Here is a 70,606-nt window from a genome sequence, read left to right on the forward strand (position 1 = left end):
TGGGTTTTGCAGGACATATCCCCGCTTCATGGCTCTACAGACAGCCCAGGGAGGAAGCAACCATCCCATAGTTCCTCTAGAAAGAGCTTCGGTTCCTGGCCGCCACATGGGGAGAGACTCTTTGGGAAAGGTTGCTCCCTGGGCTGTTTTGGGAGCCATGAAGCAGGGATTTCCTGCAAAACCCATCCCATAGTCCTTAAATTTGCTTTTGGCCATGGGGAGAGAATCTTTGGGGAAGATTGCGCACCCTGATGAGCAGGAGCAATGATTTTGATATGGCACCCGTCAATTGCTCCAACAACTTGAGGAAATCATAACTCTGCAAAACTGGCCATGACCTAAGAATAAAACATATAAACAAAGCATAAGTATTTTTAATTGACATAAACATTGAAAATCTCCTATAGAAAACCACCACATCAGTAGAAAACAGTATAAATATCGACCACTGCAGCGCTATCTAAGAATAGTGAGTAATAGAATAGGATTCCAGTAAGCAGGCTTTTGCCATCACCAGAGGCTGAGAGAGTGTGACTGGCCCAAGGTGATCAAATAGTCATAATCCAGCACTCAAACCCCTTTCAACACGCTGGCGATTACTATGCTATGAAGAGAGAGAGAGGGAGAGAGAGAGATACAGACAGACTAATTAGATAGGTACATTGGCTAGACAGAGAGATAGACCGGATAATTAGATAGATAGATAGATAGATAGATATACAGATACATGGTTGGACGGGCAGACAGATATATTGGACAAGTATATTGAATGGGCAGATGGACGGATGGATGCATGGATAGATAGATAGATAGATAGATAGATGGATGTATATGGGTAGATAGATACATACATGGTTGGACAGACAGAGAGACAGACAGGTGGATGGATAGAATTGAGAGATTTAAACACTGGCTAAACAGACTGAAATAGAATAGAATGGGCTGTCTTGGGAGCCATGAAGCAGGGATTTCCTGCGAAACCCATCCCATAGTTCCTCTGGAAAGAGCTTTGGTTCCCTAAATTCACTGTCTGCCCTGTTGATCTCTGGGCTGTCCTCCAAAGCCCATCTGGTGCTCAGGCAGAGGTGAAAAGGTCTATGAGAGGCCAGGGAGGACCATTGGTGGGGATGTATTTGGCAGAGCCTGAGATGTTGTTCCAGGGAGTCCTTGTCTCTGTTCCTTGGGGCGCCCCTCTTATGCCAACCCCTGGACAGAGTACTATTTTGGGGGGCAATGGTCCTCCATCCTTGAAGCACGTCCTGCCCAACAGAACAAGATGCAAAAAGGGAGAGATGGGCAGAACAACAAAGAGATAATGGCAGACCATCCAGAAGTGGAGCCTTTTCCTCCAGATAACAACAGAAAGGATGGACCCTGAAAGGCTCATCAAATACTTAAAAGATAAATTTGCTAACATAGAAGCAATAAAGACATCGTATGACAGCAAAAAGAACTACTGTATACAGATTGCTGCTGCTGCCCATGAACCCACTCTTTTGGACGCTCTTGCAAGATAGAGTGAGACCAGAGCCTGCCCTGAGGCCTCCACCCACTAGGCCCCACTGCCTGCCCTCCAGCCCCTGCAGAGCGTTCCCCCCAAAACCCTCTCTTGGACCCCTGAGCCAAACCCTCCCTGCCCTTCCAGCCTCGCCTTGCAGGGGACCCTTTGGCCCTCAGGGAGACTTTGGGGTCCTGCTCTCTTTTCATTGGTCCTAAATTTGCATGGCCCCTCCCACCATCCTCTGCCCCGCCTTCCATGGGGTCTCTGCCACCTGGAAGGAGAATGGAGAGAGAGGGGAGGAGTGGCAGATGTGAGGAAGGAAGGAGGGAAAGTGCGCCACCTGCAGGCAAGGAGGAATGGCGGGGTTCTTGGCTGCCAGTCAATGGAGGTGAAAGAGAGAAGGAGGGAAAAGGGAAAAGGACTGTTCTGGGATTAACTTCTTTGGTTTAAGGGAGAGGCAGATGGGCAGAAGAGGCCCTGCCTTTTCAGGAAAGAGACTGCATCCGTTTTTAAGAGAAGGTATTTCATAAATGCTATCCATCCATTCATTCAATATATATATATACACACATGCACACATATATACATATACACACTCATATATAAACACAAATATACACCACACACACACACACACACATATATATACATTTGCACATACACACACACATATAAACACAAATATATATATATACACAAACACACATATACAAACACGCACATATATACATATACACACATATGCAGTGGAGCCTTGCTTACGCAGGAGATCCGCTCCAGATATAAGGCAAATCCCACAAAAGCTTGAGCCCCATTGGATAGAATGGGGCTTATGGCGGCATGCTATGTGCGTGTGCTGCAGTCATGTACAACATTCATTTAATGGCAAGGTGGCTTTCACATAAACAGGAAGCCATGTGTGGTGTGTCCAGGTATGGAGCGGGGGCAAGTACACACACACACACACACATATATATACACCCATACATACATACATTATATATACACACACACACACACATAAAGCCACTAACCATGTAAGTGTGGGCTTTCTTGGCAATATTTTTCTCAGGAGGGTTGCCATTACCTGCCTCTGAGGCTGAGATCATGTGCCTCAACCAAGGTCAACCGGTGGGTTTCCAAGGCAGAATTCAGGTGTGAACCCAGGTCTCCAGAGTCCCACATCCAAGGCTCAAACCACAATTAGGTTGTTGTTGTTGTTGTTATGTGCACCCAGGTCATTTTTGACTGAGGGCGACCCTATCAATGGGTTTTCTTGGCAGAGTTCCTCCGAGAGGGTTTGCCATGGCCATCCTCTGAGGCTGAGAGAGTGTGACATGCCCAGGGTCACCCAGTGGGTTTCCATGGCTGAGCGGGGATTGGAACCCTGTTCCCCAGAGTCATAATCCAATGCTGTGGTGGAGACTTAGAGGCTCTACAGACCGGCACTTTGTCCCAGCCTCTGGGCAGAGAGAGGGCATGCGGCCCATCTGTAAGCCCCTTCGTCCCAGACAGTCGCTTGATGGCCATGGATCTCAGGCAAGGCATCCTCAGAGGTGGCTTTGCTGTTCCTTCCCCTGAAATCCAGCCTAAAGCACAGACAGTGCTCCTCGGATGGGGCTTCTCCTTATTTCTTGTTTAGCAATGAAATCCATCTGGACCTGGAGAGATGGGGAGATATAAGAACAGCGACAAATGTAGTCCGCCTCTGAAGCTTTGGAGCTGACAGTGATTCTTTTGGGGATGAAACAAGGCATTACAGCCCAAATGAAGGAGTCCTGGTGAGGCAAATGTAGTATAGCTGTCCATTGAGGGGTCCAATGTGTTCCTCCAACCCTTTGGCTATGAAACAACGAAGCAAATGAAGCCTATGAACCAGAATCCTGACTTAGGGTCAGATGCAAAGAATGAGGTGCTTTGAAGGAACTCACCATACAGTTGACTTTCCCCCTTTAATATCAGGCTCAAACATCATATATTTCCGAAGGTCTTTACAGTTTCAACAGGGATGTCTGAGAAGGAGGCAGATGGACAGAAGATGAAACAGCGCCACCTGGAGGCAAGGAGGAATGGAGGGATTCCTAGCTGTCAGTCAATGGAAGTGAAAGAGAGAAGGAGGAAAAGGGAAAAAGAAATGGTATTAAGTGCATCAGAAAGGACTGTCCTGGAATTATCTTCTTGGGTTTAAGTTTTTAAGTATCAGTTTTTAAGGACATATATTTTATAAATTCCATTCATCCATTCAATATACCCCCCACAGATACACACACACACACACATATATATACAGACACACACAAATATATATATATATATACACACACACAAATATATATACACACAAAACATATATATCTACATCCATGTAAACAGCATGGATGAAGGACCTGTCATGACTAATGGATTCCCCATCCGAATACCAATTGCTTTCCCAATTCTAGATTTCCAAATCCTAGGTATAATATATGGATTGTCCTCTAATTCCACTCAAATGTAAATGAAGGATAAACCAGCAAAAGAGAAGAGAGAGAGAGAGAGAGAGAGATGCCAGTTCCTTTCTCAGAGTTCCCAAACTGCTTTCTATGGGAGCAAAAAGAGATCTATAGGCTGCAAGAGAAGCCACTATTCCTAGGACTATTCCATGGGAACTTCACTGAGAAGTTGGAAAATGACATCTTTTAAGATCTGGCAATATTTTAGACCCTAGGAAAGCTGGTTCCAGTGAAAACACTGGGCTGATCCCAGGGTCAGGAATAGGAAAGAGAAGGGGCTTCAGGACGGATGGAGCTTCTCCAAAGGGAGACACTGAAGGCACAACTCCAAACAGTTCCAATGAGGAGGAAAAGTGGGAGAAGTCTCAGGAAACCAGTATAAAGGACTAAAGAAGTTTCAACGGAGCTAAGATTTCAATGGGAAATAGATAAGAAATGGGAAAAGGGGGAAAGTGCCAATCTGGATCCCAAAATGCTTCTGCCAAAAGGGAGACCAAATGTCAGAAAGGAGAAGAAGGCAATAGGAAACATGGGACATTGAGGGAAATGGAGGCCTTGGCCAAAGGGAAGCTGAACACATTCACAGCAATGTAAATCCAGGCTTCTTAGGCCTTATCTGCCCTGCAGAATTAATGCAGTTTGATACCGCTTTAACTGCCATGGCTCCATCCTTTGCACTCTTGGGATTTGTAGTTTTGTGAGATGCTTAGCCTTCTCTGTCAGAGAGAGAGCTCTAGAACCAGAGTCTAGGACCCTAACAAGGATCCTATTCTAGTCTATTCTGGAGACATAGCAAACTCCACAGGGACCTCCTAAAGGAAATGGCAGCCCTTTGCCCATACTTTCCCATAGGGACTGATTGGAGTATATTTATCCATAGAGCAGAATAGGAGAATACATGCCCATAGGGAATCACTGGGGAATGCCTGCTGATTGACATGCCTTTCTGATGGGATATGTAGTGCTTTCTTGAGGTTTGTTAGAAACTCAGGATAATAATAATAATAATAATAATAATAATAATAATATTTATTTATATACCGCCCTGTGGCAAACCAATCCGGGCGGTTGACAACAGTAAAATATAAGATATAACAATTTAAAACACTTTATCCCTCCCCCCCCTTAAGACAATATTAAACAGTATAACATATTAAGAACACAATATCAAGCATAAAAACTGCAATTAAAACTAAAAACCCTGATATCCCTCTGTTGATCCTCGACCATCACTAAGATGGGGCCACGGGAGGAATGAGGGAATCAGGGAACCTGGGCCGGGATGGTTAATCTGGAAAGGCCTGCCGGAAGAGATCCGTCTTGACAGCTTTTTTAAAGCTGTTTAATGATGTCAACTGACGGATCTCATCTGGCAGGTCGTTCCAGAGTTTGGGGGCGACAGCAGAGAACGCCCTCTGGGAGGTTGCTGCAAGCCTAGATTTTAGAGGCTGCAGTAAGTTCTTCCCAGAGGACCGGAGAGCGCGGGGAGGATTATACGGGAGGAGGCGGTCCCTGAGATAGCTTGGACCCAAGCCATTTAGGGCTTTAAAGGTGATAACCAACACCTTGTACTGGGCCCGGAAGCTGATAGGCAGCCAGTGGAGGGACCTCAAAACCGGAGTAATGTGGTCCCTCCTAGATGTTCCTGAGACAAGCCTGGCTGCCATGTTTTGAACCAGCTGTAATTTCCGAGTCAAGCACAGGGGTAGCCCCATGTAGAGTGCATTACACAAGTCAAGGCGTGAGGTTACCAGCGCGTGCACAACCGTCTCGAGATCCCTTACTTCCAGAAAAGGGCGCAGCTGGCGTATCAGCCGAAGCTGATAACAGGCACTCCTGACCGTCGCATTTACCTGATTTGTCATCAGGAGCGACGAGTCAAGGAGCACCCCCAGACTGCGAACACAGTCACTGGAGGAGAGTGTGACCCCATCCAGGACTGGAGGTTGCAACCCAATTCTTGGTTTTGGGGCCGCTACCATGAGCACCTCCGTCTTGTCTGGATTCAGTTTCAATCTGTTTTTCCTCATCCAGCCCATTACCGCCTGAAGACATTCATTGAGAGAAGAGATGCCATCAGAATTCGAGGCCGACGAACGAGATACAGAGAAATAGATTTGGGTGTCATCAGCGTACTGATAACACCCAGCACCATGACTCCGTATTATCTCACCCAGTGGCTTCATATAGATGTTAAATAACATCGGGGACAAGATAGCCCCCTGAGGAACCCCACAAGTGAGGTACCTCTTACTGGAGCTACAGTCCCCGAGTAGCACCCTCTGAGACCTGCCCGAGAGGAAGGACCGGAACCACTGCAAGGCAGTGCCCCCGATACCTAACCCCCTCAGGCGGTCTAAGAGGATGCCGTGATCTATAGTATCGAAAGCCGCTGAGAGGTCTAAGAGCACCAACAGGGTCACACTCCCCCTGTCAATGCTCAGACGCAGATCGTTGGTCAAGGCAACCATGGCAGTCTCAACCCCAAAGCCTGTCCTAAAGCCGGTTTGAAATGGGTCTAGATAATCGGTTTCATCCAAGACAGCTTGGAGCTGAAGGGCAACCGCCCTCTCGATCACCTTGCTCAAAAATGGCAGCAATGACACTGGCCTATAATTCCTCATATCCAGGGGGTCTAGGGAAGGTTTTTTCAGGAGTGGCCTAACCGCCGCTTCCTTTAAACAAGATGGAATGTGTCCTTCCCTGAGGGATGCACCGATGATATCCGTAAGGAATCTCATCAGTGCATCCCCCCCCTGGACGGCCAGCCATGATGGGCAAGGGTCGAGAGGGCAAGTTGTCTTCACCTTACCAAGCAGCTTGTCCACCTCATCAGTACTCACAGATTGGAACAGATCCAGTATAACTACATCGGCGGAGTCACTGGACGCCTCACCTGTCGACTCTGTTTCAACGGTGGCATCTAAGTCGGCTCTTATCTGTGAGATTTTGTCTGCAAAGAAGTTGTTAAACGCGTCACAGCAGGCCGTTGTCGGGTTAAGTAAGGGATTTGGCGCAGGGGGCACCTGCGTCATTTCCCTCACCACCTTAAACAGCTCTGCTGGACGGGACTCTGCAGATGCAATACGTGCAGAGGAGAAGGCTCTCTTCGCTGCACGTATTGCCTCCCGATAGGAACGAAGAAAGTTCCTATGGCGAGTTCTGTTGGATAAGAGTCGAGTCTTCCGCCACCTGCGCTCTAGCCGTTGTCCAAACCGCTTCATCTTCCTCAGCTCTGGTGTGAACCAGGGCCTCCGATTTGGGGCGGGATGGCAAGGGCGCTTGGGAGCGATCGTGTCGATAGCCCTGGTAAGATCGGTGTTCCAGGTATTGACCAGAGCATCAACAGGATCACCGGCATTCCCAACCATTAAACCCTCTAAGGCTGTCCAGAATCCAATGGGCTCCATCAGCCTTCGAGGGCGGACCATTCTAATGGGTCTGCCACCCCCGGTGGGGCAGATATTGGCTCTAAGTTTCGTCTTGACCAGGAAATGATCCGTCCATGACAATGCGGAGGTACTTACCACCTCCGCCCACGGATATTCCTGTTCCGTACTGAAGACCGCATCGAGTGTATGACCTGCACAATGTGTGGGCCCTTTGACCAATTGGGATAGGCCCATGTTTGTCATGGTCTCCATGAACTCCCGAGCTGCACCTGTTAAACTGGTCTCAAGCGGGATGTTGAAGTCCCCCAAAACTAAAAGTCTGGGGGTCTCCAACAACAGCTCAGAGACCAGCTGTGTCAGCTCAGTCAGGGAGTCTGCCAGACAACAGGGTGGCCGGTAGACTAGCAAAATCCCCAAACTATCCCTGGTCTTCAGGCTAAGGTACATACACTCAAAATGGACTGTGTTCCGGACAGGTATCCTGGCCAAGGTCCGATGGTTCTTATAGACTAGAGCCACTCCGGCCCCCCTCCCACTTCCCCTCACCTGCTCACTGACAGAGTACCCAGCTGGGAGGGCCTACAGGAAAGTAGGAGGTTGTTTAATCTCAGTAGCAGAGTAAAGACAGAGGAATACAAAGTGAGCAGGGAAACTATCTAGCTCCACTCCTCTCCCAGCCAAAGTGTCCCCAATAGAAAAGCAGTCACTTGGTTAAAAGTGGGAAAAAGAAACAAGTGTACTACAAAATCATGTGTATGAAAAGATACACAGGTCTAGCTTCATGTTGAAAGAATTAGGAGGTAGAATTGCATGCATCTTAGGAAAGATGCTCCCTCAGCATGCCTCCATCGCTCCGGACAAAGGGAAGGGAAGATAGTAAGTGATGGCGACTCTCCTTCTTCAGGGAGAAAAGGTTAGGTGTGCCCCTTTGGGCAAAGAGGAAATGAGGAGGGGTTGTTAGGAAGCAATAAGAATACCATAGACATGCATTACTAGAGGGGCTCAGCATGCGAAGTTGCTATATCCCAACACTTCTGAAGTGGTGAAATGTGTCCAAAAGGAAGCAATTACAAGGAGAGAATGAAAAGATCCACATTGGCTTAAATGTAAGTGGGAATGAGCCCTAGGCCTGTCTTCCTAAGTCTGCTTCCAAGGGCCTCCTGCACTTGGCTGAGTGACTCTTGAGCCCATCATCCACAGAGGCATCTTCTCCCCCCTTTTGCTCTCAGAGGAACTCCTGCAAAGTCCATTATCAGCCCAAGGCTCTGAGTAGAAGTACTGAAGACACAAGAGCCTAGACCATCATGCAAAGGCCTGGATAACACCTGCTCCTTCTCCGTTTAGAAAGAGCTTCATGAGATCAGTTGCTGCTTATTTTTATGTCTTAACACACTAATAAGTCCAGACAGAGCTAAAACTGCATACTGCCCTACGTTGCCCCTCCAGAGTCCCCACTCCTTGGGACGTCCTTCCAGGCCAGAGTGAGACCTTGTCCTGGCCCCAGCCCTCCCTCCGCCTGCCTCCACCTCTGCTCCCCCTCCAGCCCCAGAAGCCCCCTTCGCCCATGGACCTCTCCACGGCCCCCCAGACACACCCTCCCTGCCCTCAGAGCCTCACTTTCAGGGGGACTCTGGGGCCAGGGAGAGACTTTGGGGCTATACTCCCGTCCTATTGGTCTAAGATTTGCATGGTCCCGCCCTCAAGCCCGCCCCTATTGCTCTGATCCAAAGGTCTCTGCTTCTCTCCGGAGCGTCAGCCTTGAGGGAAGAAACAGCGCCACCGCCTGGCCATGCCGCTGGAATTACAAGACCAGCTGAAGAAATTACATGTTCTCCTCTCTCCCCATTGTTCCAAATTTACATGGCCCCGCCCTTGGCCACTCCCACCCCTGTCTGTCCTCGCCCCGCCTTCCATTGGGTCTCTGTCTCTATGGCCAAATCTTCTGCAATGATTCCCTATGGGCAAACCTTCTCCTCTTCAGCCTCAGCCCAGGAGAGAAGCGAATAAGGCGGCGGCTCCTTTAAGAGGCAAGCGCTGCTCTTCCTAAAAATGGCGTCCTCTGGGCCCTGAACATGGTTGCCATGGCTACCACTGAGGCCTAGTGCGCCTGGGGCCTACTACCAGCCTTAACTCTCTGAGAAAGGGGCAGTTTTGTGGCCAAGTGACAAAGTGAGCCTCCTTCCTTTCACTAAAATGGCTTCCAGGGCTCTCTTCCCTGCTAAAGCCATGGAAGCCCACTCTGGGAGGCCTTGCCTAAGTCACACTCTCTCAGCCTCAGGGAAGGCAAGGGCAGGCCCTCTGAAGGAAGCTAAGGCTAGAGGCCTAAGGCTGGCATGAATCAGTCCAAAGTGTGACACACAACAACAACAACAACAACAAAGCCTGGAATGGGGGCTCTTTGGGAAGCCAAATGTATAGGGATTGTGGGGGTTTATCACACAAAAGAGATTGAGTGACTGTACTAGGAAGAGGTTTATATTTATATTTCATATTCATGTTTTATAATAATTTGGATTGTTGCCTAGATTCATGTGAAATGGAGTTTTTAACTGTTTATTGCTGCTTCTATAAGCGTGAGGATAAATGGGATTTAATGTGTGTGTGTGTGTATGATAGATAGATACATCTATTCTTTTCCATCACAAAACACACACGCAACAAACCAGTAAGAAAAAGATACTGCAATTTCTCCCTTCACATCTTCTATGTGTTTATATAATTGCCATATATTCCCAATTTCATCCCCTGCCAAAATTCCCTTTTCTTGTTTCTTCCTTTGAAGGTGGTTTATAAATAAATAAATAAATTATAATAATTTAATTCATGTATAAATGCATCTGAGGAAGTGGACTTGAGCCAATGAAAGTTCATGCTGCCAATCTCTCTTTTTCAGTGAGTCTCAAAGGTGCTGCAAGATCTCTCTACAGACTGATCCTATTTATTTGTTCATTATATTTATAGTATTATATTGATTATATTGATTCTACAGACGACACGACTATATTTTTCCAGGTTAGTGGCACAATAGTAGTGTTCCCAGACAGAAAACTGGAGATAGGATACTTTAAATACTGTTTTTAAATTCTGTTTTAAACCTTCTTTTATTGGGTATCTTCCTTTTTATCTGTGCTGGTCTATGGCCGTAATAAAGCTACTATTCCATAGTTAATGTGCCTTTAGTGGTTGTATAGAAGGGAGAATTTCAGCAGATGTTGCTGGTTCCCTGGTTGCATTGCATGACAAGCAACGTCTGAAATCTTGTCATTTACACAACCATTAAAGGTACAGCTGCTCTCTCTCCAGTTTTTAATTTGGTAATCCTACAGAATGGTGCTTTATTAGCGCTAGTCCAGGCCATGAGAAGAATTCATCCCATGGAACCCCTTTGATGAGGATAAAATGCCTTGTCGTCTTTGGTCTATCCATTAGATAGTTTAGAAACAGCATTTGAACTTGTTTCTCGGCAAGAGGTGGGTGAAGCATCTCTCTGAGAGATGTATAAATATCATGCCCCTTTCTCCCCACAGAAAAGAAGCAGCTGTCCCTCGTCTTGCAGCAATGGGTAAAGATAAGAAGAAAGACAGCAAAAAGGGAGAGAAGTCTTTGCCTCCGCCGGCTCATGACGCTGCTCTTGACACTGGCAGTTCCATACAGACCATTCTGCCAGCTGCAAATCAAGCGGATGAACAACTGGCAGCTCCCTTGGTTTCCAAGGAAGAACTGAAGGAGCCAGAAGCGCTTCCAGTCCCAGAACCCATTGAGTATGAGGAGCCTGTCCTCACTCAACTCATTGTGGAAAGGTAATCTAAGAAGTAGACAGAAAACAGGGCTGGTTTCACTAGGACTGGTTTGCGTGGTTCCAGTTTGATGGGTCATTTATACTCTTACCTCCAGCACTTCCAATTATTTCGAACAATTCCACATTATAATTATTAATACTTATGATTAATGTAGCAATTATTTAGTTATAAATAAATAAAATAAAAAGTTTATTTATATACCGCCCTTCATACATCAGGGCGGTTAACAACATATATCAAAATACAATAAAAACATTCCACTAAAACCAACAATTACACAGAAAAAGAATTAAAATGAGTAATAACTACTTATTAATAGTTGTTAATTCAGGGGTTCTTAACCTGTGGTTAATGGACAGGTTTCAGGGGGTCTGGTAAAGGTGGCATAAAAGTGTTTTTCTCTTCAGTTTCCTTCCTGGTGCTTTTAATTTTCCCATCACAGTGAATTTTAAGGTAAATAAAATAGTATTTTCAGGTACTTCCTTTGTTTCAGACCATTTATACTAATTGTAATTAGTTTTATTTGTTCACTGCTTTATCACATGTGGGTTTTCATCTTTTGTTTGCTCTCCTTGTAGCTATGAAGGTGAAAAAGTCCATGGATTATATGAGGGAGAAGGAACGGCATGTTTTCAAGGGGGCAATGTTTATAAGGTGGGTATATTTAATGTTTGGCTTCCTGAGCTTCAAAGCACACAATGTGCCAGGCCCCTCTCATCCCCTGACATTGAATGTGGGCCCAGAGGGTGGCTTTTCCTGACCCTTTCCCACTGATCTCTGGTCCCATCCCATGCCCAAGTCTTAAGCCCCATCCACACACACTCACACACCCCTGCCTCAAAAAGGATGATTTTCTAGGTATTAAAACACCTTTATGGGTAGATATAGTGATGAACTCCTATTTAATTTTGAAGGGCATGTTTTCGGAGGGCCTCATGCACGGACGAGGAACTTACACTTGGGCCGATGGAGTTAAGTATGAGGTAACACATTGTTAAATGGATCATAATTGCAGCTCTTTGTAGTGAGGGCCAAAGGTATGAAACCTCTACCTTGCCAGGACCTGTGCTGGACTCTCAGGGCATAGATGGCTTCATAATGATGCTGTCTGACTATCTAAGAATGACATGCTGGAGAACACATCATGCATCTGAGGAAGGGAGCCTAATTTCCAGAAGAAATAAGAAATCCTTAGTTCTGGCAGTGAATCTCTTCTTTGCATTTTAGGGAAACTTTGTCAAGAACCTACAGATGCATCATGGCATTTATACTTGGCCTGATGGCAGCATCTATGAAGGTGAGGTGAAGAATGGGATCAGGCATGGCTTTGGCATGTACAAGTGTGGCACCTATCCTGTTTCGTATATTGGCCAGTGGGTTGAAGGCAAGAGGCATGGCAAGGTAATGAAAACATGGAAGTATCACCTGGATTACTGGAATCTGGGCAGGAAGTTCTCCTCTGTGGTGGAAAGGGCTGCAGAATCCAGACTTAACATAAACATGCGCATTATTGCCTGAAATGGATTTCAACATGTGGAAAAGTGACTGACAGTCGTTCTCCTTTTCCTCTGAGAAATGTCTACCTTGTAGTTGGTGTCAAAGTCCACAATGAAATGTCTTCTAATCACCTCTTTCTATATTGTTGGGGCCCCTCTTTACCTTGCAATGGGTGGAAATTGGTATTAAAAGAGGTTTTTGAAATTTCACTAAACATTATTTGCACTGACTCAAATGTGCTATTTTTATCATTCAAGTTTCTAATCCAGACCTAAAGCCTACTTTGTGGCCTTGTATGGAACAATCCAGCAAACTGCAGAATGTTAAATGCCATGAATATAATGCTGGATTATTTGATACAATTAATTAATTACAATTCAGCTGTTAACGTGACCTTTTTAGGCCTTTAGCCTGTATACAGGCCATTTTTTACAAGGCAAGTGTTTGGTTAATGTAGGGGTTTCAGTCATAATTGTACATTTGATCTGTGTGTAAAATGCTCAGGTGTTAAAAATATGCCTATAATTTGATTTTCAGGGCACCATTTACTACAACAGGGAAGGTTCTTCTTGGTATGAAGGTGACTTTGTGTACAATGTAAAAAGTGGATGGGGAATAAGATGGTAAGTTTTCCAGTTTGTCTGGTTCAACAAGAATTTGAATATGCTTCTATGGGAAATTTGGAGATCTTCAATTTCTTGCATCCTTTCTCCAAGAAGGTCTGAGTGGTTTGGTGGCTTTTTGCTAAGGAGCAGTCCTCCCTTTGAAATATAGCCAGAAGACAGTCCCTTTTTGAAAGCCTTCTTTTCAATAGCCTTCTAGTCTTGGTCTGATTTAAAGATAAAGAATTGTAAGGAGGGAGAATTTGCCCATCCTAAACATGGAATACATAAAGCAGGATTAGACTTGGAGGAAGTAGGCTTGAAAATTGGAGGAATGACCATCAACAATTGAAGACATGCAGGGGACACCATACTCCTTGTAGGAAATAGCAGACATGGGAGGATGACTGAAGGAAGTCAAGGAAGAAAGTGCAGATTTACACTTGAACATTCAGGGGAGTGAGGAACAGGGTTGTGTTTTGTTGGTTGCTGTTGTTTCAGTTCATGCCTCTAGTTTATGTGCTTTTATGTGTAAACGCAATAAAAATATTGGCCGAAAAAGCTATTTTTGGAATGCAACTCCCGGAAGCTCCTAGTTAGCAGGGGTTTAATATAGCCAACATCATTAATAGCTGTTTATAAACTCAGTCTCATTATCTTTGAATTTTCCACTGTCCTTTTAAAGCCCTTCATAACAGGTAGTTTTATGGGACTGAAGTCCACAATATTTGTGTCTCTTTAGAAACCCTGTCTTCTGCCATTGGCAATATCTACCTGATTGCTGCATAATTAATGTCCTTCTTCCTTTGATTCCCTAATAGTTATAGATCTGGGAATATCTATGAAGGCCAGTGGGAGAGGGATATCCGTCATGGAGAAGGGCGGATGAGGTGGCTGACGACTAACCAGGAATATACTGGGAAATGGGTGAATGGGATACAGGTATGGATTGATCAAGTCTTTGAATTGTGTTGGTTTTGAAACCATAGGCTAAAATCAATCAGTCTTAAATGTGCGGCTAGATCCCTTCCTACTTTATTTTTTATGTTGATCTTTTATGTAATAATTTTATTTACCAAGCACTGAAAAGTGACTTTTTGGACTACAACAATTCCCAGTGACCTCCTGCAGTTTAAAAAAAGGGTTTTGAGATTAGTGGCCTAACAATAATGCCCAAAATCAACACTACTGTCTTTAATGAAACAACACCATCAGTGTTTAAACTTAGACATGGGCAGACTTCAGAACAGAAAGGACTCAATTTCAAATACTGAAATCCATTGCTCAGAGTTAGGCGCATAAAACATGTTTGGAAACAGGGATGAGGAAACTGTGGCCTTCCACCATCATCCTTCACCAGTGTTTTAACTGGCTAAAGTTAATTCAACAGGATGGAGCAAGCTTGTTTTCTTCTGCTCCAAAGAGTAGGACCCAAACTAGTGGATTCAAAGAGCAAAATATTTTGACTAAACATGAAGAAGAATTTCTTGACATGAAGAACTGCTGAACAGTGACACAAACTACTTTGGAAGGTGGTCTGCTCTCCTTCATTTCAGGCATCCAAACAAAGTTTCAACAGCCATTTATCAGGGATGATTTAAGTGTAAATCGTGGAGGTTGGACTAGATGAGCTTTGATGTACTTTCATATGCTGTGAACATCTGAAGGGCCATGGGTTTAGAATGCAAGACTGAGTCCAGGATGTTGCTTTGAGTTCCAGTCGTGGAGCTTTGAAAGCTTGCATCTTGCATTTTGTACACATTGGTTGACCAAACAGAAGTATCACTGTTTGTGGATTTCGGATGTTATTGTAATTTGTCATATTGCCAACACTATGAATATGTCTTCTAAGGTTTTTCTGTGACTGTCTTTAAAAAGAGATGAGTTGTTTTGATGGTGGAGGAACGAATTAAGGTAAAATATGCTGGTATTTTTGTATCATACCGTTGCCTTTCTCTTACTGCCTCCCCCTTCATGTTCCCCCTCAGTCTTTTAGAAAATGAATTTGGCCCTTGGACTGAAAGAGGTTTTCTGCCCTTTCTTTAAATGGAGATGAAGACGATGGTGGAGAAAGGGGAGACTTACCAATGGGGAAATACTGGGAAACAAGGCTGTTGTTCATTCTGGCCAAGGTTTCCTTAAGGAAAAGTCTTGGAATAGAACTGGTATAATGCATTGTGATGCTGCTCACATCCATTGAATGCATTCAGTCCTAAATTAAGGTGGCCTTTTTTCATTGTTCAGCATGGTTTTGGGACCCACACTTGGTATCTGAAGAGAATACCTGGCTCGCAATATCCCCTGAGGAATGAATATGTGGGAGATTTTGTCAATGGGGATCGCCATGGATGTGGAAAGTTCTTCTTTGCCAGTGGAGCAATGTATGAGGGCGAATGGGTTTACAACAAGAAGCATGGCATGGTAAGCTTTGGCAAGTGCCCTATGGCCCCCCTTCCACTGCATAGGAGAGAAAAGGAGGGAGAGAATGGGCTGCAAAAAGACCAAGAGAAAAAGAGGGGTAGAAAAAGGAACAAAGGATGGAGGGACTTGTCCACTTTTAGCTCTGGCTTGCAGCCCCATCCTTGGCAAAGAACAAGAACCTCTCAATGATTACCCTCCACAGGAAAACAATCCTCACTCTTTGGCTTTCTGTAATTCATTGCTCTATTGTAATAATCTGTTCTATTTTTCCCAGCATCCATTTCCCCAGATAAAAAGAAGGAAGATCCTGTCAGTGTGGCCTAGTGGGTTGAGCATTGGACTGTGATTCCCACTTATGGAAACCTACTGGGTGATCCTGGGCAAGTCATGCTCCCTCAGCTTCAGAGGAAGGCAAAAGCCCCTCTGAAGAAACCTTATTAAGAATACACTGTGATAGGGCCCTTGGGTCTCCATATGTTGGAAATGACTTCAAGGCACACAACAACAACATTTGTCCAGAGCTTGGCAATGTTCGTTTTTTGTACTACAGCTCCCAGAATCCCTCCCTGAAAAGGAACAATGCCAAGGCAGATCCATCTAGCTCAGTGTCCTGTTTTCCACAAGGTCCAGCCTAATGCCTGAAGAGCCTGAATGCATTTGCATTGTCTCTCTGCTTCTCCCTACGGCTGATATTCAGTTGATAACAGACAGTCATTCAACCTGGAGGGTAATCCAAAGACTTGGCTTCCACATTGTACACTGCTTAGGGAGTGCTAGTTCACTGATAAGCAATACAGAAATGGACTTGCTACTGCTATTGCTATTGAGTAAATCATTTGTAGGCCTACCTTCCATCAGTTTATCTAAAGCCTTTTCGAAATCATTGTAACTAGAAGTTGTCACTAAGAACTTTTGCTCAAATAGAATCCTGAGAAGAATTATAATAATAATAACAATAATAAAAAATTTATTTCTATACCGCCCTTCTATATAATCAGGGCGGTGTACAACATTATAAAACATCAACAGAAAAGCAATCATTACAATTACATTAAAATTTACAACTACATTAAAACAATCTACATTAAAACAATCTAGCCAGCTTGCCACTGCTGACATAGAGGGGGGGGGGGGGGGAGAACTAATTGGGGCCTGTGTCAGGGAATGCTGATTTGAACAGAAAAGTCTTAAGCCCCTTTTTAAACTGGGCCAGGGAGGTGGCCGAGCGGAGCTCAATGGGCAGAGAATTCCAGAGGGTCGGGGCCGAGATGGTGAAAGCTCTCCTAGACGTGGAGGCTAACCTGGCCCCTGGAACCCTCAATAACTGCTGCCCAGATGTTCTGAGTGTGGGGCGGATTGTATGGGGAGAGGCGGTCCTCAAGGTATCCTGGGCCCAAGCCATTTAGGGCTTTATAGGTAATAACCAGCACCTTGTATTGCGCCTGGAAGCGAATAGGCAGCCAATGCAGATCTTTAAGCACTGGTGTTATGTGGCTGGCTCTGGGTATGCCAGTAACCAGCCTGGCTGCCATATTCTGCATTAGTTGTAGCTTCCGGGTATGGTACAAGGGCTGCCCCATGTAGAGCGCATTGCAGAAGTCCAAACGAGAGGTTACCAGAGCGTGTACTACCATTTCAAGGTGCCCCCGGTCCAGGAAGGGGTGCAGCTGGCGAATCAGCCGGAGCTGATAACAGGTGCTCCTGACCGTCTTACAGACACGCTTCTGCTTTCTCTTTAGGGTAAGCTTGTATTCAAGAATGGGCGTGTGTACGAAGGTGAATTTATATATGATCATCTAGCTGAATATCCAACTTTTCAAATTGACATCATGAATACACAAGATCTGAGTGGCATTCGAACGAAGAGTCCCTTTGGCACAGGTGAGCAGCTTGATGTGTCCCTGGAAGAAAATAGTAGGTTAAGCTTACCAGAAAGTTAGCAGATTGTTTGAAAAATGTTTTTTAAACACAGTTACTTCATTCATAAAACAAAGGGATCTTGCTTTGAGAGTAACTGACCTTTGAGACTAGATGTGTGAAAGAAATTGCAGGATAAGCTGTCATAGACTTGGTCTACTTCCTCAGATGCAAGCCAGTCTAAAAAAGCTTATGCTACAGCTAGTTCTACACAATTAGTCTCAAAGTTGCTACAAGATCCCTTTGGTGGTGATTGCCTTCAAGTCTTTTCTCACTTATGGATCTTTGAAGGCAAACCCATCTTGCCATTGCCATCCTCTGAGGCTGAGAGACTGACTTGGCCAAGGTCACCCAATGGGTTTCCATGATTGAGCGGGGATTCAAACCCAGCTCCAAAATCCTTGGTGGTGGCTATACTCTATACTCCCTCTGAGCCTTCATGCATTTTACTCAGGTCTAACTTCAAATGCCTCCCTTCCCAGCTGCCGAAAGAACCTCTTTGCCTTTTGCTGCTATTTTTGTTTCTTTGTAGTGAGAATTGGTACCATTGATTTCTTTCTTTGTTTTCCGCTGCGTAGAGAGCATCAAGGTTGTGGATGGTCCAGGAGATTCATCTACATTGGGATCAAATATTGAAATAGACATTTCAACATTATTGGCTATATTTCCAGAAAAGGACAGGGAAGAAGAAATCAAGCAGGTATGCAGTGTTTATATTGAGCTGATTTCGGTTCTCTTACTTGCCAGGGAAAAGAAACAAGATAAGGAAGAATACAATTAAGGTGCTAAAGGAACAAAAAGATATAAAACTGGCTGTATTTAGCGATGAATGAGGAAAGCTCAACCTCTGAGTCTGGGAATCCCGCTCCAGGCCAGTTTTAATTCTTGGGCCTATTTATTTCAAGGATTGATATCTTGCCTTTCTCCCACAATGGGATTCAAGCTTGAAGTTAACCACTCACACTCCCCAAAAGCCTCTATGAGACACAGACGCAAGATCTAGGCCAAAGCAGTAACATAAGCTCTTGACTTTTATACTAGAGGTTTCATACTGCTGGGCAGTCTCAGAGGTTTATGTTGCACACTACTCCCTTCTTCTGTGCCTGAAGATATTGCCAAGACCTGAACACATCCCATCCTAAGCACCTTGCATTGATCCCAGCCTTGACCTGTGATAGTCTTAACTCAAGGCCTAGTGCCCTCTCTGATCTGAGATATACTTGGCTAGTAAGAGAAACATAAGTCTGATTCCATGTTTTTGCCCTTCCATCTTTTCCCCCCAGACAGAATATGCTGTACTGAGATATATCTCAGAACTGAGACGGATCTACACCTTTTACAGCAGTTTAGGATACGACCATTCGCTTGACAACACCTTCCTGATGACGAAGCTTCAGTTCTGGCGGTTTTTAAAGGACTGCAGGTTCCATCATTGCAACCTTACGCTTGCTGACATGGATAGGATCCTGAACGGTTTGTATCTCTAACGTAATTCTCTGAGTCATGAATCAGGAGCTATATGCAATTAATTTCTTTGGTAACAAATTTCTTCCAAGCTCTGCCCATATCTTCAGATTCTGTTCTACTCAAATCTGCAGAGTTTCTTGGTTGCTGCTGTTGTTTGCGTTTAAGTCAACTCCAGCTTATGGTGACCCTGTGAAAGAGAGACCTCTGATACCTTGTCAACAACTGCCTTGCTCAGGTTCTGCAAACTCAGGGATATGGCTTCCTTTTTGGAATGAATCTACATGTAGTAGTGGCTTCCTCTTTTCCTACTGCCTTGCATTTTGCCAGTTATTGTTGTCTTTTCCAGTGAGTCACAGGAACACCTCATATGTTTTGGTAGAGGGGGAACTACTCTAAACCTGGAAACGATGTTTCATTTTCCCTTTTCCTTTCTCTCTCACTCACCCTCTGCCTTTCCTCTTCTTCTTCCTCTTTGGTGGGCATGCTAATACTTTGGCAGCAGAGCCTCCCTGGACAGGAGGTAGTGCTGTTCCTCCTCTCCCTCCTCCCGGGATGAAGGTGGCGGATACCTTGTGGGAAGGGGGAGCAAGGGTTAACGGAGCATAGAGCATAATGGGAGGGCCCAGGGTGGGGCCATGCAAAGTTGGGACCAATGGGAAGGGAGGAGAACTCGGAAGTGGCACTGCCGGCCAAAGGGTCCCCCCTATGAGGGTCTCCCTCGGGGACTGTGGAGGGGAGCATGGCCAGAGGGCACTGTCATGGCTGGAGGGTGGGTAGTGGGTCCATCTGGGTGGAGGCTTCAGGTCAGGCTCAGGTCTCGCTGTAGCCTCAAAGGGCGTTGGAAGGAGAGGCTCCGGAGGCGGAGGCAGCTTTTGAGTATCGCTTCTCGGCCTTTTGGCTAAGATCAAGTGTAGTATCTGTTCTTATCAGTTTAATATCTGATACGTCCTCTATTTGAGGACTATATATTAAATGGATTTTTGGAGCTGGGAGATGGAATAGGAGCTTGCTCCGTCCACTCCGCGCATCGACCTGGTATTGCAGTGCCTCCAGGAACGGTGCACCTCCCCTTTGGGGGGGAATATCGCTGGTTTAAAAACAGATTGAGTTACTAAAGGGCTCTTGGAGGTTCCTATGGGGAGCAGAGGCTCGTCAGGAGAGTCAGAGTTCTTCCCCCGAGAGTCTGCCCCAAGTAAAGAGGGCTGAGGAAGGGAGGCCTGGCTTCTTAGGGGAACTCAAAGGGGAACTGACTCCAGTCAAAGCATTGAAGGACTCCCAGGCAAAGAGTCATAGGGGAGGAATAATTTTGGTTTAAAACAGACTGATTTGTTGTAACTGTTATATGGGATCTTAGAGGTTTGTCTCCCAAGCAGAGCCTTTGTGGGAAGCTTCCCAGGAGAGCCCACATTGCACTTCAGGAGGATGCCTCCCTCTTGGGGAGGAGTAATATGCTGAATGTAAATGTCTCTGGACCATCTAATGATACCATTTGCATTTTGTAGCATCATAGAGACTAACTGAAAGAAAGTAAGAAGAAAGTTCAGTCTACTTCCTCAGATGCTTTTGTTGGAGTGGAAGCCAGGGACAGACAGGAGGGCAGGTGTTTAATGGAAGAAAACTGAAAAAGAATGTTGGCTCCTGCAGATCTGGTTAGCATGAGGAGAAGCCATGAGTATTGGGATGATGAGTATAGGATGCCCCCAGAGGATGGGGTCAGATTGTGTTGCAATGTGTGTAGTGGATCAGGAAGCCATTGTCCTTATTCAATCCATTGCTGAGGGACTGTAAATGGGGTAAATCCCATCTATTTTGCATTTTATAAAGGTTTTCCCTTAAATCATATTATAAAGTTATGTTCGTAGCAGCCCTTGCATGACATAAAGCCCTTTTGTTGAGGGCTGATAATGCGACCAGCAATGGCCCAATCTGTGACTGGCAGCAATGCAAGTTGTGTAGTAAACCTTGTAGATGGTACTACAAAGAGAAATTGGGTGCCAGCTGTCAGGGTCCATAGCACCATCCTTCTTATGGATGAGGATGATCATAGCTTTTTTCCAGCTGGTTGCGTACGACAGAGTTGTTTACTATGGTTAAAGATGGCTGCTAAAACTAAGCAGCCAGCATCATACTTCCTCAGTAAAACGGATCCAATGCCATCCTTGCCTGGAGCTGTATTCTTAGCCCCCATCAATCTTATCTCCATTCTTGGGGGGTGAGTTCCCTTAAGAGGATGATGTTTAGTTCCTCATCAGCTCTAGGCAACCCAAGGAGATTAGCTGGGCTAGAAACTTGGCTTTGTTCATCCCTGTTGAAAACAGATGTAAAATGTTCATATGACTGATGAAAATAGTACAAAGTGGAGATGGACCCTTGAGAACTTCCCTTACAGTTCTTGATCTTTTCACACGGTAGAGTTTTTGGATGCGCAATGCTGCCTGAGGACCATAAGAGCCTGCTGTATTTCTTCTTCTAACCTTAGGATGGTAGTTGCAAGGTCCTCTTGGCGCTCCAGAAGTACCTTGTCTAGGTCCGATAGCTATTCTTTCAATTGGTCTGGTTCCTTTGGAAAGCTCATCAGTCAGAGAGCTGACCGTCGTTTCCAGGTCCCCAAAGGCTCTCACTTCATGCAGCTTGGCCATCCAATTTCACTGCCGGCCAGTAGGTTTTCGAGCGTCTTGCTGCAATGACAACTGGAGTGTCGGTGTCTGAAGGCATTGTTTGGGGAGCTTCGCAGCATTTTTATTTCTCCTACAAGCAGCATGGGTTCTAGCAGACGGTACGGATGCTTTCTGTTCCACTGGGGCAGCAGGCTTTGTGGTGGTCGTTTGCCTCTCAGATGGGTTTTCTCCTGCTTGTTCATCAGTTGAAGTGTTGGCCCAAGGGCCCTGGTGGGCACTGTGTTCATGAATGAGTTCTTGTTGCAACTTTGGTGTGGCTTGAGTTGGAGGTAGACTACTGGGTGGCCTAGATATGCAGCCTGGCGTTTGGTTTTCAAAGGCAGGTTCATGAATTTTGAAGAGCAGTGCTCACACAGAGAGTAGACTGGTGCCTGGTACCAACTGATATGGGCGAGAAGAGTGCGGTGCGTAGCATATTGTTTCTTTGGCTCTTCGCACACAGGGCAGGTAAGCCGACTGAGTGGGTACCGAAGGACAGTCTCTTTAGTGAGCGTTGCCTCCTCTTCCTGCCCATGGAGTAAGCCGGTCTTAGTTGTTCCCTCTGCTCGGCGTTTTTGTGCAGCCCCATCCTCCTTTCTCAGGCTGGTGTTACTTGCTGGGATGATTTTCTTCATTTTGGGAGCTTTCCTGGGAAGGTTGAGAGATTAACTAGTTTCCCCTGGGCTCTCTGAAGAACTTCAGTATAGGTGTTTCTTGTTAAGGCAGTAACAGCAAGCACTCAGTTGCATTTTCCTGATGCAGTGGTAAGGAAGAAGCCGTCTCGGTCGTTGACTGACATGGTATGCAACTGGTGGTCTCCTGCAAAACTCCTCCTGACTCTCTTCCTGAGGCAGAAGGTCATCTTGGCACTCCAGAAATGTGCTCACCATTAGATGGTCCCATGGCATTTACATTGAGCATATCTCAGGGCACCGCCAGTATGAGGAACCAGCTATGTTTTTGGTAGAGAGGGAACCATTATAAACCTGGAAGCGATGTTTCATTCTCTCTCTTCTCTCTCTCACTGCCTCCTTCTTCCTCTTCCTCCTCTTTTCTCTTCTGTAGTATGCAACTGTTTGGATATATTAGTGTTCACTATTTGTGATCTAAAAGTAAAAGATATATTTATTGGTCTCCTTAGTATATTCTATTTTATTTAAAGTAAGTTTTCATAATTTAACCTATCCTAGGAATGAAATTTGCTTTATACTTTCTTTGTATATCATTATACTACTATATATATATATATATAGATTATTTATAATTGCATTCTTTGGACTTGATATGTACTATTTATTGTTCCTATGTTAAACTGTATTTCTAAATATTCTCTAATAAAAGGTTTTATCTGTTATCAGTTTAATATCTGATACGTCCTCTATTTGAGGACTATACTGTATATTAAATGGATCTTTGGAGCTGGGGGACGGAATAGGAGCTTGCTCCGTCCACTCCACGCATTGACCTGGTATTGCAGTGCCTCCAGGAACTTTGGGGTGGAATAATTTTGGTTTGATTTGTTGGAACTATTTTGTGGGGTCTTAGAGGTCTCTCTCTCTCTCTCTCTCAAGTACAGCCTTTATGGGAAGCTTCCCAGGAGAACCAGGTTGCACCTCAAGAGGAGTCCCCCTCTCAGCCAAGAGGCTGCGGAAAGGGGGATCCCTGGCTGCCCCTGGGAGGACCAACATCCCCCCCAGGCAAGGAAAGGGGTCAGCTGCCCCTCTAGAGAGCCCTTCCCCAGCAGAAACAGCTTCTCCCAGGATTCAATGGGAAACTGCTCCCCCAGACCCATCAAATTCTCTGCCCTTCTGTGGAAGTTCTCCCAGGGAAGAGAACAGCCCTGTTGCTGCTTCTAAAATGCCAAACATAGCACCTAGAGAGACTAGGGAAACAGGCTGCCAACCTTTTCATTTCAATGAGTCTCAAAGATGTTACAAGATCTCTCTACAGACTGATTCTACAGACCAGCGGTCCCCAAACGGTGCCCTTTAAGGGCATTTGGGACTTCAGCTCCCAAAATCCCAGGCTATTGGCCAACATGGCTGAGGCTTCTGGGAGCCGAAGTCCAAAATTTCCTAAAGGGCACACAGTTTGGGGGCCACTGCTATAGACTAATATGCGCATCGTGGCTCTACCTTTGAATTCTTTCATGGGCATTTATGCAATTCTTCTGCCGCAGGAGCCTCCCAGGCCAGGAGGTGGCGCTGTTTCCTTCTTCCCTTCTCACAGCCCTGAGAGGTTTCCGGGGCTTGAAGGCTGCCCCTCCTTTAGACAAACCATTTTAAGGAGGTGGGGCTATGCAAATCTTGGACCAATAGGGATGGAGGAGGACCCCGCGGTCTCCATGCGGGCCAAAGGGTCCCGAATTGGGGGCGAAGGTGTGGAGGCAGGGAGGTCTTCCCTTGGGGGACATCAAAGGGATCACAGGTAGAAGGTGCAGCCGGGGGCAGAGGACAGTCAACGGATCCAGGCGGATGGAAGCCTTGGGTCAGGCTCAGGTCTCGCTGTAGACTGAAAAGGCATTGGAAGGAGAGGCTCCCGAGGCGGAGGCAGCTTTCGAGTATCGCTTCTCGGCCTTTTGGCTAAGATCAAGTGTAGTATCTGTTCTTATCAGTTTAATATCTGATACGTCCTCTATTTGAGGACTATATATTAAATGGATTTTTGGAGCTGGGAGATGGAATAGGAGCTTGCTCCGTCCACTCCGCACATCGACCTGGTATTGCAGTGCCTCCAGGAACGGTGCACCTCCCCTTTGGGGGGAATATCCCTGGTTTAAAAACAGACTGAGTAACTAGAGCTTCTCAGACACAGAATTGAGCTCCTGTTCTGGGAGTCTGCTCCCAAAGACTGAGAAAGGGAGGCTTGGTTTCTTAGGGGGGCTCAAAGGGAAACTGACTCTTCTTTGCCAGTCAAAGGGTCATAGGCTCCTAGGAAGAAACCCCAAGGGTCATCCAGTCCAACCCTCTCCCAGCCAGGAAGGCACACAGCACTCCAAGGCAGCGAGGGCATGTGGAAGGGGTGCCTGGCTGCCCTTGGGAAGACCCCCATCCTACCCACCCCAAGGGGCAGCATCCCTGCCAGAGAGCCCTTCCCAGACGTTCATGGGGGGGTCTGGGGGCTCCTATGTAGAAGCAGACACCTCTGGGAGTACTTTTTAGGACAGCTGCATTGTACCCCAGGGATCTGCCCCAAGCCAAGGGGGCTGCCCCTGGGAAGATGCCCTTCCCAACCTCCAGGAAAGGAAAAGGGGCAGTTGCTCCTCTTCAGACAATCCTTCCCAGAAGGAGAAGCCTCTCAGGGGACAGGAGGGGAAACTGCCCCGCTCAGTATGTAGAGAGATCTTTGTGTCACTTTTGAGACTCACTGAAAGAAAGAAGTTGGCAGTGTGACCTTTCCCAGACTCAAGTCTACTTCCTCAGATGCATTAGACTGAAGTCTAGGAAAGCTCATGCTGCCAACTTCTTTCTTTCAGCGAGTCTCAAAGGTGCCGATTCTACAGACTAACGTGGCTATATCTTTCGATTTTGCCCCATTCAAAGCATGGCAACTCTTACAAAGAGACTACTCTAGGCAACGAATCATGGACTCCTAGAGTCGGAAGAGACCCCAAAGGTCATCCAGTCGAACCCCTTCCCAGCCAGGAAGCACAAAACCATGCTTTTAAATATCTTGGCACCAAGTGGGATGTTGTTGGAGCAGAATCAGGTGCGTGAGGCCCTGCGGTTGCGCTTTGCCCGTTTCTGGTTTAAGCGGTGCATTTACTACTCAAGTACTACAAGGACCATAAGCTTCCAATGACCTGAGCATGTTTCCAGGGGAAACTAGACCTGGATAAATCTCGTTCTCCCAGAGGAGAGGAGAGGTGAGTAAAACATGAAGAACTAATCTTTCTGCAAACATTCAGTTAATGCGAATGATAGTAAAATAAGAGGCGCATTGGATTGGACGGATACAGTTATGTTCTGCAGACAGATGAAACTACTTCTAAGGATGCCTTTTTTCTTTGGCAGATAAGACATTACTGGAAGAGATTCATTCTCCATATGAGACTTTGCTGCTAAGAATGTTTTTGACGTATCTCATCTATCTATCATTCCACATCTATCACAAGGAGTTCGAGTAAGTGGCTTTCTTGCCTTGCGTTGGCCCTAGCAATGCCTGTTGTTGTTGTTGTTATCTGCCTTCAAGTTGATGCCGACTTACAGTGACCCCAAGGCGTTTTCTTGGCTAATTTCTTCAGAGGGAGTTTGCTCTTGCCGTCCTTTGAAGCTGAGAGATTGTGACTTGCCAAAAGTCACCCAATGGGTTTCCATGGCCAAGCCAAGATTTGAAAACTGGCCTCCAGAGTCATAGTCCAGCATCTCATTCACACTACACAATAAACTGGTTTTCAAGCCAGTGTAAACTGGTTTAAAGGGCCCTTAAACCAACAATTAAGAGAGCAATTCAGAAGTAGAAAAGCATACTGTTTGCAGAGGTCAGGCACATATGTGGGGTATAGGTCTAAAACACACTGCAGAAATAATCCCGTTTGAGAACGCTTTAACTGCCCTGGCTAAGTGCTAGGGAATCCTGGGAATTGTAGTTTATTGTGGCAACCAGAGCTCTATGATAGAGAAGGCTAAACGTCTCATAAACCTACTGTTCCCAGAGTTCCCTAGCATTGAGCCAGGGCAGTTAAAGCGGTCTCAAACTGGATTATTTATGCAATGTGTTTTGGACCTTAGAAGAGGCCTTTGTGGACATGGGAGAAAGAAGGTAGGAGGCCTCTTTCAGGACAGTTTTGCGTGTTTGTATTTTTTTAATGCACATTTAATATTTCTTGATTAATCGGGACAGCGTTCTAATCGATCAAAAATAATTTCAAATCTGTTAATTTAACCAAGTAGACATTTCTATCTCATAGCAACAAGTTCAGTATGTGTTCGTCCAAATGTGTGAACCCCTACTACTCATTGTAGCAACTGCTGTTGTGTTTTCCTGTTTCAACTCCAGCAATACAAGCCCTCGCCTTTTCAAGTGCTTCTCCAAACTGATGGTCCAGAACATCGCTCCCCATGCCTGCCGCATAAAAGGTAGACTCCTACTTTTGTGTTGCCTTCTCCTGCTTTCTCAGTTACTTACACAGACGTTTGGTTTAAAACAACAGCAGCTGAACACTCCAGATGTTTTCCGCTACTTATTTCGACAGGCATTTTGTTCAACGACCGGCAGCAAACTGTCTATGCCATCAATTACATTGACAAGTGTTGGGAGATATACAGGGATTTTTGTAAACCAAATCCTTTAGATCCTCATGAACCTACCATGAAGATGAGGCATTTCCTCTGGATGCTGAAAGTAAGTATCCTCTTTGTAGGTTTATCTGTGAGTCTGGTTAGCCGCACACTTAGTTGTTCCAACTTGGATAGGCAGAAAGCCTTTCCTGACTCTTTGGAGTAACTAACTATTGTATATACTTGACTGTAAGTCAACCTCATGTGTGTAAGTCAAGGGCAGGTTTGGACACAAGCAAGAAAACAGCATAATTACCAGTAATCATTATCATTAAGGACATAATACCATGCAAAGGCAGCATAAAGGAGGAGCTGGGGCTGTCTAGGAGGAAGACTCACATTGGTGGAGACAGTGCCATTGGAAACCAGAAGTATTCTATGAGTCTTCCTGTAAGGTGCCAAATAAATGTCATGTTGCCATCCCCTTCCTCCTTTTCAGTGACAGCTGGGGCTGATGGAGGTTGGGTTGCCAGATCTCAAGGCAGGACCCTCTTTTCCAGTTCTCAGGGGAGAAGAGGAATCTCAGGGCAAGGGCATTGTCTTGAAAAGCATGCTGTGTGCGTACATGTGACACACACACAAACAAATGTCATTTGTTAGCTATGTTGTTCCTTATTTGAGTAGTATGCTGTGTACAATTGTGGCTGGTGCTTAAAGTCATGCTTAATGGCATCGCCAGGGGCTGCCTAACATCACAGGAGGGTCTGGCACCGCAAGGGTCTGTCCTTAGGTTTCAAGTTTCAGCTCTGAAATCTCTGGGCCTGGGATGGTCCTGATGTGGCAATGCTGAGATGAAGCCAACGGGTCTCCAGGAGTAGAATCAGTCAAGCCTAATTTGCTACCTAACTTTCTCCTTTCTGAGTATGCTTCATACCCCTTGCTAGTTGGGAAAGGGATTAGATGGGGTTTGGTGATAAGTGCCCCATCTGTCCTAACAAAAGGACCACGTCTGCTCCTTTCTTTTTATGCCCGGGGTGAAGTTCAGAGATGGAAAGAGAACTGTGGTTAACACTTTCTTTCAATTTCTAGGATTTAAGACTCATAAGCAAACAACTCACACCCACCAAAGTTGTGGATATACTGGCAAAAGACAGCCCCTGTGTCCGCAATGGAGAGGACACTAATTTGGAGCATGAGGTGCGTATTTAGGAATGGAGTAGAGGATGTGCATTTGTACAACTGTAATGGAAAGAGCCAGCCTTCTTGGTTGGATGTGGGAGTTTGCATCTGCCTCCCTTCTGATGGCTGCTTACGGCTTCATACTGACACTCTGCACCCCCAAACTCCTTTTGGAGACCAATGATGATTTGTGTTCTTTCCCTTTGCTTGTTTTGCTTTTCCTTCAGCTGGTATTCCTTGAGTTTTTTGAGGCTCTGCTGGATTGCGCTCTGCTCTTTGTCACAGATGAGATGCTGAAGCAGCAAGCAGAGGAGGCCAGCCAGTCTGGCAGTTCCTACAGAACGGAGGACTATGCGGATGGGTCCAGGCTCTCTCCTCTGCCCCAGGAGTTGTCCTCTCGCCAGGTCAGTTTAACCACAGACTCTGTTGCTTCATGTGGGAAACGAATGAAATGCTGGCTGTCCAGATCCAACTTGGCACTTTTTAAATTGCAAGTCAGTAAGGCAGATGAGGGAAATGTAGCCCATGGGGCAAAAGGGGACCCCAGCCCCTGAAACCTTCATTTTCTCTTCTTGGCTGGCATTTTTCTTCTCTTAGAGCAGTGCTTCTCAATTATTTTCTGTCATGCCCCCCCTAGGAAGAAGAAAACATTTCGCGCCCCCCGCACGACTGTAAATAGTATCATTTGTCTATAACATTGTTATAAGTACACCTCTGCATAACATACCTTTACGGAGCCTCGCGCCCCCCCGGGGGGCCCGCCCCACTATTTGAGAAGTACTGTCTTAGAGACACTCCTTCATTTCTTGTTTTTGGAGCCTGCACATGCTGGGCCATTTGTAGCTGTTTGTGAGCAGTCAGCCTGTACACGGATGGGTTCAAAATGTGATGGAGATGTGCACACACAACCACACAACTCACTCCCATGTCCCTGGGCCTGCACATGCCTCTAAGTTGGCTCTACTAGATAGGCCAGATAGAGTCAAAGGTGCAAGGCTTTCCTGCCGTGCATATCTTTATTTTATGTATTAAAACACTTCTATCTTGCACCGTCTCCTGGCATCTTGGAGCCATACAGTCCAGTATCCAAGATAATGCATAGCCCCTGAAAACATGAAGGGCCCTACTCTTCACCACTATACTTAACGCCTATGTTTGCATGTTTTAAATGGTTAGTCTGCTCAGACCAGGAGTACAAGCAGCGGTGAAGCAAGCAATGAAATGACAGATGGCAGCGGTCGCCGTCTAAGCTGCAAGTCTTCTGCCAGCAAGATTGTGCATTTTGTTGACGCCAGTAAGACAAAGAAGTCTGAGGTTAGAGGAATACTTTATTTCTTTATATATTTATTAGTTACATGTGATGACCTGGACACAATTCTGATTTAGAGCTGAGCTGAAGGTTTAGTTATTTACTTTCCTTGATATCCCACCATTCTTCTAAAATGAGCTGAAGGCAACATACACTCTTCTCCTCCCTACTTTATCCTAACGACAACCATGTGAGGTAGATCAGGCTGAGAGAAGAATGATTGGCTCATAGTCATCCATGGGTTTAATGACCAGAAGGCACTTCATTCTGGAGCTCTCAAAGCCCAGTCCTCCACTCCCAATGCTACTCCAGGCTGGCTTTCCAGAGGTTTAATGGGGGCAGAATAATGGACAAAGTGCACATATTCAGATTAAGTACCAGCCATAAATGTATTAGTTTTAAAACCATTTCATAACTGCTTACTAAATCTAATAGTATAGTACATTGGGAAGTTTGTTCTTCTTACTGTTTCCTTCTTATTTAGTTGTGATCCATGCTTTCTCTTAAGTCAAAAAAGACACATTTTCTTACCTATCCCCGATTTGTGTGACTGGCTGTTCCTCTTTTGCACAGAAGGGAAAAACGAAAGAGAAGAAAAAGCAAGAGAAAGCTGCTCGACGTGGTTCAAAATCCTCTGGCAAAGAAAGAGGCCCCTCTCCTCCATGTAAGTCCTATGACTTTGGATCATGCAACCCATGCCTTCTGGTGTTCAAGGTCTTCTCTGGCTCTTAGGAAAAACTTACTTAATGGTCTGTGCAACCTTACTGTAATGAAAGACATGTTTTCACACATGTGGCAATAGCAGCAGCAATTGTCTGGACAGTGCTGCGGACAAAGAGGGCCGGTGTACCCTTCCTTACTCCAGGGCTGTAGGCTTCATGGTAGTTGCAGTGTATCATGTGTTCAGCACTATCGTTCCAAATGCATCTGAGGGAGTAGATTTAAGTCAAAGAAAGCTCATGCTGCCAACTTCTTCCTTTCGTGCTACAAGGTCTCGCCACATATTGTCAGTCCAACATTCAGCCATAAGTAAGATGGAAGTTACCCTTTGGCTTTCTCTCCCCCTTTCAGCCCCCGCAATGCTGAATGTCACCTTCACTGCTGCTGCGGAAGACAAAGTTGAAGAAGAAACCCACACTCTGGCTTCCTCAGACATGGAGCAGGATATGCTTCTTAGCACTCCAATGAAGGAATTAGCAGGTGAGAGAATTATTTGGTCTTTTAAGACAATAGGCTAAATGAATGTGGATGGTCTTTTTATCATGACTATAAAGCACAGGTGGTTAAAGTGTGGACTATATATATGCTCCTCAGGACCCCAAAGTACAGCTCCCCAGAAGCCTGCCCACTTTTAGCCAATTTTTCACTTGAAAACTACCCCAAAGCTCCCCAAACCAGACAAAAATGTGGTAGTGGTTTGAGCACTGGACTAGGAATGTTGGAGCCCAGCTCAGCCATGGAATCCCATTGGGTAACCTTGGGCAAGTCATAGAATCATAGTGTTGGAAGAGACCTCAAATCCAACCTCCTGCCATGCAGGAATATACAATCAAAGCACCCTCTTAGTCTAAGAGGAAGGCAGTGACAGGCCCCTTAATGAATGTTGCCAAGAAAACCATAGAATAGGTTTGCCATAACTGAGAATCAACAATGCACATAACAATGACGGCTGAAATTCACTATGGGAGTTGCGCGTACATCAATGGACTTGTGTCTGTGGGAAATAAAGTTGAGTAGTTTCGTCACATCTGCATTCAGGGAGGGTTATTATGTAGGGGAGGCAGCGCAGTGACAATTGCATATCAATAGAGCCCAGCCTCCATCAGGACACCAGCTAAGGAGTGCAGGTGCATATCAGTTCACTAGGAGGGTTTGTAGTGTCTCTGCTATGTTGCTAAATGTATGTGAAGTTACACAATATAGAATCATTTGAAATTTGCAGAGAATCACGACCAACATTCTTTAGAGGTAGTATCTGTATTCAGAACTTGGGTACACAGACAAGGGACAATTTAATTTCCCTAATGCTTTAGCACCCTTCTTGTGTATAACTTTGTTAAGGACAACTTTCTGGATTGGAAAAGCAATTTGGAAAACTCAAAAATCAATGTTGAAAAGCCTCCACAATTAGAGGAGACCCTCTGTACAAAAGGTTGCTCTCCACAGCTAGAAAGTGATGAGAATGAATAAGGAGGAACCCTGTGTGGAACCCAATGCTGTGATTTCCAAGAGACACCATTTGAGGGCAGTAAAAGAACATGAAATAAAAACATGACCATTTCCAGAACTGGAAATACAGACACATGATTGGACTTTTGGGAGTTGTAGCCCCCAAAAGCAGCTCTTCTAAGTTCTGAACCCAGCACAAAATTCAAGTGACCTCAATGCCAAATTATTTGAAATTTGCAGAGGATTGCAAGCCTGTGGCTGTAGATTAATAGAGCAAGATTCTAGTGCAATTTTTCTTTGTTCTGATTGGCAGCCGCTCAATGTGTGTCTGGTAGGAATCATCCTGTTAGAACTGGAGGTGTGAGAGAATGGATGTGGGACCTTTGACATGCCAAGCAGTGCGGTTTGCCTCTGAACTGTAGTGCTTTCCTTAGAAACAAAACTCCAGTAACTATGTGTTTTGTCTAGATAAGCTCCAGATTGCCAAAAACGAACAGAAGGAGAAGCACTCTTTGTGGATGAGTCAGATATACATTTTCTTCGTCAACAAATTCTTTGCTGGCTACAAGCACTTGCAAGTTGTGAAGGGAACCATTTTAGACAACAGGATCTGGGACGCAGAACTGTGCGTTCTGAGGAAGATCCAAGAGGAGGAGGAAGCAGCAAAGTGAGTCTTTGGTCTGTTTTGCTTAGTGGAGGCTGGATTTTATTTATGCCAAGTGTGGCAGCAGCCAAAGAGGAGCGAGGAGTGTCACACAATAGGCTTTTTCCCCCAGAGGGCATTGTTTGTTTCTGGTAGAGATATATCCAGGCAACGTGGGTCTTTTGAACAATAGAAAATAACAGAGGTTGGGATCCTCTTCATTACTTATAGTGGTGTAATTGCTTTGTGTGTGTGTGATGCCCTCAGAGTACTTTTTGAAAGGTTGTGAAAGGAGATAATCCAATATCTCCTCATGCAATGATTCCTATCCTCATCCCCTTTCTGTCCAACAGCAGCTGCATGGCTCCTGGCACCATTCCATCCCTAACATTCAGGGCCACTACTTGGTTCTGTAGCTCCTTCCTCCTCAATCTCCTGCTCAGTTCCATCACTTACTCTGCAGGGTTCCAGCCAGCATTCATAGAATCATAGAATCATAGAGTTGGAAGAGACCTCAAGGCCATCCAGTCCAACCCCTGCCATGCAGGAATACACAATCAAAGCACCCCCGACGGATGGCCATCCAGCCTCTGTTTAAAGACCTTTAAGGAAGGAGACTCCATTGCTCTCCGAAGGAGTGTGTTCCACTGTCAAACAGTTCTTACTGTCAGGAAATTCCTCCTAATGTTGAGGTGGAGTCTCTTTTTCTGCATCTTGCATCCATAGTTCTGGGTCTTGCTCCATCCTCAATATGACACGCCTTCAAATACTTATACAGGGCTATCATTTCCCTTCTTAACCTTCTCTTCTCCAGTCTAAACATACCCAGCTCCCTAAATCTCTCCTCCTAAGGCATAGTTTTCAGACCCTTCACCATTTTGGTCACCCTCCTCTGGACATACTCCTTTACCTCCATCATCTTTGTCATACTCCTTCTGGCACTTCCTCCATTGGGCTTTTTCCATAATGTCTGCATTTTAAAAAATTATTTACCAGTATTAAATAGGACCTGGTTATACAAAGTCAGAGTATGACAGCATTGACACATAAAACAGAACCAGGGATGGGGAACATGTGGCCTTGCAGATGTTGTTAAACTGCATCTCTCACCTCATTCCCTCCTCTTAAGATTTTTAGGATTGAGTTGTATCCATAGCCTGACATAGTGGTGTTCAGGTGGGTGCAAGTACCTTTCCAGCCATCCTTAAGCAGCATACCAGTATATCAGTGTAACTTGAGTCTTCAGACTGGTCAAAACTAACACCTGCTTCTCATATTCCTTTTGTGGCATGTGAGATGCTGAATTGCAGCGAGGATCATGTTAGAAGCTCCTTGGGAGGCCCTCCATCAGGGATGGAAAAAGCTTGGTCTTTGCATAAACCAATACAGCCGGCCGTTCTGGGGCTTCTGGGAGTCAAGGTCCAAAATATCTCTAAAGCCAAAGGGTTCCTTTCTCAGATTCTAGCGTTGTCTGGTGTGAGAGAGATGGCATAGGAAGGTTCTCCTTCTCCATTCCCCTGGACTGCTTTTGTTCTCTTTGCGATATGGCAAGGAATGTGCAGGATTAAATAATAATAATAATAATAAATTTATTTATATACCGCCCTTCTAAAATCAAGGCGGTGCACAGCAGAAACACAACAATACAATAATACAATTATACAAAATGATTAAAACAGTGCAATAAAAATAATAAAATTCATGCCGGCAAAACAGTGCTGACCAAGGGGGAGGAGAGTATTCTGGGGAAGGTCAGGGGTAAGCCTGCTCAAATAGAAAGGTTTTTAATCCCTTCTTAAATTGGGCTAGGGAGGTGGCTGAGCGGAGCTCAAAGGGCAGCGAGTTCCAGAGGGTGGGGGCCGAGATGGAGAAGGCCCTCCTAGAGGTGGAAATGTATTTCCCCTCTGGAACTCTTAACAGTTGCTGCCCTGAAGATCTGAGGGTGCGGGACGGATTGTACGGAGAGAGGCGGTCCTCCAGATACCCTGGGCCCAAGCCATTTAGGGCTTTATAGGTAATAACCAACACCTTGTATTGCGCCCGGAAACGAATAGGCAACCAATGTAGGTCTTTAAGGACCGGTGTTATATGACTGGCCCTGGCAGAACCAGTGACCAGTCGGGCTGCCATATTCTGCACAAGTTGCAGCTTCTGGGTATGGTACAAGGGTTGCCCCATGTAGAGCGCGTTGCAGAAGTCCAAACGAGAGGTTACCAGAGCGTGTACTACAGTTTCAAGGTCCCCCCGGTCGAGGTAGGGTCGCAGCTGGCGAATCAGCCGAAGCTGATAACAGGCGCTCCTGACCGTCGCATCCACCTGAGATGTAAGGTGGAGCGACGAGTCCAGGAGCACCCCCAGACTGCTCACTGAGTCCTTCACGGAAAGCGTGATTCCGTTCAGGACAGGTGGAACCACCGCCAACCCCGGACCGGGAGAACCTATCACGAGTACTTCCGTCTTTTCCGGATTCAGGCTGAGTCTGTTTTCCCTCATCCAGCCCATTACCGACTCCAGACAGGCCACGAGAGGAGAGACGCCAACCCCAGTCACTGCATCAGTCGGAGACATAGAGAAGACTATTTGGGTGTCATCAGCGTACTGATAACCCCGCGCCCCATGTCTCCGGATGATCTCTCCCAGCGGTTTCAGGATTAGGTCTCAGCCATGAACATTACCCAATAGGAGTCATACCTAAGGGTCTTTCATGCTTGTGTTGGGGTATGTTTTATGGCTTTAGAGCATTGGTTCTCAAAGCTTGGTCTTTTAGGTGTTTTGACTTCAACTCCCAGAGTTCCTCACTGTTGGCTATACTGGCTGGAGCTTCTGGGAGCTGAAGTTGAAACTGGTCATCAGTATTTATATGGAGCTGGTGAGGCACAGAAGTGAGTATGACAAATGTTACAATTTGCTGCACAATAACTATATGCAAGGCTCAGAACAGACAAAGAGGGAGAGCTATGTACAGTTCTCTCATGTTCGGCCCTAAGACTCCAAGAGCAAAAAAATTGCATCAGTTTGTATGCGGAGATGACAAAGTGGTGTTTCTACATACGCCTATGTTTACTACAGCAGTGCTTCTCAGGCTAGCTAAAGAACAGGCAATTGTTTTCCAATATTCAAGGGATTGGCACTAAATTTGTGCCCATTGGGTTCAAGTTATATCCTTTGCTTCTGTTGTTATAACAGCGCATGTGGTTAGATGCACTGTTTAGAAGTGATGGTGTGGACTTTGCACATTTGTTGCTTAGGCAATGACCTGACTTTTAAAATTTAGAACTGCCTCTAATTACAACAGAAATAACGTTTTTAAAATCAAAAGGCGATTGCATCCACTTCTCCCATTTGATCGCAGGCTGAATGCTCTGCGGGAGGCAGAAGAAGCCAGAAAACTGGAAGAAGCTGCAGCAGAAAAGGCAGCTTTGGAGCTTGAAGAAAGTTTGTGCAGAGAGATGGAGGAAGTCTCTGTGCAACTTCCGACTCCACCGAAAGAAGAACCCCCTGTTTTGCCACAAGTGCCACCAAGCAGCAAGACTACTACAGGAGGAAAGAAGAAGAAAAAGGGACAGTAGAGTGCCATGACACCAAGCAGGTCCTGTATCTGTTGCTCAGAACCTCAAAATTGCAGGTGGCTTTGAGTTATATATACGAATAGTAAATATATTTCTATTATGTTGATGTCTAGTTAGAAACTTAGGACTGAGCATTTTGGAACACATCAGTAACTTTACTAGGGTTGTGCCAATGGAATACATTTCCACTATGCAGGGATAGGATTGTTTTGTAGGTATAATTGATAAGTAATCTATAGGCTGAGTTGGGAGAGAACATATGAAGGAATGAACAGAGGTTTCCATTTAGGTGGCAAGATCTCATATTGTCTTCTCTTCCCTTATTTAAATCCTTAATATATGATAATACATGAATTGTCTATTATTTTAACAAGGTTAAACAAGGACCAATTTATACAATAACAATCAAACCACCTGAAGAATCTCTGGGCCTTTGAACTATACTTATTTCAGGCCATGCTCTCAGAGGCTTCTTGGAGCTGAAATCTAAAACTCTGGAAGAATGAAAGATTCTGTGTTTTAAAAGCCGTCTACATGAGGCCATTTGTTATTCCATACAACTTGATTCTCTTGAAAATCTTTTCCTGGAAAAGGTAACTCTCTAGTCTTAATGGTTGCAAATAAAATATGTATCGTACTAAGAAAAACTGTGGCGTCCCTCCTTGTCTAGAGATATATTCCCTTTTTGGGTCGGTGCTGCTGCTTTGGCTTTGTAACTGATGGCACTTACTTCTGAAGTTCATAAAGGAAGGAAATGATGCAGAGCAAGCTCGAGTCACAAAACCAAGTAACTGCCATCACTTGAAAAGATGAATGTTTAAGTCATGAGTCGGACACCGTCAGGGATCCTATGGAGCATTGCAGCTCTATCAAACATAAATGCATAGTAGGGCTGTCTGGGATCATGAAAGGATAGTGAACTCAGTCTTTTATGTGCTTGGAGCTTAGTAGTGTTCTAGGGTCACAGTTGTAAGGGGCCAAAATAGGCAAGCCCTTCCCTGAAAGTGGAATCCCATAGGTCTGTATGAGAACACATCAACCATGTCTGCAGAGTTGCAGGTTGGGAGAGGCTGGAGTAGTTTACACTGCCTTTGATGGATGCAATCTGATATTTAGCAGTTTCTTTTTTTATCATTCATCCTTCTTGCTGCCTTCATTCCAACCCAACCCATGGCATCTGGGATTGATGGCAAAACCCCCACCACCATCACCATCATCCAAAAGCATGGATTTAAGGCCATTTTGTCCTTGTTGCTTGCTTGGAATTACAAGACTTGGTGGCTATCCAACGCAGCAGGTATTCATGCTGATGCAATTTCAGCCAACGTTTTTGTAAGTAAGGGCTGGTACAGACGGCCCTAAAGGGGCAGCTTGATGCCACCGTGGCAACCGCATGCCATGGCTCCGATGCTGCATTTTTCTAGCCCAAAAAGAAGCCACAACATGCTGCTCCTTCTTGGGGTGGAAAAAAGCTGCCCTTTCTGCGGTGGCTCTTCTTCGCTCCTGTGGCATCTGAACACCACACTGCCGGTGCGTCACAATGCTGCCTGCCATCTGGTCAGGCGGGCAGCATGACATTTCACGGCCTAACCCTTCCACATCAAAATGTTCCCAATATATCCCCCACGGCCATAAAAACTGTATATACATTTCTCAGTTTCGTTCCGGAATGAAGTAAAAAGAAGATCCATTAAAATTGTAACAATGATTAATTTTATTTTGCCAGTAAAATATTCACAGAATAGTTTCTGAGAAATGGAACGACGCATATTTAATTCAGACCCATTTTAATTAATTTGCACATAAATACTTTAAAATCTAAAAATCCTATGATCAGAGAGTGTACAGTTTTAGTAGAAATCTGATTCTTACAAAGCAAGTATTGCTTTACTATTGTCATTATTCCAGTCAATAATATGACTTAATAACCTGTCACAGTAAACAAAAATGCTTTCCAGACATTTCTAATGCCATCTTCATAGGAGTGGACCGTTTGCTGATCAATCCAAGAAGAAAATATTGTTGAACTGCGTTGCACAAAGTTTCTTTACTTCTTCTGGAGAGAAAAGGGAGGAAAGAGACAGTGTTACAAAGCATAGTAAATGCTCAATAATGGAAGGTATCAATTATAGTAGATGAATGGATCATGGCTTTTTCTTTGGGTTTAGAATTTACTAAACCAGAATAAAAGCCTACTCAAAGTCTTCTGCACCATTCTTTTATATGGGACCCTGTGTGGTGCAATGCTTGGAATACTAGACTAGATGTAGGAAATCGAAGTTCTAGTCACCAATTAGTCATATAACGCAATGGTTTTAAAATGCATATTATCTACTCTGCCTCCATCAACACACCCCCCCCAATTTTTTCCCTGTGTCCAATTTTAGACTTTAAGCTTCTTGGAGCACAGAGCTGTCTTTTTATACCCTGCAAAGTGAAAAGGTAATAAAAGCAACCTTGAAAGAGCAATCCTGGAAAGAGATTTTTCCAAGCTCCTTACCATTCACTTCAATCAGATTTGCATTCTTCTGATTCAGAATTACATACAGTTCCCGCTGATCAGACTTCTTCCCGACAATCCAGTAATCGCTCATAGCCTTCACTATGATTTCCTCATCATCGTCAACCCTACAAAGACATTGGTAGGTCTTAGGACGCACATTTAAAAGACATCACACAAAAGCCACTATTAACACTTAGTGTAAATCCAACTGTAAGTCCCAACTAGAGCAGACCAACTAAAGCAATTGTTATGTAAGTGTTGCCTTACCAAATTCACATTAATTCAATGGATCTACTCTAGTTTGGATTATGAATGGCTGAGATAATGCATTGCAGAGATGTAGTGCACAAGTTCCACAGGCAGAACTATGACACATTGTCTCTCCCTGTGAACCCAACCTTTTCATGCTCCTCATCCTGAATGTAACCATGCAATGGCTGGTGGAAAGCAAGGGATGCTTGAGAAGCACCTGGCTCTTTCCTACAGCCAGACCCTCACAGGGCTTCTCAGAGCAGGGTCTCACAACCGCCGGAGGCTAAGGGACCACTTTAGCCTTCAGCTGACATTGCATGGCTACATGAATGGAGTGGTGTGAAAAAGAATTTTGCAGCAGGCAAAGGTTAGAGATGATCTGAGGATCGATTAACACACAGCAGACAAAGGGATGAATGATAAATATATATGTGTTGTCATGTCGTACAGAGAAAAGTGGTACAATTGGGCAAGATCTGAAGTTTAATCAACAAGGCAAATGGTGAAATTACAGACAGATATGGAGAGGGACTGAGAAGATGGAGGCTTAGGAGGGGAAAACAGTATTCAGGCCCTCATGCTACATGCAACTACTCAACTTCTCTCACTTCTCTAATTTATCTTTCAGACTACAATTTGATATCAGTTTAACTGTTATGACAAATGAGAAATCCTGTGATTTGTAGTCTGGTGGAGTACTAGTCTGCCAGACAATTCTCAAAAATCCATGAAACTTCTAACCCCAGGTTTCTGTAGGATGAAGCCAGGGCAGTTAAGGTGATATCAATGTGCTATAACTGTGTAGTATAAATAGAGACTCAAGGCTTAAGCTGCATGGCATGAAAGCATGTCAATCCCTCCACCCAAGGAAATGTATCAAATTTCACAATATCATTAAATTCAATCTAAAATACTGCAATTGTAGAGTATTAGTTTGTCTAGAACCTGACAGACCTATGGGCTGGGAAAACCAGTGATCAAATTTCATCTCACCCATGAATACACTGAATCACTTTGTGCAATTCATAAGCTTTCTGCATCACTTCTTTATATTTGTAAAATAGGCATCATATTCTGATCTACTGCAGTTTTTTTTAATTAATGGGGACATAGTATTACTATCTGCCCTGAATGTTAACAGTGAGGGCTACAAACCTATATGAGAGATGAGCAATGTGTGTCCCATTAAATCAGGGCCAGCCCAAGACATTTTGCTGCCCAAGGCAAGCAAAAATGCCCTTGCCCATTGCATGCAAGAAGTCATCAGGCTGGCAGCTGAATCTTCCTTCAATGCCAGGAAAAGGAGATGGTACCCCACTTCAAGACCCATGTACACATAGCTCTCCACTCCAACACCTTTGGGGAGCTTGCAGTCTTGATGTGGCTGTTTACTCTGCTTAAAAGTATGAGCAGCCTGGATACCCATCATCCTCCATCACTGGTTATTGTGTCTAGAAATTATGTGAGTAGCAATCCAGGAATACCTGGATTTGTCCCACCTCTGAAGTACATCAATATTGATGTGCTGTGTAGAAGATCCACTCTTCATCACACTTCAACTGCAGCATTAGTCTAAAGAACAAAACCACCAAAGCACTTATTACCAGAATTAACAAAATAAACTAATGTTTGCACTGTAACTCAGTGTTCCTCTTAGGAAGTCAATAAGTCACCTAGTGAAGTCGCTGTTGATGTCCCCAAGAATCTTCATCAAGTCAGGGTGAACCGATGTGAGTGAGATACTGGGCGTTCTCCTCATATGGATTGTACTTTTCTCTGCCAAGTTCATATGATTGAAGTAGATGAATTTAAACTGAGGTTCCTTCTCAGACCTAGGGAAACAAACCAAGGGAAAGAAAACATTATGTAAGCAACAGTCAGGCTGCAAGTAAGAAATGGCTAGGCATCTATTTAATACTGGCTCTTACCATGTGACTTACAACTTACCTTGTAACTTCCTTTACAATCCAATTAAATACAACTATTTCCCCCTCCAATGTATTAGAAAGTCCTGATGACTAACCTTTCATAACTAGGCAGCAGGATCAAGGAGGAGTGCCAGGCCAGACGGCATCAGCACAGCCATGCAAATAGTCAGGTAAATATACCCATGTTTCATGAACTACAGATAACTCAGAAAGGTGCTGGCCAGGAAAAGTTTAACCCTTCTGCCACCCTTGTTCAATAGTCAACCAGGGGGCAAGGTGCTCACCTCTTCCCAACCCCAGTTCAGTTACATCCCAATCCATGCCATGCCACACCAGTGAAGACTGCATGCTTCTCACCCATTCTACTGCTTGATCATGGGGTGGGGGGACTGTGATCCCATGTAGTGTTTCCTTGGGTTCCTCTGCTTCCCTAGGAAACATACCTTGGAGAGCTCATAGGACAGTGGAGATCTATGCAGCGTGGCTCCCTCCCTGTACCTTTGCTCTCTTTGTCTCCAGACCTGGGATGAGAATGAAACCAACCAAGGAAATCTACCTTTGCTATCCTCAGTGGACATGGTCCCTCTTGAAAAATAATAGGGCTTCCAAATATTTATTCTGGCCAATCTGCAAGCCATCACTTCATGTCAATCAGAGGCTTTATCTCTGCTTGACTGCAGGGGAGATTTATTATGGGGAGGCCAGGAAAGAGATCATGTGATGATAAAGAGAAGAAGCTACTGTCACACATAGCCTGGTATGGATCTCCATACTCATTTAGAGCTGGTACTCCTGGCCACTTGTCTTGATGTCATAATGTGGGCAGATGTGAAGAATTACTTTTCTCATGGCTGGTAGACTGAGGTCCCAAACAGACCAGCAGTCTGCTTGGGAGCATGGTTTTTAGATGATGCATGCCCTGACGCCTCCCCCAAGATGGAGTCATGGCACCTGCCCGCTCAGATGGTGGGCAGTGTTGTGGCTCTCTGGCAGCACAGCATTTATAGGCTGCACGCTGCAGGAGTGCCTGAAAGGGTGCCCTTTTGCTGCTTCTTTTTGAGCCAGCAAATAGCCAGACTGGGGCTGTGGCATGCGGTTGCCGCGGTCATGATCTGGCACTCAAAGGGGTGGCATGATGCTGCTACTTTAGGGCTGTCTGTTTTGGTCCTTAGTGACCCACTGTATAGCATCACTGTATCCTAGAACATGGAAATATTATGTTTTTTAAACTACAGCTCACAGAATGCTCTGAGTTCAACTGGTATCCATGCTTCCTGGGCGATTCTGGATTTGTAGTCCAAAAGATAATGTTTCCAAGTTTTGGTCCATACAATGGTCCACACAAAATAGACAGGAAAAGAGCAGGCATGCTGCCTGTCTATAGACAGTAGAGAAACAGGTAAAGCAGGAGTAGGAAACATGTGACTGTTCAGATATCATTACACTACAGCTCCCATCAGACCCAGCCAATGATGACAGATGGCGTGAGCTGCACTCTAAAAACAAAAGGAAGGGTACATATTTCCCATCCCTTAAATCAAAGGACTCAGTACTGCTTACGTTTAAAACCAGCATTCTACAGAAACGTCCAATAAAATGATATAAAAAGAATCCTCTTAAAAAAAAACCTTTGCCTCCTATTGTAGGTTATTTTAAAATAACTGGCTCTTATTTACAGGCAGACATTTTGCAACAGAAAGATGGTACCAACCCTGATATCCTCTTGTTGATGTTGTATTGTTCACATATGTCTGAAGCTAATACTGTGAGCTGAGGCCCAACAATGCTGTCAAGTTTGCGGCAAAATTCCAGCGTAGGCTGCATAGAGGCTGCAAAACAGTTTGTGAAAGAACAGTGAGACTTTCTGAGTGCGTACATCAATATTACACAATATTTGCAGAACATACAGTATAAAATATTATTTCCTGGAGTTAAGTGGCAGATTCAGATGCTTGTTACACTAAAAGCACTGCAGTTCTTTGAATTAGGGGTAGTTAACCTGTGGTCCTCAAGATATTGCTGGGCATGAACTCCTATCACTCCAGACAACAAGCAATTTTAGGACAATACCACCCTATAAATGCAAATGTTAACAAAATTTGGACCTTTTCCTTGAAAACATTTGAATCTGAAATTAAAGGTGAGATAGCAGGCTCTTTCCCTTCTGCTGTGTTATTCAGGTTTATTTTTTGGTACTTTATTTGAAAAGTCCTTATCTCAATAAGGACAAAAATGTCCTTTTCTGTTTCAGTGATCTAAAAACAGTTCAAACAGCCCTTTCATTATAAGCTGCTGGTAAAACCATAAACAAGGAATGAATAATCCACGTTAATGCTCCAAATGATTGTGGGAAATGTTCATGACAGGATTTGTCACCGAGAAAGAAAGAACAGGTTATTGCAAAGATTATTACTTGATACTCACCATCAATCATAAAACAAACAGCTGCGCTCATAGCCTGAAAGAGACAGAACACTGATCATAAGATTCTTTGCCCAGTCCCATGGGCTCTGCTCTGCTGCTAATGCAAAGAATGCTGGTATATATTGTTGTCGCATGCCTTCAAGTAGTTTCCAACTTCTGGCGCCCCGAAGGCAAATGTATCAAGGGGGGTTCTTGGAAGATTTGTTTAAAAGGGACTTGCCTTTGCCTCCCACTAAGGATGAGAGAGTGTGACTTGCTCAGGGTCACCAAGTGGGCTTCCATGGCTAAGTGGGGATTTGAACCCTGGCCACCAGAGTCACCACACAAGCCTGTGATATATAAGTTGCTAAATGATACAGACTCTTCTTCCCATCCCTCCAACTAATAATCATCATTAGTTAGGTCTAAGATTAGGGTGGATAGGCTTCTAAAGAATCTGAAGATACTTTAGACCAGTGATGGTGAACCTTTTACAGACTGAGTGCCCAAACTGCAACCCAGACCCCACTTATTTATTGCAAAGTGCCACGTCTCTCTGGCTTTCTAGTAAGAAACTCTGGCAAACTCTGTGCTAGGGCAACAGCATGTGTGCCCACAGAGAGGGCTCTGAGTGCCGACTCTGGCACGCGTGCCATAGGTTCGCCATCACTGCTTTAGACAAAGAGTAAGGAAGCTGTGGCGATCTAGATGCTGTTTCCAAGGATGTTCCCACAGGACATGAGAATCCAATAGAGTTGGCCAATTCCCATCAGCTCTAGTCAGCTAGGTCAAGGATGATGGGAGCTGGATTCCATCAACATCTGGACAGCCTCAGTATCTTTACCCTTGATCTAAAGTATCCTTGGATCCTAGCTTTAGAACTAACTATTAAAGATTATTTGGGGGTGAGGAAGAAAAGAGCTTGTATTTTAGTCTACTCTGACTTCTAAGGAATCTTTCCGAGGCCCAATACATTAGCTTCATCAATGATCTGCCTGGGATCAGAGACTTCAGCACTGCATAATCTATGCCCAGTCACTGAGTGTTGGGTTCAACTACATGATCTGAAATAAACTCCAGCGCAACCTGGCATTCCTTGGGTACTCCTTGGTATTCATAGGCCATTTGCACTTGAGGAATTTTTCCATTCATTCCAACTTCAAGATCAGGAACGGACAATGAACAGCTTTTCAGTTTTTAGATCCATCAGAGGTTAACTGTATCTGCTGAAACTATGGCCTCTCAAAGTCCTGCCCTTTCAGTAGGTTCCTCCCTCAAAAGTAAATAACAAAACAAATGGCTTTTTAAGGATGGCTTTGGCTCCCTCAGCGTTGTGCCATTGAAATATTTAGCATTTCAGCCCTCATCAGTAATGAGTGACATCTGACACTGGTAGGTCATTTTCCCCAGAACCAAAAGTTGTTGAAATGTTCCAACCAATCCATGTTTTTTAAACAGAAAACAGCTGGTAAATTACCTTATAAACAATTAAGTGGAGCTCTTCATAAGCACCCTCTGTGTTTACAAATATTTTGGGGAATCTGCATTTTGTTTCTGGATCATTCAGGTTCAGAGGTCCAGTGAGAAACCTAAAATGAAAAGATGGTTGATAATAATACCCCAGAGGTCAAGACTGGAATTCAAACTGACTTCAACAGATTAGAAAGCTGGGCCAAAAGTAACAAAATGAATTTCCTTGTGTTTAATTTTGTCCGGTCTGTGATTTCCATTCATGGATTGTGCAGACATGTCAAGAGAATCGAACAGTTACTTCTGAATTAACAAGGGCAAAACAGGCTATAACAAATGCAGGAAAAACTGAGCTACCTTCCATAATGCTGTAGATTTCCAGGTATTTCCGCATGGATTGGGGAATCTCTCCCTGCCAACTAAAATGAAAGGCATTGTTAGGGAAATCTCTCTCATGCCTCCAGCCTCATCATTACTTTACAGCAGCCTTCCTCAATCCAGTACATACCTCCAGATTTGTTGGACTACAACTCCCATGACTTCCCAACAGTGTGGGCATTAGGGTCAACAGGAATTGTAATCTAACAAATCTGGAGGGTAACCAACTGGGAAAGGCTACCTTACAGTATTTACAGAATGGCGCAACACAACCTTCTTTCCTCCAAGAGAAGAGGGGAATTTCAGCAGGAAAGTGTTTGCTTTAAACAGGAAACAAAGGTTTCTGCAAAGAGAAATTGCACAACTTACCTCTGGTTCTATGTGTCTGGGAAAGAGAGACGTGGTGAGATATTTGTATAAAATTCTCATATCATCTTGTTCCAATCCACTCCTGGAATATTAAGAAACAAACTAATTAAATAACAGCACACCTTGAATAAGCCTATTGTAATGAATGGCCTAAAACCTACTGTTAGTTCTTAACTGAGTAGATCCACTGAATCAGTTGCACTCATCTATGTGTTGATTTGCTAATCAACAATTGATTCAATGTATCTACTCTATTAAGGACTAGCCAACAGGACTCCAGGTCTTATTAGTCCCAACTAACTGCCACTGATTTCATTATGTCTGCACTACATGAGATTTCATTGTGTGATGCCCTACAAATTACTAGTTTCTACTAAAGATAAGGATAAGGGATTATTTTAAAATTTGAAACTATCAACACTTTTGGCATATATCTGTGACACAGAAGGCAAAACCAAAAAGACCCCCCGAAAAGTATAAGCATCAAACCTGGATAAGCTAAGGCCTAGAATCTTGAAAACCAAAACCTAGGAAAAGCTATTTTAATCCTCCTCTGATTTGTAATTATTTTATGCGGCCATCAGTCAATTCCTTCTTGTCTAAGCTTGGAGCACATTCTCCCTTGACTCCTTAATCACTTTTGAATAGGAAACCCTTGAACTGGAGCTTTCCAATGAAACTGGATGCCCAGTGCAGCTGCGCTGTGTCAATAAACACCCTGAAATCAAACACAGCTGAAGGGGAGCTCACAGGTTTAAATTACATTGATGCTGCAAAGTGCAGGCGCATCTTTGTTTCGGTTTAAAATGCAGCATTTTCCCTCAATGAAGTCACAACGGTTAAAGAGTGGATTAACTGGAAACATGCCACCCTTCCTATTTTTTAATTCATCTTTCCTTCAAAGTTAAATGCACTGAACAATATTGTTGTGTGTTGAGTGACTGAATATTACCAAGATCCCAAGAGATTAATTGTCCTGAAAGAATTTTTGTTTGCCTTCTTCCCTTGCAAATGTGTCTCTCTTGCCACTCCACTGATCTCTTAATTTCAGAAACAGTTGGTGGATGCTAAATGGCTCATCTACTTTGCCATAAAATATATGTTTGGTGGACATTGAATTAGGGGCTGTGTACATATGTGTCTGAGAGACGGAGAGGGAGAGAGTGAATGGATCAGAACAACTGTTTATTTAAGGCTTTTGCATTCATTCTTGAACCTACCAGATGAGTTGATCATTGTAGAGAAAAGCGGTATATTTGACTATGTTTAAACTTTCTTCCATTCGATTGATGAATGACTGAATTTTCAAGTAAGTCATTTTATCCAATGGAAAGAAGCTGATTCCACAAAAAACATCCAGCAGGTCACACGACTGTAAATGGAGTGTCTGCAAGTACTGAAAATAAACATATGGGAATCAGCACCTTTGTTTAAACATAGTGTTTTGGTTCAGCTGATGTAACAAGAAACTGTAGTTTGCTGTTGCATGTATGATCTGGCACAAGCACTGAAGTCATGCCCACTCCCACAGTTTGGGACAAGGGAAGAGAGATTTAAAGCTTTGATTCTTGGTTTACTCAAAATGATAAGTTTCTTATTTCATTTGAACTTAGAAAATTAGCTTGCACAAATCACAGTTAATTAAGTCAGGATATCATAACATTGGTTTGTTGAGCTATCTGAATACTATAGCCTCCCACTTTCATCACCACTGGTAACATCTGTTCATTTTCAGCATCCATGTGATGACAGTCTCATTTGTTGGTTCTCTGCAGTGGGGAGGGCGATCAGATATTAATATTATTCTTTAAACGGGAACAGGAAAAAGCAGGTCTGCCACATCACTTATATTTTAATAATCACATTTCTAGGAATTAATGTGAATCAAAATTAAGCTATTTCTTATATTGTATGCTAGAGGAGTGGCACTAAGCCAGTCCAGAGTGGGCAATACTCCAAGATCACCAGCCAGTCAGGGTCACCGCAGCTCCCCATTCTCTCCCATGGAAGGAGCAAGAGGGGACAAACAGGAATACAGCAGCCATGGCTGTCTCAAAACAGTAATTGGGATTCATGATGCCTTCACCACCTCCTCTCAGCAGAGTATCAGAAGGACCTCTAAGCCAGCTGCTGCCCTCACCAGCTTTCCCCCTCCTTCTGTGGCATGCATGTCTGCATGTTTGTGGGAAATACTAACACTGAAGAGAAGCTATTTTTTTAGACCTGGCTCACCCGAGGCAGCAGGATTTCTGCTTTTTGCTCTTGGGCCCACCAGCTCCAATGGGGTAGCCCACAACAACCATGCCCAGCTTTTTATAGTGCTAGATACAAAGACTGCAGTACTATATGGCTCAGTATAGCATAGCTCAACATGTGGGCCTACATTAGACTGAGTAATATACACCCCTGATTTACCATACTCTCTATAACTGATTTTTCTGCTGGTGAAGGAACTTTTAATCAACTTTGTTATTGTTGTGTGCCTTCAAGTCATTTCCATGGCTGAGGGGGGATTTGAGGCCTGATCCCCAGAGTAATAGTCCAATGCTCAAACCACTGCACCACGCTGGCTCTTCGTGGTACTTTTTACTAATGTGTTTATAACACTCACCCGATGGAAGAATTTTTCTAGACGGTCTTTCAGAACACGTACCCCTCCATCTTCCATGGCTTTTTGGAATGTGCCATTAAAAAGCTAACAATTATTGTGAGGGGAAAAACACAAATTAGTTTGGCAACTCAGTTATTAAAAGCATAATCTGATTGAAATGGCAAACTATGATCAGTGACAAACCAGAACGTGAGAAAGAAATCACAGCATATGACAGAGGACAGAACAAAGGAATTCAAAGCCCTTTTACAGCCCTTCACATGTTTTCGATTTCAGTTCTCAGAAGCCCTAGCCTACATGATCAATGCTCAGGAATTCTGGGAAGTGAAGTCCACCACATCAAGAGGGACAAAGTTGAGAACATTTAATTACATAGTGCTAAGCACTGGCCCAAATCAGGATGAGAACTCTGTAGCAAAATGTGCTTGTCCCAGAGGGCTCTGAGCTCAAGCAACTGAGCTCTGCTACCAATCACCCATGATAAGCTATTTCTGAAACAGATAAGTCTTTAAAAGGTCATTTGTGACACAGCATTTGGAGTGTGAGGGAAGTGCATCCTCAGTTCAAAGTAAAAAGTGTCACTGGTTTTGCACAACTGATTAGGGAACATGGAACATTTATGTCTTGATCCCAAACCATGTCTTAATGGCATCTCAAAGGGTCAGTAGTTGAGAGATAGAATATGTACCTAGCTTCAATACATAAAAAGGAAATCTGTCTACAGCTGAATATACTGATGGTAGGAAAGTGTGCATCTGGTGCTCACAGGAAACTTCAGTCTTTCCACAGTGTCTTTAACAGAGAAATTTCCTGCCTCTCTTTGAACAGAGTTGCCATTTGGCATCTCTCAAGCTTGTTTCCTGCAATTTTCACAACTCTTGAACTTGGTTTCCCCCCCCCCCTCCCTTTTTACTTCTTTAAAATATTCAGTATATAAGCTGTTTTTTAATGTATGTATCGCAATGACATATGCATTGTAAGAAATGTGGTACATAAATATAGCAACATATGCTACAAGTCATTATATATACATATACATATCTAATGATAGATAAATGATGTATAATTATTTGGTACTAAAAGATGTTTTTGCTGCCCAGACTTTGGAAAAGCATAAGATCATGAAACACAGAGTCATAGGGGCACATAATGCTCTTCCCAACCCAGTGTAATTAAAGCTTATAAAATTCACATTAAAAACATACCTTGTACATATTATAACACTGCTGTAACACTGAACTGTAAACTTTGTCCTGCAAGATAAACAAAAAACAAACAAGTTTTTCAGAAATAATGAAAATGTTCTGATTATCCCATATATACGGTCACACATAAATTTGCATGGAACTGATGTATTTTCCAGAAGATATACTGATTGTTTCTCTTTAAGTTTTATAAAGCTAAGGTTCACTTATTTTCCCTTTAAAACCATATTCAAAGTCTCAGCTGGAGAACTCAGCCGTAAACTACCACCACTGAAAGACTATTGCCTCTTATTAAAAATGACAAACGTACATCAAACATAGGTGAAAAATGTTAACAAATACTGTTAGATCCAGAATATATAGGGCTGCAATCCTCTACCAACTGAATCCAATGGGACTCAATGTCAGAACAGAAAAGTACACATCTGTGGATTATTCGCTCTAAAAGGTTATTCTATTGCTTTCTACTGTGACAAAAGAGTGTGGCCATGCTGGTTGAGATTCTGGGAGTTGTTGTTCCCCAAAAGTAATTTTTCTTAGAGCCGTGTCTGAATCCATCTCGATGAGGTCAACACCTACACTGCGTTTCTCTGCAAAGGCATTCAAGCAAAAGAGTACTGCAGCACTAAAGAACTGGCAACGATGTGCCAATTTTGGGAGCTCACTTTGGGTTGCCTCACACTTTGTCGATGGAACCAAATGGAGTGGTGCCAGCTGCAATTCCTACTTCAGAATAATCCAACAAAGTCATACTTTGGACAAGTGGACCAAAAGAAGTAGTGTTATACCTCACTGAGACTCAAATAGGACTCCCTGTGAACAGGGGGGAACCGGAGAGACACAAGGCACAAACAGCATTATCACAAGGCTAGGATACTGCCTGTCACCTATCTGCAAGCTAATTTAGTGAACATTACCAGCTTGGCTACGCAGAGTAATGTAACTGGTGAGCAAGGCTACTCCATGGCCTTTGTCAAGAAGATCTGCTGCTTCTGACCTTCCTTCAAAGGTACTGAGTGGAAGCATTTCAGGAAGCTCCCATCAAGCTGGTCATAGTACAGAGTGTATGTTGAACTGTTTCTCCCTCTCTCCCTGCTGCAAGACTTACACCTCAGTGCCAGTTTAGACTTCAAACCCAAGGAGTTTTATTATGTATGTGTATATATATATATATATATATATATATATAGAGAGAGAGAGAGAGAGAGAGAGAGAACCATTTTGGGAGCTTTCTGGCTAAGGAGAAGGTATGCATGCTTGAAATGCATACAGAAATACGTAACAAATTTCTCTTACATATAAAAAGCTCTGTGACACCACAGAAAAGGCACACTCGATCCACTATCTTCTTTCTCACAAAGAGAAGGGAATCAATAGTCTTAATTATTTAATTTACACCGAAACATCTATAGTTAATAATTACCAATAATTCTTCCTCTTGATATTCCACAACGGATTTTCCATCTTTGTGTTTTTCTATGATGGGATTCCGTACAACCTTGAAAAACAGAACAAAACAGGTATCTTTAATCTGTTTAGAGCTGCTAGTGTCCTCTTCAGCATTTATAGTAATTAAGAATACAACGAAGGAGTATCAAATACAAAACAGAAGACTGTCAATGGTGCAATCCTGTAGCACTGTGTTCAATAGTTTACTCCCAGGAAAGTATGCACTGGATTGCAGCCTAAGTGATACAACATAAACTTGTAGCACCTTTGAGAAATAAGTTGTCCCATAAGCTTTTGTAGGCTGCATCCACACTGCAGAAATAATCTTGTTTGACACCACTTGCACTGCCATGGCTCATTATTATGGAATTCTGGGAATTGTAGTTTCTTGTTCTCACAGCACTGAGTCATGGCAGTTAAAGTGGCGTCAAACAGGATTATTTCTGCAGTGTGGATGCAGCCTTGGCCTACAGATGCAGCTATTATTATTATTATTATTATTATTATTATTAACCTTTATTTATAAAGCGCTGTAAATTTACACAGCGCTGTACATACAATCTTTTTAATTGGACGGTTCCCTGCCCTCAGGCTTACAATCTAAGAAGACACGACACAAAAGGAGTGGTGGTGGGGAAGGGGCCTCTCTAGTAGGGTAATACATATAAAATACATAGCAATACAGGAAATGATTCAATAAAACAGGCAAGAAAAGAACATCAAATAGCAAGTGACAATTATGCAATGCCTGGGAAGGCTTCTCGGAACAGGATGGTCTTCAACTCCGTTTTGACGCTGGTTAAAGAAGTGATGGCTGAGGAATTAGACCAAGTCTACAGAATCTTATGTGATAACTTCCTTCACACAGTTAGTCTCAAAGTTGCTAGGTCCCTTTGCATACTGATATTCCAGATTAACTTGGCTCTGTCTTTGAATTCTGCAAAATAATCCAATTATTTTTAAATGCAAAAAACCAAACCAAAAAAAACCCTTAATTCCAGTTGTTCCAAAAGCATATCCAAATAACTGTCCAAAGACTCAAAAGCAGCTTTTCATTTGTGCCTAATAAAAATTAAATTCAAATTCAGAACAATTTTATGGAAAAACTATGAAGCTTCCAAACACTCTTCAAAGGCAGCCCCAAGTAGAGCATGTTAACAGTAGTTCAAATGGGATGTAACTAGGGCATTTGAACTAATGTTAACATGCTCTATTTGGGGCTGCCTTTGAAGAATGTTTGGAAGCTTCATAGCTTTTCTATAAAATTGTTCTAAATTTGAACTTAATTTTTATTAGGCACAAATGAAAAGCTGCTTTTGAGTCTTTGGACAGTCTTTGGACTGTCTTTGGACAGCTTTAAATGCATAAAAGATTTCTGGCCACTGCAAAAACCTGGGCCTCCAGGTTCAAAGCTTAAACCAGGAGCATCTCCAAAGAGCGAGGCCACATTTTCAAGGTGAGTGTTACGTCATTCAGCACAGGCTGAATCCCTACTCCCTGATAAGTCTTTTGACTGATCAGGAGGACTTCTGTCTTGTCTGGATTCATTTGCAATTTGTTTGCCTTCATCCATTCCATTACTGATGACAGCCTTCTTGGATTGAGGTGGAAAGGACCAATAAAACTGAAGGAAGGGTCTGTCTTCTTTCTTAACTGAACTACAAGCCACTCTGACATAATTTCTGATTGTGAAGTGGATTAAAAAGGCTTTAAATAATTAACAACAAAGTCCTTCCCTCTTCTTTTGGATATTCACAAGACCTTTCTTGAAGAAGCCTTAAATCGTTTACTGTATATTCACATACCATAACCATCCAGAAATTTTCTTCCGGCTCATTGAAGAACTGTCTGTTCTTCTGGGTATGAAGGGATTTTGCAGGTTTCGTAGGGCTAAAAGTCCTAAAGAAAAAATATTACACAGATTAACGTTTCGGACATCACTGAGCTACTTTCTAGGGGAACAGAAGTTTATGTTTAACAATAAAGTTAGATTTGAACTTGACTGAAAAGGTATTTGACAACTGGACAGTAAACTGCATTTCTAGAAACTACAGTTTACACAGTTGTGAAACAGATGCTCTCTCTCTTTTCATATACTAGAGAAAGGACTCTTCTTAAATACTGCCTGTTGCAACATGTAAAGACATCATATGAAATAGGTAAGAAAAATTCAGCCCTCCATACATAGAATCATAGAGTTGGAAGAGATCCCAAGGGCCATCCAGTCCAACCCCATTCTGCCATGCAGGAAATCCAAATCAAAGCATCTCCATTGACAGATGGCTATTCAGTTTCTGTTTAAAGGCCTCCAAGGAAGAAGACTCCACCACTTTCTGAGGAAGGATTTTGTTCCACTGTCGAACAGCCCTTACTCTCAGGAAATTCCTCCTAATGTTGAGGTGGAATCTCTTTTCCTGTGGCTTGCATCTGTTATTCCGGGTCCTAGTCTCTGGAGCAGCAGAAAACAAGCTAGCTCCTTCCTGAACTACAACTTCTACAATATTTTAATAATGTCCATACAAATTGTGGGGTTCTGGGAAGTCAAAGCCCAATCATCCAGAGAGCCAAAGGCCTTGATTTGAAAACAAAAGACACACATGTTCCTTTCTTTAGAACAACTGGTTTCACTCACTGGGTTATGATCCAAGGAGAACCATGTATGTTGCCTTAGGCTCCCTGGAGGAGAGGTGGGCTATAAATGTAATACATGAAGAACCATTAAAACCTGTACAATCAGTTGTCTGAAACTGCTTTAAATCAAGCGACGGTCCTACAAGTGACTAAAGTATGAGGCTGGATTGTCCATCGTGAGCAAGGTACGCCAATGTGATTCTATGATCAACCTCTGGCAGATGTTGGCCATAGAGTTGCACCGGAGGAACTGGAGGTTCCTAGAGAGGTGTTCTCTTAGGTAAAAGGAATAGTGCTTTTTGTATGCGGGTTTTCCACATTCACGGGGGTCCTTCACCCCTATATCTCCAGCGAATGTGGAGAGACTATTGTAAATGAATAGTAAAGAAACGGGTTGTGCAAAGAGCTGGAAACCAGTACCTTGTGAACTGTACTATGGCTTCACACAACCCGACGCTCCTGATCTTCTCATTCTTCTCTACTTCGTTTGGGTAATAAAACAGGATCTTCTTCTCTTCCTGAAATCAGAGAAAAGCAAGATATTAGATTCGAACAAACTTGTTTAAAGTCCCAGCGTCTCATTAAGTTTTGTATATACACTTTTTATTTCGGTTTAAAGGATTACAATTTATTTCCCTCATATCTATACACACACACACACACACAAATACATATGCTGTACATACACACATATATGTATGTGTGTATACACACACACACACACACACTTATAAGCTTAAATGGGGAACAGGGTGTTTGGGGGGCTAAAGAGGGAAATAGCTTGTAATCCTTTCAATGAAGATAGATAGAAAGATAGATAGCCATTTATAGATAGATAGATAAAGAGCCATTTATAGATAGATAGACAGATAAAGAGCCATAGATATAGATAGATAGATAGATAGATAGATAGCCATAGATAGATAGACAGATAGGTAGAAAGCTATTTATAGATAGATAGATAGATAGATAGATAGAGAGCCATTTATAGATAGATAGATAGATAGATAGCCATTTATAGATAGATAGACAGATAAAGAGCCATAGATAAATAGATAGATAAAGAGCCATTTATAGATAGATAGATAGATAGATAGAGCCATTTATAGATAGATAGATAAAGAGCCATTTATAGATAGATAGATAGATAGAGCCATAGATAGATAGATAGATAACCATTTATAGATAGATAGATAGATAGAGAGCCATTTATAGATAGATAGATAGATAGATAAAGAGCCATTTATAGATAGATAGATAGATAACCATTTATAGATAGATAGATAGATAGCCATTTATAGATAGATAGATAGATAGATAGATAGATATAGAGAGCCATAGATAGATAGATAAATAGAGAGCCATTTATAGATAGATAGATAGATAGATAGATAGATAGACAGACAACCATGTATAGATAGATAGATAGATAGATAGAGCCATTTATAGATAGATAGATAGATAGCCATAGATAGATAGATAGATAGATAGAGAGCCATTTATAGATAGATAGATAGATAGATAGATAGCCATTTATAGATAGATAGATAGATAGATAAATAGCGAGCCATTTATAGATAGATAGCCATAGATAGCTAGATAGCTAGATAGAGTGCCATTTTCTTTTAAGTCTTTCGTTTGGCTCTTTGCTATGGAATTCTGGGAGTTGGAGTTTGTTGTGGGGCCCTCTGTGCCCCACAACAAACTCCAACTCCCAGAATTCCATAGCAAAGCGCCAAACCAAAGCCTTAAAGCGGGACCGAACCGGGTTCTTTGTGACCCACCTCCCCTTCTCTAGGCCCCATCCTCGGGTTGTAGACGAAGAAGCTGAGGAGGGCCGGGGCCAAGAGCTTCTCCTGCCCGGCTCCCCCTGCCACCGCCACCGCCGCCGCCGCCATCCTGGCGAGGCCTAAGCAGCATCGGAGCCCCGGGGAAGCAGCAGCCACTCAACGGCGGTCGCCCAGCCAGCGCCAGCAGGCCTACTGCCTCCAGCCAGCCCAAGTTCCTCCGCCCCGGAAGAGCCGCCTCCTCCTCCTCCTCCTCCTCCTCCTCCATGTTCTTCTTGGCCCTGCCTCCCTCCTCAGTCCCTCCTCCTCAGCCTGGGATTGGAAGCCAAGCTTAGGCCTGAGGAGAAGGGACAGGCCCCAAGGCCTTGCTTTCTCCCCTGGAAGAATAAGGACCAGAGTTGGGAAAAGATGATGATGATGATGATGATGATGATGATGATGATGATGATGATGATGATGATGATGATGATGGCTGTACATACAATACCCGTCGCTAAGAGAAGAAGTGTTCAGGCACTGCAGCAACAGTTCTCATGTTAAGCATATACATATAAGCAAAGGTTGGAGCCTATGCAGAACCTCAAATATAAAGGATACAGAGCAGCCATTCCCAACCTTTCCTAGGCTCTGCATCCCTTGGAAATGTCCGATTAACATTGGCACGCCTTATAAAAGCAATATCCCACTTGAAGTTTAAGAAGTCTGGTTTCTTAAATCACAAACTGAGCCACATCAATGGTGTGAGTGAACAAACTGAATTAAGAAGAAAAGGTTTTAATTCAGTGTATAAAATGCAAATCTAAATGGAGCAATTAGATTCTGACCCATTGAGAAGAAATGATGGGTGACTTGTCACTTGAGGACACAAGCCACTCTTTGTGTCCTCTTTCCCAGGTTGGGAATCCCTGATATAGAAGGTCAGGAATGGGAGGCGCTCCCCTCCAAAAAGGTATGGCACTAAGATTATCCTGCCACTAAGATGATTCTTCATGCTAGGGTTTATCTGACCATCTCTAGACCCAATGTGTTGTAGTCATTTATTAGTATTATTATTAACCTTTATTTATAAAGCACTGTAAATTTACACAGCGCTGTACATACAATCTTTTTAATTGGACAGTTCCCTGCCCTCAGGTTTACAATCTAGAAAGACACGACACAAAAGGAGAAATAATAATAATAATAAGTTGATCATAGCGGTATTCAGGTAAAAATTGCAATATCAAATACAAAATACAGGATAAAAAATTGCAATACATAAAACTTCAATAAAAACATTTCAGAATACGGATTAAAACCGTACATCATCCAATCCTGCTCAAAGTAATGGCAGCATGTTCTAACTAACGGAAACATCTTCCAGGGCAGCCCCATGCAGAGTGCAATGCAGTAGTCTAATATGGATGCTCTCAAGGGTCTCCCACACATTTCAACAGGGTTTGAGCAGGACACTTCGTTGAAAACTAAGCCCCAGACTTGCTACGTTTGAAAACACAACTGCAATATGTCAGCGGACTAAAACAAGAAGGGAGTAGTAGTGGAGGGGAAGGGGATGAGGGCCAGCAGTTCCTCTCTACCTCCGAGGCCTGGATCAGGGGAGATGGACTGGAGGGAGGGCTTGGCTTCTTAATGGATGGTTAACCTTCTTCCAGGGAGGCCTGTTGGAGCTAGCCTGCCTCTTTAGTAGGATGCTGTGTAAATTTACAGCACTTTATAAATAAAGGTTAATAATAATAATAATACATATAAAATACATAGCAATGCAGGAAATGATTCAATAAAACAGGCAGCAAAAGAACATCAAATGGCAAGTGACAATTATGCAATGCCTGGGAAGGCTTCTCGGAACAGGATGGTCTTCAACTCCGTTTTGACGCTGGTTAAAGAAGCGATGGCTCTTGCTCGCAGGGGAAGAAGGTTGTGTATGTTAGACTAGGACTCCACAAGACAAAGAGTCACTATCCCTGTTCAGCCACGGAAACCCTTTGGGTGACCTTGGGCAAATCACACTCTCTCAGCTTAAAAGGAAGGCAATGGCAAATTTCAAAATATACCTTGTCGAGAAAAGCATACAATAGGGTAGCAAGAGGTCTGAGTCGATTTGAAGACGTATAAGGAATACAGAGCTGAACATCTGGGGATGGCGTTGCAGGAAAAAGGCCCAGCACATCCTGTCCCTAAATAGATGATGGGCACTTGTCAAGGGCTATGTTACCTTGGGACACAGATCTGTCTACGGCCCACATCCTTCTCAAGGAAATCTCAGGGCAGATAGGAAAAGTGCATAAGAATTTACTCCCACTCCCAACTTCCTTCCCAATAGAGATCCTTCTTCTTTTGAGTTCCACTGCACAACTTTCAAGCAAAGATCCAAACGTAAGATTTTTACATAGGGAGGAGAAGGCAACAACTGAAGAAAGCTTGCCAAAGTTAACATGTGTGGGTCATGTAAATGTGTGTCCCACCAGGCAATTTAAGACCAGCTATGACCAGCAGGCATCTTTTGTTCCTACTTTAGGAACTGAAAAGCGAGACTTCCTACTCTTCCTTGGTCTTCTTTCTCTCCTGGTCCTAAGCAACCTAAAATGTTCCAACATACCAGCATCTCAAGCATCACAGCTTGTAGTAATTCCAAACACAGGCGTGGCACCTGCTTATAAAACAAAACCCCAAAAGAAGAGATTTGACCATAACAAAATTGGCCATTGGAACTAATAAGACTAGTTCCAAAGACTCCCCTGCCAACTAACAGAAAAAGAAGACTGTTCCCACATGCGATTAGGAGCTACTTTTCCCTCCCAATGTTGGCAGTCAACAACAACAGGAAGAAAGGACATATTTGAAGAGGTCAGCAACTGGGACACCAAGTTGGCAGTAAACAAGGCCCTCAATCTTTTCTAGAGTGGACCAGTTTCTACACCCAAAATGACTCAAGAAAATGTTCCAACATTTTGGCACAAGGTCTTAGTCCCTGTTGTCAAACCTGCCCCACAGCTCTCCCCACAAACTGTTGTCACAGCAGAGATTTATTTACCACAGGCAACATGAACAGGCCGAAACTACTGAGTGTTATTTTCTGACAAAACTATTCTCGCCAATTACACTAAAATTTGCTGCCTTCTTCGCAGCACAAAGGAGTAAGTAACTCTGGAAGCCCCAGGGGTCCATTTTGTGCCTTTTAGACCCTCTGGAGGCAGCCAAGCTAGGTCTGAAAACAAGCAAAACATTTGGAAAATTCAAAACTGGAAGTGACTACTAGAGGAGTAGTAATAGACTACTAGTAGACACTAGTAGTAGACTACTAGTGTCTACTAGAGGAGTTGCCAGCGGGAAGGAGAGGGTTTGGCCTGTTTAAAAGGGGGAAAATGGCCACTTCTGGAGGCATCCCGAAATGGAACAAAAGTACAGTAGTAATATTTTCATAGCAAGGGAGGAGGTATGAAAAAAAAGGTATGTGCCCGCACTTTGCCCATCCCTGGCATAAAGCAACTGTGTGCCATCTCAATGTGTCTGTGTGTGTTTGTGTATATACATAATGTATATATATGTGTGTGTGTGTGTACACACACACATATACACTATGTATATACACAAAAACACACACTGATTATATATTATTATTATTATTATTATTAACCTTTATTTATAAAGCGCTGTAAATTTACAGAGCACTGTACATACAATCTTTTAGTTAGACGGTTCCCTGTCCTCAGGCTTACAATCTAAAAGATTAGATATATAATATACAATATAACACTTACACATACATATATGTACAATATGTGCATACATTTGTGTGTGTATATATATATATTTATACATGCGCACAATAATATAATACCTATGCATATATATGTGTGTGTGTGTATATATATATAAATGTGTGTGTTTATATATGTATATGTATATATGTATATACACACATACACATTAATATAATACCTATGCCTATGTGTATGTATGTGTGTATACAGCATATATTTATATATATGTACATATACACAAACCCACACACAATAATATACCTGTGTGTGTATGTGTGTGTATATATATATGTGTATGTATATGCACACAAACCAACCCACACATTTATGATATAGTACCTATCCATATACACATATGTATGTGTGTGTGTGTGTAGTTATGTATATATGTATATACACACAACCCCCATATGTGTATATATATGTGTGTGTGTGTATGTATATGTATATACACACAACCCCTCCACATTATAGTAATTAAGTAGTTATCTGTAACCAGGTACTCCTGAGATGTTACTTTCAATGAAACATAACTTGTAGTTAACATAGGTATATTCTATTAATCAGGAGAGGATGGGTGCCTTAGCATTTGCTGGCTTTGCTTCTAATCTAGATTCTATTTTCAGCATTTCCATTGGCTACATAATACCAGATGTAACCTATAAAAACCACGCAAAACATCCATAAGTTATTCTAGGTGTCGGAGGTGACAGCCATAAACGCATGCAGCTGACGGAGTCAAATAGTTACTCCATTGACAGCCTATGGCCTCAAAGCGCTGGCAAAAGTGTGAAGTTAGCAGTCAGCGGTCTGGCATTGCTTCTTATACAAGAATAGCAAAAAGGAAGATTTAGTCCTCCTCTAACCCTTGTCCCCACAGTCCTTCCACTTCAGCTCCAGCCAAACTGGAGCAGGAGGCTGTAGACCACCATCCGGAGGTAATTTCCACCAATGGACATTTTGCTGCCTAAAGCAAAGCAGCAGATGGTACACCTCAGGTTGCCATTTGTCCCCGAAAACCTGGAAAATCCCGGATTGAAGGGACTCAAAAATGCCCTGGCTGGCAATGATTAATGTGCTGAATTTGTATAATCACAACGTAAATTAATATGCTGTTATAATAATGTGCATCATATACAAATAATATGCCCAGATATGAGGGATTGGAATATTGCAAACCTAAGTACACTTCACTTGGAGGTTAGAAAAGTAACTTTTTGGAGGACAGTGCGCTGAATCTCCAGCCAACATGTTTGCTGGGGGTCCTGGGGATCATGGTCTAGCAAGTTACTTTTCCAGGCTATGCCCTTAGTCACCTAAGTCAAGATGCATAGTATCTGAGTCTATTAAGTTAATTTTGTACATGAGGCTTGGAATATCTTGTTTTTCCATTCCTAGGAGAAGGAAGAGGAAGAGGAGACCACCACCAACAAATATGCTGATGAATGAAGAACTAAAGCATCTTAATAGGTAACAAGTTTCTTTCCTTTCAAGGCACACAGGGCCGGTTCCTTGTGTGTGTTCATGCTTGCCTGGAAAACAGACATGTTAAAGAACTCTTTCAGGAGAAAAATGAAATGTGCATATATACCTTGGTGCCACAGTTCTTCAGCTACCTTTGATTTGAGCTCTTTTTGTTATTCCTCAGCCCCTATTTGTTGTTGGGAAATGTCACTGAATCTTGCTTGGGAGCCAAAAGTCCTTGCAAATCAGCCAGAGATCTGTAAACAGATATAGGGCCCACTCTCTGGCCACATTCATACTGCTGTGAAAGGCAACCAGAGAGCCAGCATCATGTAATGGTTTGAATATTGGACTACGACTCTGGAGACCAGGGTTCAATTCTCAGCTTGACCATGAAACCCACTGGGTGAACTTGGGCAAATCACACTCTCTCAGCCTCAGGGGAAGGCAATGGCAAACCTCCTCTGAACAAATCTTGCCAAGAAAATCCCATGATAGGTTCTCCTTAGGGTCTCCATAAGTTGGAAATGGCTTGGCAGCACACAACAACAATGCTGTACTAAACAGCCACTCATCAAGAAGATCCAGAGCAGTGGCATCACTAGGAGGGTTGCAGGAAGTACAGACTGCACCGGGTGACACCCCAAAGGTACACTTGGTGCGGCTGCTAGGTGAGTAAGAAAGGGCATTGTGTCCCTTTCTTGCACGTCCAGATGGCACAGCAGTCCATTCCGTTTAGGTTTTGGCATGGCTGCAGCCATGTCAGGGCCTAAACAGACCCTCCAAGGTACTGGTACTACTTCCTCCAGTGGTGGCGGCTGCTGGTGTGTGTGGTGTGTGTGTGTGTGTGTGTGTGTGTGTGTAGAGTGCCTTCAGTTTGGGCTTTGGCATGGTTGCAAACACGCCAGAGCCCAAATGGACCTGCAGGGACCAAGGCATTCTGCCCCCCGTTGCCCCTTTGCACTTGGTGAGATCAACCTCCAGTACATCACTGTCCTACAGAAGTGTCCAAGGAAGAACAAGATTGCTTCCTTTCCTGTTCTTTGTACAAAAGCCACTTGGGTCTGTTATTCTGCATGGGTGATGGGACAAAATTCCCTAATGAAGTGCCACTCAAAGTAGTTGATGGTCTCAATGGTCCATGAAGCCCCTTCCGACTCTATAATTCAGCCATCATTGCCAGTCTGTGAGATATTGGCTGCCAATGCCCAGCGACTTTCCAGGAAAGAAGGGCAGCGGAAGCTAACCAGTACAAATATGGTGCCAGTCCCTGGGATATTGGGACAAAGTCCTGTTGGTCCCCCATATCAGATAGCTGAACTGGACAAGAGATGGTTAAGAGGTGATATGATAGCCCTGTATTTGAAGGGGGTCATACTGAGGAGGGAGCAAGCTTGTTTACTGCTGCTCCAGAGAACAGGACCCGGAGCAATGGATTCAAAGTAAAGAGGTTCCACCTCAACATTAGGAGGAATTTCCTGACAGTAAGAACTGTTCGGCAGTGTAACAACACACTCCTTCAGAGAGTGATGGAGTTACCTTCTTTGGAGGTTTTTAAGCAGGCTGGATGGGCATCTGTCTGGGGTGTTTTGATTGTGAGTTCCTGCATGGCAGGGGGTTGGAATGGATGACCCTCGTGGTATCTTCAAACTCTATCATTCTATGATTCTACTGGAGTTGAAGGCAACAGACTAACTAAGTGGGCTTAGGGTAGGCCATGGGGTATATCATCTCTTCTTGCTACCTCATCCCAGTATCAGTCACTGCCTCATTTTGCCTAATGATGAGGTTTGCTCAAGGCTAGCCTTCTGACTTTGTGGCGATATCGAGAAGACAATGAGTATCTTGGCCAGTTCAGAATTGTAAGTAGGAAAGAATTTATTCCAGTTTTGTGCATAAATGCACATCTGAATAGGAGTGGGCAAAATTTGAGTTTTGAACAAAGTACACTCTGATACCTCAAAGTCCTTACGGCATCCTCAGTGCCTCCAGACTCTATTTATTTTCAACATAAATAGATTCTGAAATATGGCATTGAACTATACCTGGCCCCTTACATTGCACAAAAGAAAAACTCAAATGTGGAAAATCCTGTATTCCAGATAACAAGGCTCCTGTGTTGGTCAGTGAGAACACAGTAAATAATGAGTTCCTCATAGGCCATTTACGGTTCTGGATGTCCCCCTAAATGGAAGGAAGTGGGTAAAAGCCCTGAGAACATTTGGGGCACGTTTCATGAGTGAATGTAGCTCCCTCCTGTCTTTTCATAGTTCTGATGTCTGAACTGGAGGACAGTCTTTTTTATGTGACTGGATGGGTTTCAGAGAAATCATGTGCTAGCAATGAAAGACAAACACGGTCTTAATGAAATATTTATTTTCCCAAAAATACATGCAAAAGAGAAAAAAACTCTTCTGAATAACCATCCTTTGATCACCGGAAATGGGTAACAGTATTTCATTATTCTACTTACATTTTCTCTCTGATGCCTCCTTGCTGACATAACCATACAAGATTCCATTCTAGATCCCGCTGCCCATTCCTTCCCCAGGCCATAACCCAGTAGTAAAGTGTATGCTTTTACATTCGGAAGGTCTCAGGTTTGATTCTGGACCGCTCCAGAGAAAGGTCAGAAGGTGGCTCCCATGTCAGGGAGATAATTTAAGACAGGCTTTATACTAAACTTTAAAGGAGCAATACAAGGTACTGAAACTATTTAAGGTGTCGATGGTCCTTTACAATTTGGATCAAAACCCAGAATGGGTTCACAGAGTTGAAAGCCATGATTTAGTCTGACCTGGTACAAGGTCTTGCTTAATATTCATATGGAGATTAGTTAGATCAGCGTTTCCCAAACTTTGGTCCTCCAGCAGTTATGGACTTCAACTCCTGGAAGTCCAAAACATCTGGAAGACCAAAGTTTGGGAAACACTGAGTTAGATGGTTACATTGGATGTGATTCTCAAGCTGTGGAATAGTGTCACTCCTAGGTGTTTTCTTCGTATCCTCCCGTTATTCATTTCACTGTCAAATTTAAACTCTTACTTTAAATAACTTAGAATGAGAAATGAATGAAGGCCCTCCTTCAATTGCTTAATTATTTGAGCCTGGTATTTCTTTAGAATTGCTTTTCATGTATTTATATACTGCACCATTGTTAAGTCAGGGTGAAAATCAGCTGAAAAATGAGTCCCATTGAGTCCAACAGGCCTTACTTGGGGCTGCAATGCTAAGCTGCTTTTCAGCCAATGCATCAGTAGCAATTCATGTCTTCTCTTGTCAGTGGAGTGGTGAATCTGATATATGGTTTTAGACCACATTTTAAAGAAATTATTCAAGCTGCAGAACCATTTCCCCAAAACAGAGTTAGCACCTTGGATAGCCCCTTAAAATTTGCATTAAACCCTTCCAGAGATCCACTGCCCCTCCACTGTATATTTGTCTGGAGACGAACTTTAGGGTCTTGTGCAGTTGACCATCTTTTAAAACATGCACTGTGGGTGTTAACATCTTTGACATTTTTACTCTTTAGTAAGCATGCTACTAAACAGAACCGGTACTCATCATCCCTCCAGTCGTTTTTGTTTAAAAAAATTACTCACTTTAGAGTCTTTTTTAAAACAAAAGATCCTACAAAACAAGAGTCAGTGTAGTAAAGTGTTTGGAGGGTTGTACTTGGATTCTGGGAGGCCAGGGTTCAAATCTCCACTCAGCCATAGCAACCCACTGAGTGATCATAGGCAAGTCACATTCCTTCAGCCTGAGAGAAAAGCAATAGCAAACCGCCTCTGAATAAATCCTGCTTAAAAAAATATATGATAGGGCTGCCACAAGTCAAAGTCAGCTTGAAAATACATAATAACAACAGCAACATAGGGTTTGCATCCAAGGAAAGGATCAACGTTTTCCCCACTATATGATGTCCTTGTTTCAAACTGACTGTCTAAGTTTAGAAAGAATAAATAAGTAAAGGAAGGAAGGATCTTAAACTCCATGATACATATTTAATGTGTAGTTTAACACTCAGCTCTTGTTTCTTTGAGACAGTGAAAGCACATTAATTTTAGGAAAGGATGTAATAAGGCTCACCAAATAATTGTGAAATGGATATTTTCGAGAGAGTTCAGAAATTGCTGATTTTGGACTCTTCTCCAGATCATCCATTTCCCCTTAGATATGCAGAATTTACCTTTCACTATCCAAGAAGGAAATGACGTATAGATGTATTTTTAATGGGAAGGAAGAGGTGAACGTAAGCCTACAAATAGGTAGATCATCAGAGTCTCCTTTCAGTTACGTGAAAGCAAATGAAACCAGAGGTTAATCGGGGAATTGCACCAGTTAAATGACAAAACAGCTTAAGGCGTAAATTAAGATGACACCTAAAACTAAAGATGAGAACCCTAGGACTTTGGATATGAATCTCACTGTGACACCTTGGGCCAGTCCCTCTAGCCTGGCCTACCTTGCAAGGTTGTAGTGAGACTAAAGTGATGAGGAGGGTCATGAGCCCCACTCTTGGGGAAGATGGGACAGAAACGTAACAAACAAAGTTCTTATGGCATTTCCACATTGCAAAGCCTATACTGGCTTTGTTTTAATCTCATCCTAACACTAATATAAAAACTGCATGGGCTGCTTTGTACATGCCATTTCCTTTTGGTATTATTTTCTGCACTGAGAGGTTTCCATCCCTAACTCAAAAAGCTTCAGAGAGGCTCAAATGCAGATTTTTAGTCCATGCGTGAAGGCATCCTTTGTGCAGTCAACCCAATGCCAAGACTGATCAGGATATTTTCTTGTTGTTTTTCCCATAGAAAAATCACAGCAGAAGACAGGGGCTTAACATTAGAGGAGGCTACAGGCAGACCTCACTTTAAGGTACAGCACTTTTCAATTGTACAGTATTACTCTATGCTCAGTCTGTTTTCAGCGTTTGCTCACTTTGTGTCTCAGTGTCATATTCTATTTATTTATTTATTTATTTATTTATTTATTTATTATTTTACTTTTGCATCTTTTAAAAATGCCTAGCACTGTTACACACTTAATAAATGATTGTGTAAATATGTGTTTCGGCTTCTATATGTGGTGAAAAAGGCCGTCACTTTATAGAAGTGGTCTGGAACCTAACCCACCATCTTAGTGAGCTTTGCCTGTGTATGAAGCCATTTCCGTGAGATATTACCATAGAAATGTTTAGATCTTGCAAATAACTCCACCTTTCCTAAGCAAGAAGGCAGAACTGACAGCTAGTGTGGGGCAATATTGCATTGGGCCTTGGAGTTTCAGGTTCAAGTTACCACTGAGCTATAAAACTCACTGGGTGATCTTGGGCCAGACCCTTTCTCTTCCCTGTCCTGCCTCACAAGGTTGTTGTGACCATAGGATGTGGAGGAGAAGAGTTATATATTCCACCTTCAGCTCATTGGAAAAAGGTGGGATATAAAGGCAACTATAGACGCAGGGAGGAATGAAATGTGGATAACCAGCTACCAGCATTAGTCACCAACAAAAAGTGACGGTGAAAAATAGCATTGGCCAACAGTATGGGTTTCACAGTATGCATAGCACATTTGAGCCTGGACCCCACAATCCAAACTTTCTGCAACACTTTTTTGGGATAATGATGAGATCAAGGTTAGGAACTGTATGTAGAGAGGTCTCGTAGCACCTTTGAGACTAACTGAAAGAAAGAAGTTGGCGGCAGCAGCTTTCATAGACTTAAGTCTACTTTCTCAGATGCATTTGATGCATTTCCTCAGACCAAATGCATCTGAGGAAATAGACTCTAGTCTACGAAAGCTCATGCTGCCACCTACTTTCTTTCAGTTAGTGTCAAAGACTAACTACAAAATCTCTCTACATATGGATCCTACAGACTAGCACGACCATATCTTTGAATGCTACAATGGTAGGAATTGTGTGACCCTCCAAATGTTGCATTACCATTTCCAGCATTCTTCTATGCTTGCTTGGACTACAGAGAGCTGCAGTTCAACAACATCTGGAGGGCTGCACAATCCCACCCCTCCAAATAAAGCAGAAGGAGGATAGAAGAAGGAAACGTAGTTAGAGGTATACATATAATGTCCAGCATAGGGACTGCTGCGATGATGACCGAGGTCTACACTAGTACAAAGCCACCTTTATTAACTAGTGTAAACCTATAAATGAGTAGCACACAATGAAGAGTAAAACAACATTAACAAAGGATTCCTGGGATTGCAAGCTTTGGGAGAAGCATCTGCTGTAGATGCATCGGCTGGTCCACCACACGCGGTTATTTTCAGCCCCTTAGGAGTGCACCATTTGTTGGAATTCTGTACCAAAGGAAGGAAAGGTGAGTTGCAAATGCTGACTAGTACCAGGCAGTTGCTTCTTACCCCAGACAAAAGCCAGGGGTCTGCAGCAAAAGAGGCAATTTATGGCTGTCAAGGTGCTGGACTGCCACTCCCAAAAGCCCCAGCTGACCAAGCATAACCACAGGAGTCATAGACCAGCAACATTTAGAGAGGCATGAGTTGCCCACTCCTGATGCACCACCAGTATAATCATTGCAGTGAAAGGGAACATTCAAAGTTCAGAGGCCATAGTGGGTGAGGGCCATTGACTTCATGCCTGTCCAGGGACTGGCCAGGTATTAGTGGCATAGTAGAGAGCCAGCAAGGCGTAGTGGTTTGAGTGTTGGTCTATGACTCTGGAGACCAGGTTTAAAATCCCAGCTCTGCCATGAAACCCACTGGGTGGCTTTTGGCAAGTCACACACTCTCAGCTCCAGGGGATGGCCATGGCAAACCCGCTCTGGTGCCCGACTTACCTCTTCTGAATTTGAGCCAAATTTGTAAGTTAAGCTGATTTTATCGCACAGACGATTCCCTCAAAGCAGCTTCAAGTTGCCTCCAGTGTTGAATTCAGGCCCTGTAAGTTGCTTCGGCTGCCATTTTTTTCCAAATCATAAGCTTCGGAATTGGATAAAAATGTCTGCTGTAGCGATTTGCGGGGACCGAATTCAACACTGGAGGCAACCGGAAGCCATTTTGAGGGGAAAGTCCATGCAGTAAACTCGGCATAACTTTCAAATTTGGCTCAGATTCGGAAGAGGTAAGTTGGGCATTGGAGGTGGTGCGATAAAGTCCTAATAAGTGAGAGAATGCATCCTCTGGGAGAAATGCTGCTGCGATCTGTATGTTGGATAGTTGGGCCGTTTCATCCTGCATAGCAGGCAGCTGGCTTCCAGTTACCTTCCTAATAATAATAATAATAATAATAATAATATTTATATATATCCCGCCTCTTCCGTTGACATACACAGCCACAGTGAACGGAGGTATAAGGTAAAAGGAAAGACAAGGGGACTGAAGCAGGGAGAACCATTCCACACCAACTGGAAACATACCTTCTGCCCCAATTTTTCCATCTCCATCATGGTCTGCCGCTGCCATCAATGCTTTGGTTTCTGCCGGTGTTAACACTCTGGCGCCACTGTCAAACCTCTGGAGGAAAAATCTAGTAACAGGAAGGAATAGCACACAGCTGAGAAAGAATGTTGTGATGCTTGGCGCACCGACCTGAAGAAGAGTCCTGTGCAACTAGAAAGCTTGTTAACATCAGTAACACAATTAGTTCGAATGGAGAGGATGAAGAAAAAGATGGCACTCTTTTTACAGGAGAGTTTAGGAAAGGGAATAAGAATCAAATGAATGCTATGGTAAAGTGTCCCATGTTGTATCTAGAATCATAAGAATAATAGTATCATAGAGTTGGAAGAGGCCACAAGGGTCATCCAGTCTAGAAACAGAGGGTCATACTACAGGGTACATGTGGCTATCACAATGAACCATGTCTATTTATGCGAACCATAGTTTGTTGCTTAAGCCATGAAAGCTTCTCTTCTTCATGCTTTCTGTTCTTTTATTTCTTTTATTAACTACAGTGGTCCCTCCATGTTCATGGGATTTAGGGGTGAAGGACCCCCATGAATGTGGGAAAACCACAAATAAAAAAACCCACTAATCTTTTAACCTGAGAGAACACCTCTCTTGGGATTTCCAGGTCCTCCAGTGCAAACTTTATAGTCAACAGATTGTTGATTGTGAGTTCCTGCATGGCAGGGGGGTTGGACTGGATGACCCTTGTGGCCTCTTCCAGCTCTATCATTCTATGATTCTAGGATTTCTATGAACATCTGCCAGAAGATAATCATAGAATCATGCTAGAGCACCTACAAATGCCTAGAGAAGTGTTTTCACAAATGAAACTGTAACATATATGGCCAAGTAATATCAGTCTATCGCCAAGATGGTGAAAAGGACTGATGAAGAAGAACGCACAAGCACGGAGAAGCTGCAGCAGTTTGCTTTTTCCTCAGCTTACTGGGAAGGATAAGAGTCTGCCTTCTCTTTTCTTTTCCTCTCCTCTCCTCTCCCTTCTGCTGAGTGCAAAATATTATTTGTTTGTTCGTTTTGTTTGTTTTCCACCCCCCAAATGGGACTCAAAGCGGCTCACAGTTTAAAATAACAATACCATAAAAACACGTTTGCATTTTGAAACGCAATTGGCAATACAATTAAAATACCTTTGCAACTCAGTTTGCAGCAATTTAAATAAGCTTAAAACAAGGGGGGAAGTGGGAGGGGGCAGGAGAGAAAAGCGAGTCATTTTAAAAGCAGCTGAACAAGTGGGATGACACTGGACTATCCCTGACAAACTGGGACATTTGGAGGGTATGCACCACATTGACAATCCACAAAACCTTAAAGCCTAAACACCTGAAAGATACTAGATCCTATCTGATCTTGGAAGCTAAGCAGGATCAATATTGCTTAGCACTTGGATGGGAGACCCCCAATGAACCCAGGTGCTGCAGGCTATATTTCAGAGGAAGGACACGGCAAAACCACGTCTGAGTATTCCTTGCCTAAGCAAACCCTATGAAATTCATGGGATCGCTGTAAGTTGCAAAGCACACACACACACACACACATATATACACACAAAAACAGCTCAAGTGAGAGAGAAAAGAGGGAAAAACCTCACTTGAGTTCATCTTCCTCGATGAAGCCGCTCTGATCATTGTCTAGGAACCGAAATATCTCCTTCACTTGGCTGCTGCTCTTTTTGCTCATGCCTGTGAGCTGAAAGAATTTTTTGTGGTTGAAACTATCTGGAGCTAAGACAGAAAAAGAAAGCTCCGGTTAACTAGACATTTAGGGGCAAATGATAACCACTTCTTTTTTAACTTATCCTCAATTTAAAGATACTCCGATGACCCCATGGCCCAGATGCACAGCTGAGATTACAAGCTGCATATAAGACTAACTGGTTTTTATTTTAGTATGAGCTTTCATGGATATTACATGGCCAATAACACAGAGGTGCATAGATTTGCTCTTCCTCCAATATATGCCACCGTGTGTCAACAAACGGCCCTGTGCCTTATTTAATGTTGTAAGCTGCTGAATCCCACTCTTGGGAGAAGGGCAGGATATAAATAAATATAATATTAATAATAATTGTCAAGAGTGCCTGATGCACATGGGTCCCTAGTGATCATTGGGACCAACGCAGTGAACATCAGGACTGATGCAATGCATGTCGGGACTGATTCATTGTGCATTGGTCCTATTGGGCATCACTCCATTGCGCATTGGGCACCAAAGCGCATTGGTACTTTGCTGGTCCAGGAATTGCCATGGAATAGTCCAGGGTAATAGAAACATCATATGGATTAATACATAAATATATCCAGAGGTTTTTAGTAACAGATATCACACTCTCCTATAACATTTGCTCCATCTGGAAGAACTTGATTTACTTATAGTGCAGCATGATCCTGTCTAAATATCCTACAGGCATCAGATACTGTCTGGTCTTGGTAGCTAAGTAGAGTTGACCTTGGTTGGTACTTGGATGGGAGACTGACAATGAATATCAGGTGCTGTAGGCTATATTTAAGAGGAAGAAACTGGCAAAACTGCCTCTGAGTATTCCTTGTAGAAGATGCTGTGAAACATTCTTGGGGTTGCCATAAGTCAACAGCCAACTTGAAAGCAAACACATACGCACAGACATGCAAATAACATCCCTTGATTTGTTTTATTTTTATTTTATTTTAAAGGAAAAAGAGGCCTGAATAACAGCAACAATACCTTGGCAGTCTCTGAGTGCGGCAGCAATGTCGGAAGGGTTGAGAACGTCGCTGATGCTCATATTAAACTGTTCCAAAAAAAGATGAAGAAAGGATAAAAAATGCTGTAACAGGCAAGTGAAATAAAATACAATCTCTTTTTCCAGCAATGCAAGATTGCAGCTGAGATGCAAGAACAGGTCTCTAATAGTTGATCAGTACAATTTTTAAAAATACATTTCAACTGTCTGCATAACTAGTAACCTTGTTCACATATATGATATTAAAACTCTTCAAAGAGTTCTGTGGCATCAGAAAAGCTCATTTATTATAATGTAATGATTGTGTCTGTACTTCAAGTGTCGCAGGATTCTTTGTTGATTTTACTGGAACAGACTAATACGACTATCCCTTTGTAAATTAAAATTA

At 43.4% G+C, this 70,606-nt stretch overlaps 3 protein-coding genes and 3 non-coding genes across 15 annotated transcripts; 4 read left to right on the forward strand and 2 right to left on the reverse strand.

The window, feature by feature from the left end:
- The first annotated feature begins 9,172 nt into the window (after positions 1–9,172).
- Positions 9,173–36,481, forward strand: LOC149306402 (radial spoke head 10 homolog B-like). 9 transcript variants are annotated; one of them, XM_089540551.1, is made up of 22 exons: positions 9,173–9,412; positions 10,279–10,397; positions 10,913–11,185; positions 11,764–11,839; positions 12,100–12,168; positions 12,413–12,586; positions 13,220–13,305; positions 14,106–14,226; positions 15,529–15,705; positions 17,445–17,586; positions 18,201–18,322; positions 18,906–19,095; positions 25,760–25,868; positions 26,745–26,824; positions 26,941–27,089; positions 28,055–28,162; positions 28,372–28,548; positions 29,321–29,458; positions 30,027–30,117; positions 30,525–30,653; positions 32,091–32,289; positions 35,618–36,481. In XM_089540551.1, exons 3-22 carry the CDS (start codon positions 10,944–10,946, stop codon positions 35,832–35,834), a joined length of 2,796 nt encoding a protein of 931 aa, XP_089396677.1. In that variant the 5' UTR covers positions 9,173–9,412; positions 10,279–10,397; positions 10,913–10,943; the 3' UTR covers positions 35,835–36,481. The 9 variants fall into 9 exon arrangements, with proteins under 9 accessions (XP_089396677.1, XP_089396679.1, XP_089396678.1 ...); XM_089540552.1 differs by lacking the exon at positions 9,173–9,412 and adding an exon at positions 9,443–9,554; XM_089540549.1 differs by lacking the exon at positions 9,173–9,412 and adding an exon at positions 9,563–9,856.
- LOC149306403 (U2 spliceosomal RNA) lies at positions 19,968–20,158 on the forward strand. The gene has a single exon (XR_016271736.1). It is a non-coding gene; the product is annotated as a U2 spliceosomal RNA (small nuclear RNA).
- On the forward strand, positions 23,058–23,248 carry LOC149306404 (U2 spliceosomal RNA). The gene has a single exon (XR_016271738.1). It is a non-coding gene; the product is annotated as a U2 spliceosomal RNA (small nuclear RNA).
- On the forward strand, positions 24,309–24,499 carry LOC149306405 (U2 spliceosomal RNA). Its single transcript, XR_016271737.1, has one exon. It is a non-coding gene; the product is annotated as a U2 spliceosomal RNA (small nuclear RNA).
- Positions 36,482–37,524: 1,043 nt separating the features above from the next.
- LOC149306406 (vacuolar fusion protein CCZ1 homolog) lies at positions 37,525–55,060 on the reverse strand. 2 transcript variants are annotated; one of them, XM_089540365.1, is made up of 15 exons: positions 54,818–55,060; positions 53,454–53,551; positions 52,208–52,301; positions 50,377–50,451; positions 48,954–49,001; positions 47,749–47,832; positions 46,358–46,533; positions 45,138–45,219; positions 44,748–44,809; positions 44,398–44,509; positions 42,942–42,975; positions 42,229–42,346; positions 40,263–40,421; positions 38,382–38,462; positions 37,525–37,890 (listed from the first exon to the last, which is right to left on the reverse strand). In XM_089540365.1, the coding sequence occupies exons 1-15, from the start codon at positions 54,929–54,931 to the stop codon at positions 37,767–37,769; spliced, it is 1,461 nt and encodes a 486-aa protein (XP_089396491.1). In that variant the 5' UTR covers positions 54,932–55,060; the 3' UTR covers positions 37,525–37,766. The 2 variants fall into 2 exon arrangements, with proteins under 2 accessions (XP_089396491.1, XP_089396492.1); XM_089540366.1 differs by having other exon boundaries at positions 38,335–38,462.
- Positions 55,061–66,345: 11,285 nt separating this feature from the next.
- Positions 66,346–70,260, reverse strand: LOC149306407 (parvalbumin, thymic CPV3-like). The gene is made up of 4 exons (XM_089476714.1): positions 70,200–70,260; positions 69,088–69,220; positions 67,448–67,557; positions 66,346–66,371 (listed from the first exon to the last, which is right to left on the reverse strand). Exons 1-4 carry the CDS (start codon positions 70,258–70,260, stop codon positions 66,346–66,348), a joined length of 330 nt encoding a protein of 109 aa, XP_089332840.1.
- Positions 70,261–70,606: the final 346 nt, after the last annotated feature.

Source organism: Sceloporus occidentalis, unplaced genomic scaffold (assembly GCF_023333645.1).
Source record: "Sceloporus occidentalis isolate IW3139 unplaced genomic scaffold, rSceOcc1.0.p SCAF_10, whole genome shotgun sequence".
Classification (NCBI taxonomy): domain Eukaryota; kingdom Metazoa; phylum Chordata; class Lepidosauria; order Squamata; family Phrynosomatidae; genus Sceloporus; species Sceloporus occidentalis.

Excerpts from the sequence above, each read along its gene's own strand:
- LOC149306402 (XM_089540547.1), top strand. The coding sequence starts at position 10,255 with ATGCTGCCAATCTCTCTTTTTCA. Across the intron at positions 14,227-15,528 it reads AATGGGTGAATGGGATACAG|CATGGTTTTGGGACCCACAC; the intron begins GTATGGATTGAT and ends TTCATTGTTCAG. Across the intron at positions 29,459-30,026 it reads GTAAGACAAAGAAGTCTGAG|AAGGGAAAAACGAAAGAGAA; the intron begins GTTAGAGGAATA and ends TCTTTTGCACAG.
- LOC149306406 (XM_089540365.1), bottom strand. The coding sequence starts at position 54,931 with ATGGCGGCGGCGGCGGTGGCGGTGGCAGGGGGAGCCGGGCAGGAGAAG. Across the intron at positions 50,452-52,207 it reads AAAATTTCTGGATGGTTATG|GTTGTACGGAATCCCATCAT; the intron begins GTATGTGAATAT and ends CTGTTTTTCAAG. Across the intron at positions 40,422-42,228 it reads ATCAACAAGAGGATATCAGG|GTCTGAGAAGGAACCTCAGT; the intron begins GTTGGTACCATC and ends TTGTTTCCCTAG.
- LOC149306407 (XM_089476714.1), bottom strand. The coding sequence starts at position 70,260 with ATGAGCATCAGCGACGTTCTCAACCCTTCCGACATTGCTGCCGCACTC. Across the intron at positions 69,221-70,199 it reads CGCACTCAGAGACTGCCAAG|CTCCAGATAGTTTCAACCAC; the intron begins GTATTGTTGCTG and ends TTTCTGTCTTAG. Across the intron at positions 66,372-67,447 it reads TGGAAAAATTGGGGCAGAAG|AATTCCAACAAATGGTGCAC; the intron begins GTATGTTTCCAG and ends CCTTTGGTACAG.